The following is a 71,190-nucleotide window of genomic DNA, read 5'->3' as shown; positions in this document are numbered from 1 at the left end:
GCCTTCCTGCTGCCACTGCTGGCTGCCTCTTCAGTTATGCCAGTGCAATCCTTCTTGAAATTGTGGTTTAATATAAAAATTGACCAGGTTTTGGATAAGAAATAGTATATTTTTTAATGTATTGTCTCATTTGCTGTGTAATACAGGCCTGCAAATATTTGCACTGGCGCAGCTGAAGGAGTAGTGAACAGCAGCATGCAGATAAGATGAACAAAAGAGACCAGGAGTGTCTTGTACCAACTTTGTTACTGAAAAATGTTCATGTAATGAAACTTTAATACATTGCACATTTATTCTGGTAGTCTGGGTTGGTTGTTTTTTTTTTTTTTTTCTTTGATATCCAAGTGTTTCAGGCTTTCAAGTGATATGTGTAAATGTGTCCAAATGGTTCTGCAAACCAGTTTTGGTTTTGTTTCTTAATGTAGCATAGCTTGTTTTATTTCTGACTGATGTGTTTAAAGGCTATTAAGCCGAAAGTCAAGCACTTGAATTTGGAAATACCAGGATTAAAGCTGCCTTTGCAGGATTAATTTGGCCCCTTGCCATTTGTCTATGTTGCAGCCTTGGTTACTGTTAAAGTGACAGTGTTACATTGCACCAAAGAGCTCTGTGCCTCCTTCCCTGCACAGAACAACAAGCTGTGCTCTGAGAAAAGACAAGGAGGAGTGTGATAGGGTGCTCATCTCTGCCTTAATGTCGTAAACTGAAGGCATTCTATGAATGAAAGAAAGGAGAAGGTGGAAAGAAGGATGGGTGACTATGGGATTGTGTACATTCTAGCCTGTCTCTACTAACAATCCTACTGTGTGAGAATGGACAAAGGAATGCATAGTAGTTGCATGGTGTTTGTTCTGCAAGTGTCTTACACAAGACACCAGGCTTGGGTAAAGCAGATTAAGATGAAATATTTGAAAATATTTCAAAACATTTGACTAATATATTCCTTTCCCACTGTGTCCTTTAAGAATGGGCTCTTCAGCGACTTCTGTTGTGTGTCTCTACAATACTGTTGTCATTCAAGTTTCCTTCACAAGCACAGTGTTGATCTGTCACCTCCATACACCATACTGCAGCTTGCATCCCAGATGAATCACTTGAGTTTGCAAACTCCCTTTCTTTCAGATGAAGCTAAAGGAAAAGGTGTATTCCTGCAACACGTCCTCTAAATAATGCTCCAAATGCTGTTAATGGGTGCTCAGACCACAAGACTGGGTTATAGCCAGTCAGACCACTCTAAATTGCATTGGCATTCACAAAGGAGACAGGTAGTGCACCCTTCTGGCTGTACTTAAAAGCAAATCGTAGAAAGCAAACCAGAACAGATTGGTTCCTCAGATTTGTAGGAGCTTGACTGCTCTGCTCTTTTTAGACGGACGAGTGGGGGGATTATGCATTATAACTGTCTGAGTTGAATTAAGGATAAGTTGCTTATGAAATGACACCGTCAGGCATTGAAACACTCAGTAAAGAGACAGATCTGGTGAGGAATTGGAATTCTGCTTTTGCTATTGCCATGACACTGTTAATTTCAGATGTAGGGGTTGTAGCTCAATTTTGTGATGTGATGTTCCAACGCCCTGAGATGCTGTATGTGGCACCCTTTAAGTCATTTCTCAATGATTCCAATTTAGCCCTTGATCACTCATTCACTCATTTTTATCCATTAGTTTTTAGATTTGCCGCCCTCATTTCTTAATGATGGGGTTACAGCTTCTTAGTATCGTTTTGCTTTTTGATGAAGTTTTCGGTTCTGATTGTTGGCTGATGAAAAGTTGTCCTGGTTTTCAGCTGGGATAGTGTTAATTTTCACAAGAAGCTGGGAGAGGACACAGCCAGGACAGCTGACCGAAACCAGCCAAAGGGGTATTTGATACCATGTGACAAGCTCAGTATATGGGGGAGGGTGGGGGGGCTGGATCGCTGCAGGGTACAGGCAGGCTGGACATTGGATTCTGGGTGGTGAGCAAATTGCATTGTATATCACATGCTTTGTATATTCTTTTATTGGTATTGTTGTTGGTTTTGTCTCCCTTTACTGTCCCAGTAAACTGTCCTTATCCCAACCCACGAGTTTTATCTTTTTCTTCAGATTCCTCTCCCTGTCCTACTGCAGGGAGGAATGGGCGAGTGAGCTGCCACGTGGTGCTCAGCTGCCGGCTGGGGCTGAACCACGACAGTCCTTTTCTGGCACCAAGCATGGGGCTCAAAGGGTTGAGATAACAGATATGACCTGAGCGTGTTAAAACAGTTGCTACATGCATTTATTAGTTAAATAGCCACAGTTGTTATATTAGGTAAACAGTTACTGGTCACGATGGTGTTTTGTTTGTTCACGTGGCTGTGATGTGTAAACCCGTAGTTGCTGTATGTATTTCCTGTGGTGCTGTTTATCACCCCTGGTCAGGATTGTCGTTGCTGTACTGTGATGTAATACCAACATAGGATAACACCACTGGTCATGAGGCTGAGCTGGTGTTCGCATGCAGCATTGCTGTCGTGCCTGTGCTTTGGACAACATCTCTTGGAATTGATTAATAATCTCTCCCAGTGTATGGGGAAGGCACGGAGGGATACTTTCTCCTGCTCTTTCACCTCCCCTTTTTCCTTCAGGCTGGGTACAGCAGCTTTTGAGAATTTTGAAATCCCTTGGGATGTTCAAGGCAGCATGCTCCTATTGTTGAGTCTCCTGAGAGTGTTCAAGTCCTGTTCAGGGTTACAGAGAATTGGTTTAAGAATGGCACCCAGAGATCGCTCCCGATCCCACCGATTGGTCCTACTCCCCATCTGTATGGACCCATATCTCATCTATTAGGTGTAAGTGTTCCTCTGCTCAAGAGAGCGGATATAGAGGATACACATCTTGTAGTTTTACCTGCATGACTATAGAGAGGGCATGAGGAAATAGGATGGAAAATCTACCTTGGCCCTAGAGGCACAGGTATATGAGTTGCAAGGAAAAACAATCACAAAAGGGGATTCTTCAAGTAAAAATGCCACTCCAGTTTCCGGGGGGCAGTTCCCCAGGCTGACTGGAAGGCTTGATTGTACTTATGAAAGGACTTCTAAGACATTTTTACAAGAAGTGAGTAGCAGATACAATGACCAGGACTAGAGGTGCCCTGTCTCCAGACAGGTGGAGGAAAGGGGAAGCTGGATTTATTGGACTGTGTGGATCTGGTGTCCTGGCATATCTGAACCACAGGAGTATAAGGCTCCAGTGGACACTGGTGCAGAGTGTACCCTAATGCCATCAAGCCATGAAAGATCACAATGCATCTGTGTTTCTGGAGTGACAGGGGTTCCCGACAGCTAACTGTACTGGAGGCTGAAGTGAGTCTAACTGGGAACAGGTGGCACCCCATTATGACTGGCCCAGAGGTTCTGTGCATCCTTTGCATAGACGGCCTCAGGAGAGGGTATTTCAAGGCAGGCTTTTGGCATAGCTGCCTTGCAGACAGAGGAAACTGAACAGCTGCCTACCATGCCCAGCCTCTCAGAGAACCATGCTGTTGTGGGGCTGTTGAGGATTGAAGAACAACAGATGCCACTTGCTATCACAAAGGTGCACTGGTGGCAATATCGCACCAACTCCTGATTCCCACCCATAAGCTGATCCGTTGTCTGGATCAGCCAAGGAGTGATCAGCAGAATCCGCTCACCCTTTATCAGTCCCGTGTGGCCAGTGTCAAAATCTACTGGAGAGTGGAGACTGACAGTAGACTATTGTGGCTTGAATGAAGTCACACCACTGCTGAGTGTTGCCATGCCGGATATGCCAGAACTTCAATCAGTAAAATTGGAGTCAAGGGCAGCCAAGTGTTACACCACAACTGACACCATGAATGCATTTTTCTTGATCCCTTTGGTGGCAGAATGCAGACCACAGCTTGCTTGCACTCAGAGGGGCATCCATTACACCTGGAATTGACCCTGTGTGGAAACAGCCCCACCAGGATCATCCAGACTGCAGTGGAACATGGTGAAGCTCTAGAACACATACAGTACACTGATGACATCATTGTACGTGGCAACACAGCAGAAGATCGTTCTGAGAAAGAGAAGAACATAGGCCAAATCCTCCTGAAAGCCATTTTGCCATTAAACAAAGTAAAGTCAAGGGACCTGCACAGGCAATCCAGTTTTTAGGAATAAAGTGGTAAGATGGTAGTTGTCAGATCCCAATGGATGTGATCAGTAAAATAGCAGCCATGTTTCTACCAACCAATAAAAATGAAACATAAGCTTTCTTAGATGTTGTGGGGCTTTGGAGGTTGCATATTCCAAATTGCAGTCTGACTGTAAGCCCTCTCTATCAGGTGTCCCAGAAGAATGATTTCAAGTGGGCCCCATAGCAAATTAAGAAATAGTCCACACAGTAGCCCTTGGGCCAGTCCGGATAGGGACAAATGTAAACAACGTGCTCTCCACCGCAGCTGGGGAGAATGGCCCTACCTGGAGGCTCTGGCAGAAAACACCAGGGAGGCTCAAGGTCAACCTCTGGGGTTTTGGAGCTGGGGCTCCAGAGGATGCAAGGCCCATATACTCTGACTGCAAAAGACATGCTGGCAATATATGAAGGGGCTTGAGCTGCTTCAGAGGTGGTTGGTACTGAAGCTCAGCTCCTCCTGGCACCCTGACTGCCAGTGCTGGACTGGATGTTCAATGGGAGGGTCCCCTCAACACGTCATGCAACTAATGCTACATGGAGTAATTGGGTCACACTGACCACACAGTGGGACTGCATAGGAAACGAGTGCTGAAGAGGCCCCACTGTGCAATAAACTGAAAATCAGAAGCGATACACCCTGTTCACTGGTGGGTCCTGTTGCATTGTGGGAAGACTGAAGGCTGCTGTATGAAGTCCTACATGACAAGTTGTAGAAGCTGCTAGAGGAGGTGAATCAAGTTGGTTTGCAGAGGTAAAATCCATCCAGCTGGCTTTAGGCATTGCAGAACAAGAAAAGTGACTGATGATCTAGCTCTATACTGACTCATGGCTGGTGGCAAATGGGGTTGATTACAGCAATGGAAGCAGGGCAGTGCAGAGGCAAACCCATCTGGGCTGCTCCACTGTGGCAAGATATTGCTGCCTGGCTGGAGAAGCTGGTTGTATAAGTATGTCATGCAGATGCCCTCGTACCCAGCAGTCAGGCCACTGAGGAACATCAGAACAACCAGCAGGTGGATCTGGCTGCTAAGATTGAATTTGCTTAGGTGGACTTGGATGGGCAACGTAAGGGTAAATTATTTATAGCTTGGTGGCTCCATGATGCCTCAAGCCATCAAGGAAGAGATGCAACATATAGGTGGGCTTGTGATTGAGAGGTGGACTTGGCCACGGGTGCTATTTCAGAGGTTATCCATGAATGTGAAACATATTGTGCAATCAAGCAAGCCAAGCTGTTAAAGCTTCTCTGGTATGGAGGACAATGGCTGAAATACAAATATGGGGATGCCTGGCAGACTCCTACAAACACGCCAGGACAAGTGCCACGTGCTTAGAGTGGCAGAAGCAACCACCAGATGTCTGGAAAAGATATTCTATGGCCCACGACACTGCCTGGAACACTATCCTGGGCCTTGAAAAACAAGCCTTGTGGTAATACGGTACCCCAGAAAGAATTGAATTGGACAATGGGACTCATTTCTGAAACGTCACAGACACATAGGCCAAAGAGCACAGCATCAAGTAGGTGTATCACATTGCCCATCATGCACCAGGCTGTGGGGAAATCAAACTGTGCAATGGGCTGCTAAAGACTACACTGAGAACAATGGGTGGTAGGACCCTCAAACACTGGGATGCACATTTCATAAAGGCCACCTGGTTAGTCAACACTAGGGGATCTATCAATTAACCAGGCACTGCCCAATCAACACTTCCACATACTGTAGAAGAGGATAAACTCCCCACAGTGCACATGAAGAATATGTTAAGGAAGTCAGTCTGGGTTAGCCCTGCTTCAGTTCAAGGCAAATCCATCCGTGGCATTACTTTTACTCAAGGACCTAGGTGCTCTTGGCATATGATGTGGAAGAATGGAACAATGTGATGTGTACCTTAAGGGGATTTGATTAAAATTGTATGATGTTAATTGCTAAATAACCCCACAATAATCCTGATAACCCAGTCATCACTACTGCAGCTGCTGTATGCTCTATCAGTGATATTACAGTGAGAATCACCCAAATTCATGAAGGATGACCTTTGATGACACCTAGCAAAGTGCAGTCATGATGGTACTAGAACTGTCTTCAGCAACTTCCTCAAAATCAACATCTTCACCCTGCAGACTGTGGGTATGGGCTGCACCAGGTACTCCAGCTGTGAGCTCTGGACGCAGCGTGGAACAATCCAGCAGCCCACACCATCGCCCCTGTCCTGAGGGACTGCTATCACAGATGGAGCTCAAAGCCATGGACTGAATGAACTCAGTGGACATTTTAGAGGGGTGGCCCACAGACTGATGGAATGACTTGTGTGTGAATAAAAATAAAAGACAGGAAAAGTGGTGGTGATTAACTGGAAAATGTAGAATCTGGGCCTGACATAGATGTTACAGAGTAAGGGGTTCATAATGCCCTGGTTTGGGGCTGGGATAGAGTTAATTTTCATAGGAAGCTGGGAGAGGACACAGCCAGGATAGGTGACCCAAACTAGCCAAAAGGGCATTCAATACCATGCAACATGCTCAATATATAAGGGTGGGGGAAGGGAGTGGGGCTGGCTATAGAGGAGGGATCACTGTTTGTGGAGGGGCTGGTCATTGGATTCTGGGTGGTGAGCAAATTGCATTATGTGTCACCTGCTGGGTATATTCTTTTATTAGTATTGTTGGTGGTGGTTTCCTCTCTCTTTGCTGTCCTAGTAAAGTGTCCTTATCCCAACCCATGAGTTTTATCTTTTTCTTTGGATTCTCCTCCCCATCCCACGGAGGGGGCCAGGGGGAGGGGAAGTGAGCAAGTGGTCATGTGGTTCTCAGTTGCCAGCTGGGGCTACACCATGACAATGGTGAAACTTTTTTGTTTTCCTAGCATACATCATGTATAAATATCTAAAGAGTAGTCTCTCAAATCAGCTATAAAAAGAGGATTGCTTTTCAGACACATCATTGACTTGTTTTACTACCACCATAAAGGAAGGTGGTGTAATTCTTACAGGTTAACTTGAACGGAATTGTAGGAGAGTCCATGACTACAAAGAAAACTGGATAATGCCGATTTCTCTGTGGGAGTGCATGTGCACATGTGTATGAATTTCAGTTCATGCCACAGAGGTTGTTTGTTAAGATGACCTAAAACCTGGTTCTCTTCCTTTGTTAAGGTCTAATCAGGAGCAGTCTACTGAGTTATTAAGATATCCTGCAGTATGAAGTGGGCTTGAAGTGTGTTGAAGCATATGGACCATGGGGGTTTTTGCACTGCAGTTTAATTTGTGCTTACTGTACTCTTGGACATATCTGAGGGTCACTGTTCCTCAAGTAGATGGCCTGTATCCATAAAGTGCTCTTATGCTGATGAATAAGATGGGTAATTGAGTTCTCTTGCTGCTTTTAAGATAGAACAAAGCAATGCAAGGATATTACAGTTATAATTGTGAAATTTCCAAGAAACCAGGTCCCGTCAGCACAGTTATTAGCAACACATATTTGATAGCTAGAAGTGTATATTAACATGTATTAAACTGAATCAAGCATGATGAATTAATTTAGATTACAGACAATAATCCTGATTCCTTCTTATTTCCCAGTGTTAAGGCCCATTCCATCATACTATTACAAATGACAACAAAATTCCATTAATTTATTTAATCAGCAGGAGACTGTCAGGGTTGCTCAGCCTCAAAAAGGTGACCTTGGCATAAGTAAGCTTTAGATACCTGATTCAAGAGTTTATCAGTGCAGTTGTCAAGATAGTTCTTCATAAAGCTAAAGCTGGGAGAAAGATGATCAAAAGTGAAATGACTGAATTTTTCCTTCATGTGGACAGGTGTATTGTGGGAAGAGAATGCAGCCTCCTCACCCCCAATTAGTTAGGTGTAATAGTCTTGGTATGAAATAAGCTATTAATAGCATGTTTGAAAGTGAGTGTATAAATTGGTTCTTCTCGTGCCTGTGCATCTATTGGAGCTAACAGCATTGGTTTAAACCCCATACCTTTCCTTCAAACAAGGTGTTTTCTCCAGCATTGTGGATGGTGGTTTAGCCAGTTGGCGAAGTACAGAGGGATTAGGTATGTTTATCTTTAACAGCAGTTCACATAAGGCAACCTACAACTTTCTGTTTGTTTGTTTGTTCTTTTTCAGAAACATCAGAATCATGGAGGGGCTGTTGCATTACATAAATCCAGCACATGCCATTTCACTCCTGAGCACGCTGAACGAGGAGCGTCTAAAGGGACAGCTGTGTGATGTTCTTCTTATCGTAGGAGATCAAAAATTTCGAGCCCATAAGAATGTTCTGGCTGCCAGCAGTGAATACTTCCAGTCTCTGTTCACAAATAAGGAGAACGAGTCTCAGTCAGTCTTTCAACTTGACTTTTGTGAACCAGATGCTTTTGATAATGTGCTAAACTACATTTATTCTTCATCCTTGTTCATTGAGAAAGGCAGCCTTGCAGCGGTGCAAGAACTGGGCTACAGTCTTGGAATATCCTTTCTTACAAACATTGTTTCTAAGAGTCCTCAAGCTCCTTTTCCAGCTTGCCCTATTAAGAAAATACTGTATCAAGATGAAGACGAAAGTAGCTCTCAGAAGAGAAGTGTCATTGTCTGTCAGAACAGAATTGAAGCACAAGCGAAAAGCACGAATCAAACACAACATGATTTAAGCCATGCATCTAAACCTTCATCTTCCATTGCTGTCAAAACTAGCAGTAGGCCACAAGTAATGAAACCAACTGACACCCTTCACAATTTATCAGTGACTGAAAGGAGATGGCTTAAAGAAAGCCCTGTGAGCTATACCAAGCTTCACGAAACTTCTGGACCTGCGGAGGATCAGAGCAGAGGTGGTTTAGTGAAAAGGAACACAGTACTGCCTCAAATGTCTTTGGCAGAGAAAGACATTTCGAGCGATGAGCCGGGAAGCAGTGGTCAGCTTTTGAGAGGAAAGGCCGCAGAGATGTCACTGAAGAGACCCCGTCCACCAGTCTTGGCTCTGCGTGGCGCATCGGAATCTACGTTTCTGTTGCGAGAGTCAGGAAAAGGAAATGGCCAAGGTGAAGACAGAAATTTGCTCTACTATTCAAAGTTAGGGCTAGTAATCCCATCTACTGGGTCTGGTCCGGAAAACCAAAGTATCGACAGAAGCGGGCCACTTGTAAAAAGTCTCCTTCGAAGGTCACTGTCCATGGACAGCCAGGTTCCTATTTACTCACCTTCCGTTGACCTAAAACCTGCACAGGTATCATCCTCCTCCTCACCGGGAACTAATGATTCTCAGAAGACATTTAGTGTTGTATCTCAAAAGTCATCCTTGAAAGAGTCATCCGATAAGTTGGTCTTAGACGAAAAACCGCAGGTAATACACCCGCATCGCCTTAGGTCTTTCAGTGCCTCTCAGTCAACTGATAGGGAGGTCGCTTCCCCCCTTACGGAGGTGCGAATCAAAACTGAACCTAGCAGCCCGCTCTCAGATCCTGCCGAAATAATAAGAGTTACAGTGGGTGATGCTTCAGCATCGACAAATAAAGACTTCCCTTTCAAAACTGAGGAGGATCATAAGGAAACGAGTAGGCTTCCAGCAAAAAGGAGATTTCAGGCTGACAGAAGGCTGCCGTTTAAGAAACTGAAGGTGGATGAGCAGGGTTCTCCTGAGTCAGAAGACAACTTTGAGGAAGGCTCAAGCCCTACGCACCTTGATGCTGATTCTCCTGATTCTGATGTCAGTAAAGATGAATACAGCGAGATGGAAGAAGCAAGACCAAATAAAAAATTTAAATGCAAGCACTGCCTTAAAATTTTCAGGTCAACAGCAGGTCTTCATCGTCATGTTAACATGTATCATAATCCAGAGAAACCCTACGCTTGTGACATATGCCACAAGAGATTCCACACAAATTTCAAAGTGTGGACGCACTGCCAGACACAACATGGAATTGTGAAGAATCCCTCACCAGCTTCCAGTTCACACGCTGTTTTGGATGAAAAATTCCAAAGGAAACTGATCGATATAGTAAGAGAGAGAGAAATTAAAAAAGCTCTAATTGTTAAACTGAGACGTGGCAAGCAAGGTTTTCAGGGACAGTCTGCGTCCCAAGCACAGCAAGTCATCAAGAGGAATTTAAGATCGAGAACCAAAGGAGCCTATATTTGTACCTACTGTGGGAAAGCTTATCGTTTCCTCTCACAATTTAAGCAGCACATAAAAATGCACCCAGGGGAGAAACCAATTGGAGGAAATAAGGCTCCTAAGCAAAAAGATCATATTCATATTGAAAGTCCAGCAGAAAACAAGGAGATCTACCAGTGCCGTCTCTGCAATGCTAAACTCTCTTCACTTATTGAGCAGGGGAATCACGAGCAGCTCTGTAGAAACGCTACTCTCTGTCCTTACTGCAGCCTTAGGTTTTCTTCTCCAGAGCTGAAGCAAGAGCATGAAACCAAGTGTGAGTACAAGAAGCTTACTTGTCCTGAGTGCATGCGTACCTTTAAATCATCCTTTAGTATCTGGCGTCATCAGGTTGAAGTTCACAATCAGAACACGATGGCTCCAGCAGAGAACTTTTCTTTACCGATCCTGGATCACAACGGAGAAATAACTAGTTCATCAAGATTGCCGCCTCAGTCAGAATCCAATAAAATGAACAATTTTGTTCCTGCAAAGGAAGATGGTGTATTCAGTGATTCATCAGAACAAATCAATTTTGATTCTGAAGATTCCTTATGCCTACCCGAAGACTTAAGTGTTTCCAAGCAGTTTAAAATTCAGATCAAAGAAGAGCCCGCAGACGAGGTAGAGGATGAGGTGACTGAAGCAAGCAGAGAACCTAAGGAAGTAGTCTCCAACAAAGATGCCGGTTTGTGGCCCTGTGAGAAGTGTGGGAAGATTTTCACTGTACGCAAGCAGCTGGAACGCCACCAAGAGCTCTTGTGCTCCGTGAAGCCGTTTATTTGCCATGTCTGTAACAAGGCCTTCCGAACCAACTTCCGGCTGTGGAGTCACTTCCAGTCTCATATGTCACAGGCTGCGGAGGAGTCCTCAAATAAGGAGCCTGAGATATGTCCACCAGCTAATTCCCCATCACCCCCACCCTTACCACCACCCCCACCCCTCCCCAAAATCCAGCCTTTAGAGCCCGATAGTCCAACGGGCTTGTCTGAAAGCTCCACTACTACTGAAAAATTATTTGTACCGCAGGAGTCGGATACGCTCTTCTATCACGCTCCACCTCTCTCAGCAATCACATTCAAAAGACAATACATGTGTAAACTCTGTCACAGGACTTTCAAGACAGCTTTTAGTCTTTGGAGTCATGAACAGACACACAATTAGCTTTAGAGATACCTTAAAAAGCTGGTTCAGTGGAGGCTGTGCTCAGGATCTCAGATGTATGCCATATAAACTAGAAATCTAAGAGGATCGAGACAATGACAACGAAAAATTTGGAATTCATGATGCTGCTTGGGTTGAAGATTAAGGTAAACTAACTTGGGTAGCAGGTAGAAAGCAGAGCAATTTAAAATACCGTGGTCTGGGATCTAACAGTAACAGATAATTTTTATTTCATTTAACACTGAAATACGATCGCATCTGGATTGTATGCATGGATCTTCATCCTGTGATGTTGGTGTGTGCGTGTGTACTATATATAAAGTTCTATATTAAACAGAAGAGCAACAATTTGGATTCTAACTGTGAGTTTATAATAGTGAAATACTGTAACCAACTTTTTTTTTTCCTTTTTTAATTTTATTTTGAAGAAACCACCACACAAGCTCCGTGTAACTAGTTGCCATGCACTCACAGTTAGGGAGGAGGTGGATGGAGTGTCTTGCTGTATTGACTTAGGTCTTAGAAACCTTTAGCAATAACAAATAAACCTCAAGTTTGAGAAATCCTGATGTTATTGGATACAAATGTTTGATATTTTAAGGGAACATAGAATTTTTTGTTGTTATATGGAACTTGTGCAAATTAAAATAGAATCTAAAGTCAGCAATATTATTACTAAGATTTTATATAAAAAATAGCAGCAAGCCTGCTTTCAGCCATTTAATTATAAGTTTCTAAGGAAAATTGGGGGAGGGGGCACCTTGCTTTATATAATGTCCCAAAGACTAATTTACTACAGATACTTTGGTAGCTGAAGTCATTGTATTTACAGCCATTATAACGTGAATGGTACCGTTTATAATACTGAACTAAGATTGAATGGATGTCAGACAAGTTTCATAATTCTGTTTCCACTATTTGCAGAACTGTTTGTAATTCTAACTACAAAGGAATGTATAACTGTTAAATAAATAAATATTAATTTAAAAAGAAAAAAAAAGCTCATTAAGGGACAGAAGATGAATTGTGTTCCTAACACACAGTAATAAGCTTGGCCATGAGTACAAAGATATGTTTTAAGAAAACCTGAAAATGTAAATATTTATATAGGCACCTGTATAAAGGAAGAAGTATGTATTTGAAATTTGTATTAAGCATACATATCCAGCTCAAAGCAGAGGAGACAACATCACACTACAATCACTGCATTTTATTAATACAATACATAGAATATTTCTTTCTGCCGCTGTCATATGTGATACTGTGTTGCAATTTCCTAAATTGTTGAAAATCATGGTAATAATGGGCCGCAGAGACTCTGTGTGGTTCCATTATTTTACCTGAAATCACAACTGGATCATTTAGTGTAAGTAGGATCATATATATTTCTACCAGAAGCTGTAGTAAAGGTCCGAAATTACTCTGTATGTAAAAGAAATACTTAACCCAGAAGCAGGTGGTAAACTAACAGCAAAAAAATTCTTCTGCTAGAAATTAAGCTTAGTGGAGTGGCGGTGGATGAAAGCGAACCTAAATGATGCAAACAGTATTTCCCATCCTGACCAACTTTACCCAGTGTGGGTTGGGAGAGGGGCGCTGCGTTCCCCAATACGCAATGAGGGCCCAGCCGGTGTTTGCTGCAAGCAGCAGGAGTTTGGTCACCAGCTTCAGGGGGAGCAGGAGCGAGGCTTTAATTCCGTACGTCACCGTGAATTTGTCTTCAGCATCCCAAACTCAAAAGTAAGAAGAATTGCAACCTGACACCAAGATTTAGCAAAATTAAGCACAAGTGTAACTCCTAAGAATCTGAAGATGGGCAACTATAGGCACATGCAGGGGTAGTTTTCTCAGTGAAAGCGCAAGTGTGCCACCATTTTTTCCAATAGAGTTTTTTTTTGTTGTTGTTTAATTTTCCTGTAAGGTGGGTTTAAATAATCAGCTCAGGTCGACCCCCGACTTTCTTTCAGGTACCAAAAAAATTTGCAAGGTTAATTTCAAGCCTCTGCTCTTTCATTTTTTTTTTTTTGTTAAAATCTCAAATTGTTACTAAACACTTCTGGTAGTAACACGGTGTTCTTTTTGGTCCTCTTTCATGCCAAATATAGCTGAAGCTGATTACACTAATTTGGTAGAATATCAGTTAAACTCTTCCGGTGACATTGCAGTTAAAACAAGGTACTTGTTTAATAGCGACATTTCCAGCTATTGACTTTTTAAATTCCACCTACTAAGGTGAAATACAACATTTCTTGCTTATGGGAAACAATTGTAAAATAAACTGGTTGTTCTACCTAACCTGGTGGATATGAAATCCCAACATGTTTTTGTGAAATGGTTCCTAAGTTGTCACAAACTATTCCTCTACACAACAGCCTGAAAGTTTAAATGTAGCCTTTGAAAAATCAGTGTCCTTTTAAAGGAAGGTGGCAACTAGTTCAGGTGTGTCATAGTCATCTAACTTTTAACTGGGATTCCGCTATGTGATATGATGATAAGTTCCACCCATTTTAAATTGGAAGCTTGTGCAACACCTTTGAAGAAACCTTGACCTTTTTTTCTGGTATGCTGTGTATTAGTTTAAAAAAAAAAAATCCATAAAATATTTCTGGTTTAAATAGCCTCCTTCTAAGTTTTGCTTTAGTTGTTTTGGTTTTGGGTTATTTAGGTTTTGGTTTTAACTTTGAGCATGTTCTGTGGTTTTTTAAAAATGCTGTTCCTGTTGTTTAGTAAAGGAATTCAGGATCTCTGAAGTTTAAATAAGAGATGTTTATATAGCGGTTCTGATTTTCTATTAGCTTTCATACAGTATCTTAAAAAGCCCTTGATAGAATGTGTTTATTTTGGTGGATACGGAATAAATATGCTTCCACATATATAACTTTAATATATGTTTAAAAAGTTCAACTATGGAAAAAATGTTAGTTGCTTGTTTATAAATAAAGGTCTTTTGAAGAGTGTCTAGTTTGGCCACAGCCAAAATAAAAGGCAAATTTATTGATGCAAAAGCCTGTCTTCATAATTTTTTTTTTAATTTTGTAGCTGTGTACTAAAGTGACACAAAGTTAAAGGTCTTGTTAAATATAAAGAGTGTTTTGCTTTTTTCCTTAAAAATTCGTGACAGGAATGTGCAGATGTTTTAATATATAGACTAGAATCTTTAATTCTTTCTCTTTTTTTGCTATTTTTATAATGTCAGGTAAATCTCAGAGAACTACCCTGCTTCAGTGAAAACTTATATTGCATTTAAGAGGAGCAGGGTCGAGCCATGATATGTATTTTTGTTTGGGACTTTTGTTTTCCTTTCAGGCACTGTGTTGGCAAAGCATCTACGCCTATGATGAATTTCCAGTAAGATCTGTCTTTTTTTCTCTCTTTTTTTTTTTTTGTTTTAAACGTGTGCTTTAGTTCTTTGCTGAGAACGAAATGATTGGGACCACGATGAACCTTGAAAGTGAGCACTGGCAGAAAAATACATTCAGGGTTTTTCTTTTTTAAGTCCAAGAACCAAAAGAAAAAAAGATTTTTTCCTCTACATAAAAACTGTGTATACAGCTAGAGGGTGGTTCTGGGGTTTAACAAAGAACACAAACCACCCGAGACATCAACCAGTAATGATACTGTCTCTACTTTGGGGTTTTTTTGGTAAGGGGTAACGAAACACCCTGTGCCAGGTAACTGAGCAGGTAACCTGCTTGGAGCAGTGGGTGACACTAGAGTTCACCGTGTGTATTTCAGAATGGAATTGCAGCCTTACCCATGAACCAAAACGCAGCTGTAAGAGACTCCTTCCTGCATTTCCTATTTAGGCAGGCCGCCTGCTGACATCCAGTCCAGACTTTTTTGTTGTTGTTGCTGTCTGATGTTGTTTGTTTCCCCCCCCAAGTAGGACATGCGGGTTTGGTCTGAAGCTACACTTACTCTGTTTTTGTTCCAAGCTTCCAGTGATAAAACTAGAAGTTCCTCACATGGGATAAGGACAGACGATGCCTGACTTTTTGGCACTAACAGTGAGGGTGCAGATATCTGGCATGAGCCTGTAATCTGGCATGTGCCTATACTGTTCAGTAAAATTGTTTACATTTTCCTACCAGAAGATTTAGATAAAAATCAAAGTAAGCTTAGGGTTTGGGGTTTTTTTAAATGTTGCTGTTAGTGAATCAGTGTTAAAAATATTTTTCTTTTTTTTTTTTTTGGTTGAACACAGCCTGATAGTATTTTTTGATGTCATTGATTCTTGTTTATTTAAAATGACTTGTGAAAAACTGTACTATAACTGTTGTACATAAAGGGACACTATCAAGATAAAGGTTGTATACATTAAATGTACTTATCTGTATTAAGAATACTTGATACTAATAAAATCAAAGCATTTAAAAAACATGAATTGAGTCATAACACTTGAGCAGCTTGGGCATGAAAATGCCTGTTAAGGGCATCCTCAATTGTTGCAGGAATGTCTGAAAAACTTATCAGAATTCCGTGGGCTGAGCTATTATTTCACATGGCTTTTTCTCTCCCTGTTCCATAAGGAAGGACTCGATCCATTTTGCCTTTTCCGGTCCCTCAGCGGTGCGCGTTACCTCGCAAAGACACAAGCTTCCCACTGCTGCAGCAGCGTCTTTAATACAAAATACCTACGTAAAACCAGAACAAACTGATCTTTTGTAACGTGACGTGGAAAATACATACAAAGTACACATTTTTAAGGCTTATTCTTGACAGTGTCCCTTTTTAAAAAAGCAGGAAATTGGGATCACTCTTAGTGCTTGGGTACAGGGGATTAGTTTCCTACAGTTTCTAGAAATTGGAATTACCCAATATGTTTGCTATAGAATTTTCCAATCAGTTACACAAAATCACTTGTCATTTTAAAGGATTATAGAGGCGAGACAAAAAAAGCTGGTTTTATAATCCTGTATACCTTATAGTCATCGTAGAGCAGTTCAATACACCAGTGTTGGATTTTAATTAAAGATGGGTTTTTACTTTTTTTAGGACTGAGACTTAATAGCTTAGGGTAACTTTTTCTTTAATGTAATGTAAATCCATTGCTGCTTTGTACAACTTTTTCTACTGTGTGTTTTCTTTACTTAGATCTTGACTAAGAAATGTTGGCGTCCAATAAACTTACACTTTGTTTCTTTTGAATTACTGTGTCTTATACTGGAATCTCTTGGCAAAGTGTCCTATTATTGTACATACCATTGTGTCTGTGGGATGGGGATTTTGTTTATAAAAGAGCATCGTTTGATCGAGTTGCTGGATGTAAAGGATAGTTTTTACATTACTAAAGTTATGGCTTTTTGCTTGTTTTACAAAGTGCCTCGCTGAGCCTTTCACTGGAAAATACAAGGAAGCCAACTGCTCAGGGCAATCTCCTACAGACCCGAGCACAGCCCAAATTCTGCTTTCTATGCAATCAGTGATTGAAATGGGACTTTGTTGGAAGCAAGGTTACATCAACTGAGTACCTCTTTCATCTGAAACTGGATTGAACCAGATGTTTGAAAACACAGAGTCAGGAATGTTTGTGGTATTTGGCAGTGCTCTCATCGAAAGCAGCTCTGCCGTGTGTATTGCCCTCTTCAAAAACCCTTGCGTGGGAATGTCGCGAGTGCATTCCTGCGATGCATAAAATGATCTCTGTATCCTTTGGGAGCAGGGCTTACTAGGCTCCTCTCTCCAAAGTAGATGAGTCCTATCTTTGAAAACTCTCAGGCCAGTTGTTTTCAACTTTTTGGAACTCCACATTTCCTGTCCTTTGCCATTTTTAATGTGCGCACTTTGGTTGAACCCACTGACCGACAGCGCTCACGTTTCACACAGGAGATAGTTGCTCAAGTTTTGTAAAAGTCCCTGATGGGGTAGCAAGGAAGGGTCTTAGTGGGAAGGATAAAATCTGCAGTGAGAGCGCGTACTGAACAGGTATCTGTGGTTTATAGCACAGCACTGGTCACGGTGTGCACACATGCGGTCATGTGAGAGTAAGCTGGGCTTTAGGTCAGGTGAAACATACGGAAGAGCCGAAGTTCCAGGTCTGGCAAATGGTCAGAATCAACGATTGAAAGGGCACTCCAAGCTCAAGAGGATTTGGGCCTTTGATGCTCCCTAAATCCCTTTGAAAACAAGGATAAAGGGCTCCTAGCCTGTCCCTTGGTGGAGTATCCCACAATGGCAGAAGTTAGGTGAGCTGTGGAAAAGGCAGAGAGAGGATGGTGAGCTGCTCTCTGACTCATCCACCGAGTTGTAAATCACCAGAGGTCTGGCTCCCTCTTTCTGCTCCCAGCTCTTTCTACACCCAGTTAAGATCTACATGGAGTCAGTCCTCACCCTGTGACCGTTCCAGCGCAGTTTAACCTCTGCCTGAACATAGCCTCTGGAGGCCATACAGGAGTCAAGAAAGCATAGTTAAGAAGCAAACCAAAACAATAAGCAGTTATTCACAGCAGCATGAGCACTGCCCCTATTTTCATGGTTATTTTTTGCTCCAATTCCATCTGTCCACTTCCAAGACAGCCACTCCACAAACAAACCCAGTAACTTTTGCTTGCTTTTCCATTCATAGGGTGTTTCCAGTTATCACTCTTCCAGCATGCAAACACTAACAGGGTAATTTTTACTATTAGACCTATGTGGGTAATACTTCTGTTTGCAGTCCTGAAATGCTCTGGCAATAGAAATGCTCAGGGTGTTGGCTGCAGTGAAGCAACACACACAACTTCTATTTCCCCTTCTTTTTACATGTGTTGAAGGAGCACATAGAAAGCAAAGCAGTTTCTCTTAACAAAGAATTTGCTTTAAATTGCCTCCACGGTCCTGATACAACCCTTAACAATTTCTTAGTGTCTCCTCAGCCCAGGATATGGTTCTTTGATGTCTCACAGAGCCCTTGGCTGCAGTCTTTCACTTAATCTGATACTTCAGGGCACAGGCTGCCATCCAGCAAATGCATCTCTCCCACGACAAAACGCAGCAGTGGTGAAGCAGCACAACCTGCTGGGATTACGAGCATCCAGGGTTGCTTCTGCTGGAAAGCAAGAGATCATGCTGAGATCTGCAGGCTCTGCAGGCAGGTGTCTGGGGGAACAAAGGGCAACGAGCCAGAGGAGGAAACCAAAACCAAGAAAAAAAAATCAGGCTCTGCTTTAAGGTGTCATTCGCTCCTTGGTTCCTGCTTTTTCCTACCTTCCCTAATGAGCAGCCAGAAGTTCCTGGGGTTTGACCCCCTCAAACCCTTTTTGACTGACAAGAAACTGCATCCATTCCTCAATGCTATAAAGTGTACAAAAGAGTTTAAGGGGAGAAACACTTTCCAAAGACTGTTTAATAGTATTTCCCCTCCAGTACTGTGTTGGGGGGAGTAAGTTTGGGTCCTCTTGGAACAGGCTTTGAAAACTACATGTCCTGAGGACTTCCCCAGGTGTGACAATTATACCTGTGGAGATGCATTCACAGTTTCTCAGCCTTGCCACCTGCAGCAGTGGTTCCTAAAAAGAGGGGGACCTAAAACAAGATACAGCTTGATTGACCACCATCCTTACTCCTTCCTCAGAGGGCTACTCCACTGGCCTCACGCACATCCCTTGCTCTTCAGAGCACACTGCACAGAGCTCAGTTAATGTCAGAGCAGCTGTTCCAGCCCATGGGGGAAAGGTAAGGACTTCCCCTCTGCATGGCAGCCTGGAGCTGTGCCTAACCAGGCAGCTGCTGTTTGCTGTTGCCTCTTCTTCAATCAGCTGTGTGGCCAAATACCACAAGAAGGAAACTGAGCTTTGTTAGCTTGTGTTCAGATTGGTTCAGGAGAAATTTGACTGAAGCGTGGAAATGCATGTAAATGTTTGGGGAGTTTTTTAAAGCATGAGGAACAAAACCTGTAAAAATACCAAACTGTAGCTCTGAGTAAGTCTGGAGGAGAATCACTGATATTAGAAATGAGATTTGAAATTGGGTGTGTTTTTAGCAAGTATTGATGCAAGGCTCAGGTGGGGGAAGAACCACACAGAGCCTTGGTTTAACGGAGATGAGCCTCTAATCTATTACCTGCCTCTAAGGCTGTGTACAGGCATTAGAAGGAGCCCAGAACAAAAGACTGTCACGTCACACCCACATGAAGAGCTGCACTCGAAAGCATCACGCAGAGGGTGAACCCCTCTATATATATTCGTATGCACGTATGTATGTATATTAACATGTGTGAGGGTGTTTATGGCTCATGGCCAATACTGAGTTTGGAGAAAATCCCCTGTTAGGTCACAGGCACGTAGCAGTACACTTCTGTCTGAAAGCTGTCTTCTCCTCTGGTATTCCCTTCACTAAGCAGCGTGGCTTCTGCCTGACTGACAGCTGGGAGTGCAGAGATGAGGCGCATCTCCAGACTCCTCAGCCCTCAGCTCCCTGTGGGACTGCCACCGAGCATACCCAGTTTCTGCAGCACAGACAGTTGTCTAAGAAAAGGCAAAAGGATTAGCTGTAGCTTAACCCCTTTTAAGATAACATGCAGTCAACACACTTGCATGTAGCGGGAACTCAGGACTGAGTAGCTTTTTACCCCTTGCCGGTGCTGTAACACATCGTGTTGTCCTTCAGGTAACTGGCAGGATCTGCATAACCATCGTGTGAGTGAGCCTGTGCCCCCAGGCTCACGACTCAGAGTGATTTAGCCTGAGTTCAATACCTATGGGGTGCATTCTGGGATGGCACGCGACACAAAACCGGTAGGAGCCCTTGGATGTTCTCAGCCGCCTAGCAGAGAGGCAGCATTCTCACTGTTTGTCTAGAGGAACGTGTGGGCTCCGAGATGTTTCCGAAGCCTTGTTCATAGTCTTGTTTTTAATTTCCTGTGACATCCCTTGAAATGCCCTTGCTCTCAGTCTGTAACTGGAAGATCTCTTCTACTGCTTTCCAAGTCCTTTCTTCTTTGTGACGGCCAGCATTCCCAAAGCCAGCTGGCCTTAGTGTCCTCAAGCATGGGTCTGAGGGGCGTTTGAGTGGTCTGAGGGGCGTTTGAGTGTCCTGCATGGGAGAAGCACACATCCCTGGGAAGCGCCGACAGATCCTGGGCTGGACCCCAAGATTCGGAAGGAGAGGCAGGAATCTCTCCAGTGCTTCCTTGTCAGGAGATTCTTCAGGACCATCTTGGCCTTAACTATTAGTGTTAAATTAGTTAACTTAGCTGTGAGCCTAAATCAACCCATATACAAGAAACTTCCTGTAGCTGGAATCACACATCACGGTCTCGTGGGCTCTCCTTGAGGAAAGCAGCTGGTGATACTGCTGACCCGCCCAGCGATCTCCATCCATCCATCCATCCATCCATCCATCCATCCATCCATCCATCCATCCATCCATCCATCCATCCATCTAAGCCTCCCTCCCTCCTTCCCTCCCTCCCTCTCTCTCCATCCCAGCACCGGCACCTCTGGCGACGCTTGCGCTCTCTGGTGGAGAGAATTCAACCGGTGACGAAGAAGAAAATAAAAGCAGCAGGTCCATGTTTTAATTGCTCAAACAGGATGGAAACGGGGCTTTGCAGTTTTCCCTACATCTGACTGCATCGTTTGAAATGGCGGTTGGTCAAAATAAAACACTGTGGCCCATTCATTTTGAAACTTTTGCCAATTTCTCTTTATATTTGTGGGGCATGGTGTGTTTTCAGGATTTTTTTTCTTTAGGACTAGGCCTGTATATTAATAAAAAAGAAAATAATAAAGCTGTGGGAGCTATTTTCTGGTCCGGTGAAAAACTCAGCTCCTGGCAGTATGCCTTCTTAAGGACTTAAGAGATGTAGGCATGTGGGCAAAGAAGAACTAAGTGACCTAAAGTAATTGAAGTTTTTCTACTATGAGGTCACAGTGGACATACTACTCTTTTTTCTTTTTTTTTCCCAATAGAGATTTGTGCTTGGGGATAGACCAGATATCTCCTGATTTTGCAAAAGAACCAAAAATCAGAGCAATTAGTTAAAGTGAAGGCCTAATGATGTCAGAGCCTTTTTTTGCAGAGCAAGAATCCATTAAGAAGACGATGTTCTCTGGAAGACATGAGGTGGGGGAAGTTATTCCAGATCAAGAGCCAGCTTCCTTGCCACCACACCAGCTTCCAGTTGGGAAAGCTTGATTAGTGGCTTCTTTGGTGCCAGACTGCTGACTGTCTTCCAACAAGGCTTCTCTGGGCATCCCACCGGGCTCTTGCTCCAGTTCTTTGCAGACCCATTAATTTCCTTCCCAGACAGCTGTTGTAAAGCAGGGGACAGTGTTTCTAATATGCTGAGTCACATGTGCTGAAACTCACCTAGAAAGGGGCTACAGAAGGCAGACTGGAGAGTACATGTAAGGGCAGGGCCAAATGGAGCAGCTCATCTTCTGGCTTTAGCAGTGTGCCTCTCCTTGCCTCACAGCACCTGAGCAAACTTGCCAGGGTCAGCAGGTAGAAGGAGATGTCTGTAACCTGCCTCTGGGCACAGCTGGTATGAGAGTGGGAAAGAGGCTGGAATGCTACGTGTGAAAGGGGAATTGGTCCCCTCTTCCATGGGAAGAAACACACCGAGGGGTCACATTTCAGGTGTGAAGATTAACAGGCCTACTTCTGCCAGCAGAGCTGACCATGAAGAGTGGGGGGCATATCGCCTCTGGGTGACCGTTGCGCTAGCACAATCTCATAACGAAGAAAGACACGGTTATAGCCACCTCACAGGTAAAGATGGCATCCCACAGAGTCCTGGGACACTGGAGAAAGCTCTGCTGGCCAAAGAGCAGTTTAGCCAAACAGCATCTCTTACACTGTTGCACTGTGCTGGTAAAGCAGTTGTTTCTGGCGTCACGTTAGACTGCAAGTACAACCTCCTACAAACCTTCTCTTTCTTCCCTGTGTGTAAAAAATACTCTGGAGCTCAGAGGCAGAGAATTAGTGTGAAAGGTTTGGATCGATTTTATCCCTCTGCATTGTAATTGTATAAGTGATCATTTAATTGCAGTGATTGAACCTTCTGCTTTGATTTTTTTTTTTTAGGTCATCATTCTGCTTACAGCTTTTAAAATGAAATTGATTAAATAGCTGTGATCTCATCCTGCTCACTTTGCTTGTATCTCTACCACAGGGCTTGGGGATAGTCTCAGGTCGAACACTTTCTGGGTGCTAAATCTGCGTGCTGTGTCCCACCCTGGGGCAGGACAGAGCCCTGGCATACACTGGTACCACGCTGGCCTGTGCCAGCTCCAAGTCACCGCTCCGCCCAACCGCGGCAAATACGGAAACTTCCAACGAAGGTCCTAAACCTTCAAACTCAAATTTCAAACTCAAGGGCCTGAAGTTCTGACCACGTTCTGTCTGCGGGGTGCAAAGCAGCCTCTCCCAGCAGATGTGCCATGAACCTGGCAGCACCAGCTACCGGGTGTGACACGTCTTTGCTGTCTGTGCGCCTGGGGTAGCTCTGTGGGCCAAACGCTCTAGCCCAGGCTGGGCTGGAGTCAGCTATGGGTCTGTGGCTTTCTCCTTGCTTTTCTGTGATGGTTCAGCCCCAGACTGTGGCTGAGCATCACATGCCGTTTGCTCACTCCTGCAGGAGAAACAGTCAGAGCCTCCATGGGCTGGGATAAAGACAGTTGGCTGACAAAAAGCACCGTGAACGTAGAACAGTAACGGCCGATTACACTCACACCTGGTGATAACACAGAGTACCTTATCAACCTGCCAGAGTGCTGCCTGATGCAATAACTGACTGACACAACACCCTGGCTGCACTCAGAGTGTTCCGGAGGTACCAAACCCCTGCCCTTCCCCAACTAGCCCTTTTTATGGGGAAGTGATGCCAGGTGGTGTGGGAACAGCCTGGGCTAATTCAGCTCACCTGGGCTGGCTGCTTGGGGAGGTTTACTCTGGCCTGACCAGAACCAGGACACTTTCCTACATGGAGAGCCAAACAGTCAATGTAATTCATTCATTTGGAGGACCAAAACAGGATGTGAGAGGTAACTGCCATGAATGATGCATTTGTAACTCTCTTGTTCCAGAACCAGTTGTAAAATCAGCTCCGTTATCAATCCCACTCACCTCGCAGTTTTTAAACTTGCTGTGCACCCATCCCTGACAGAGATACAAACCTGTTAATTAAAAGAAAAGCCAGGATGTGGGAAATAAAGAAGTTACTTAATAGAAATGCTGCACGTAGCAGAGCCTAGGAGCCAGTCAGAATCACAGTTCCCAGCTTCAAAGTACACGGAATTATGAAGAACTAATTACTTAATTAATCATATCCCCAGAGCTGTGCTTTGATGGGTAAGATCCTTGATGTTCAGAGGGGGCTACTCCAAATTCACAGGTGCACAAGAAAGGAAAATAACTGAATATTGGCTGCCACGTATCTTTGCTACACTTCAGAAAGGAGGATGTCAAATAGGTCTGGTTACAAGACAGCTGATAAAGTTCTCCAAAGGCAAACTGGTCTTAGTATCTGAACGCAGCCTTTTGGGCTGGTCATTTCACGCTCGCTAATGAGGCTCATAAAATCCCTGCCACTTAGAGGACACTGTCCACACGGCATCACGTGGAGAAGAGGAACACAGGAGAAGTGAAGGGCAGGTTTGTCTGCCACAGTGCAGAGCTGTGTATTAGAAATCCCTAAGCTACCTGCACAGCACCATGCCACGCTGCAAGGAGATACTGGTTTGGATCTTAAAATTAACATGCCTGGCTAACAAATCAGGTCTCTCAGTGGAGTCAATGAACCAATGTACAGTGCTGTGCTACCAGAGCAACACAGCTCTGGTTGTTGGTCTCCTTGGTACCGCGTGGGTGGTACTCTACATCACCTGCTTGGAGTCAGAAGGCAGCTGGTCAGTGAATGGAGCATGGAATTTCCCTGTGTCCCAGGCAAATTCTTTGACCTCTGAGTAGCCCGTTCTCCGTATGCCCAGACAGTGAACTAACTGCAGCAGATAAAACCGTGTTCTGGCAGCTTATAGGTGAAGATGTAGACAATGTACTTAGGACACAAAATGACCAAATCACTTCTTGGGCAACAACCTGTTCTTCCACCCAGAGGCCTAGCCCCCATATGTGCAAACACTGTATTAAATGTCAACGCAACAGCTCTTCAGGAGTCGCAGGCCCCAGAGGTGAAGGTGAAACTCCAGAGCAAAGGAGACATGCCCTTTGCAGAAGGAGATCAGGTCAGGGAATACTTAAGCAATATGAACGTATGGAAGTCCATGGGCTTCCATGGGATGCACCCTCAAGTGCTGAGAAAGCTGACAGATGTCATTGATCACCTTTGAATGATCATGGTGGCTGGGAGAAGTGTCTGAGGACTGGAGGGAAGCAAACTCCTAACTTCAAGAAAGGCAGGACAGAGATCCATGGGACCTACAGTGAAGTCAGCCTCACCTCAAACCCTGGTAAAGTGATGGAGCAGCTAATCCTGGACATCATTTCCAGGCACATAAAGAAGTCACCAGGAGTAGTCAGCATGGATTCACCAAGGGGAAAGCATGCTTGACCAGCTTGAGAAACTCCTAGGATGAATCTACTGGCTCGGTAGACGAGAGAAGAGCAGTGCACATTTTCTACCTAGAATTTTGATACTGTATCCCATCAAGATCCTCACAGGGAATCTGATGTAGTATGAGCAGACAGCGAGGTAGATCGAAAACTGGCTGAATAACTGGACCCAGACTGATTGTCGGTAGAACAAAGTCTGATTGGAGGCCAGTAACTAGTGTACCCCGGGGCTCAATACTGGGTTCAATCCTGTTCAGGACCTTCATTAAGAGTCTGGAGGGTGGGACAGAATGTACCTTCTGCAAGTCTGCAAAACTGGGAGGAGTGGATGACAGAGGGTTGTGCTGCCATCCAGAGGGACCTTGACAAGCTGGAGAAATGGCCTGATGGGAACCTCACGCAGTTCAAAAAGGGGAAGCGCAAATTCCTGAACCCAGGGAGGATCAGGTCCAGGCAGTGAGTACACGCTGGGGCTGCCCAGCTGGAAAGCAACTGTGCAGGAAAGACCTGGGGGTCCTGGTGGACAGCAAATTGAACATAAGCCAGCAACGTGCCCTTAGAGCACAGAAAGCTAACGGCATCCTGTTCTGCTTCGGGAGTGTTGCCAGCAGGCTGAGGGAAGTGATCCTTCCTCTCTGCTCAGCCATGGTGAGGCAGCACCTAGAGTGCCGGGTCTCCACTGGAGAGAACCCAGTGAAAGGCTTCTGACATGGACTGGCTGCAGTCCTTGGAGGCTCTCAAAAGCCATCTCTCTGGACACGGTCCTGGGCAACCTTCTCTGGGTAGTCCTGCTTTAGCACGGGGGCTTGGACTAGGTGGCCTCTCTTCCAACATCAACCATTCGGAGACTCTAATGTGCTCCCCTCCCTTGTTACCTCTGCTTCTTGCCATGAATGTGCCTGAAAAAGTCCAGCAAGCAAGCATTTCTCACCTGGTCTGTTAGCCCACACGGCTTCTGCGCCTCAACATCTGCCACCTGCACGATTCATCTGGACGAACCCCAGAGCCAGGCACTGCGGGACTCCCCATGATTCCCCTTTGTCATCCATGGCATGCACTCTGATGGTCTGGAGCTCTAGTTTCCAGTAGGGAAAAGATGTTTCCTTCCTTTAAGGCTACAGCGGCAATAGCCTAAACCTGAGTGGAACAAGAACTCAGAATGACATTTCACTATCAACCTCAGTGACTTGATCTCTGGTTGTTTTAGTGTGTGGATTGGGCAAAAAGTACAAATGAGGTTCATGGGCTAGGATGTGCCACGGGTAAAGAAAATCATGACAAAAGCAACAGAAAGAGGCAAAGAAAAGCAGAAGAAAAATGAGGACAGAAATAGTGATGAGCCGATAAGGTAGCACTCTGAAAACCAAACAGGAACTTACTAAAAATTAATGTGACAGAAATGAATAATTACAAAACTTCTATTTGCTACCAAAAGGTGATTTCCTCCCTTTTATCACAAACCTCCTACCGGTAACAAGAGTCATTCAGCACTGTTTGCAGCAAGCACTTCGTTCTGAATTTAGGCTCCGGGCTGCAGATCACGACAAAGTACAAGGTTGGGGTTGGGTTTTTTCCCCCCTCCTTCTGGTGTTTGACACCCTCAGCAGAGGAGATGCTGGGGCACCTTGAGGGAAAGGGAAGCTTAGGTTCGCCCTTTGACAGGGAGCAGAGGGAAAAAATGCAACGCCTGTCCATCCCCGTGGTTGAGGTGAGCAGGAAGGCCAAGCCCAGACCCTCAAGAGTCACCCCGCTACATGAATGGGTGCCTCCCCACACCACCCATTTGCTACCATGGGGCAATGCTATCACAGAATCACAGAATCGTAGGGGTTGGAAGGGACCTCAAGAGATCATCGGGTCCAACCCCCCTGCCAAAGCAGGCTCCCTATCTCATATTACATAGATAGGCATCCAGACGAGACTTGAATATCTCCAATGAAGGAGACTCAACCACCTCCCTGGGCAGCCTGTCCCAGGGCTCTGTCACCCTCACTGTGAAAAAGTTCTTCCGCATGTTGGTGCGGAACTTCCTGTGCTCCAACTTGCAGCCACAGCCCCTTGTCCTGTCCCCACAGACCACTGAAAAGGGGCTGGCCAATTCTCCCTGCATCCCATGTCTAAGATATTTATAAACACTAATTAGGTCCCCCCGAAGTCTTCTTTTCTCGAAACTGAACAGTCCCAGTTCACTCAGCCTGTCCTCATAGGGGAGATGCTCCAGTCCCTTAATCATCTTCGTAGCCCTTCTCTGGACTCTCTCCAGGAGGTCCCTGTCTTTTTTATACCAGGGAGCCCAGAACTGGACACAATACTCCAGGTGGGCCCTGACCAGGGCAGAGTAGAGGGGGAGGATCACCTCCTTAGACCTGCTGGCCACACTCTTCCTGATGCATCCCAGGATCCCATTGGCTCTCTTAGCCACCAGGGCACACTGCTGGCTCATGGCCAACCTGTCACCAACCAGGACCCCCAGGTCCTTCTCCACAGAGCTCTTCTCCAGCAGGTCATCCCCCAGCCTGTACTGATACAGATGGTTATTCCTCCCCAGGTGCAAGACTTTACACTTTACACTATCTGCTGGGCTCTGCCATCCCGACACAGCCTAGGTGCGTGAGCACGCCTCGGCCTCCTGAGCGCACAGGGACGGGGCTTTTCCTTCTTCTTCTTGGGGAAAAAGGCCTGGTTTGGGCGCAAAGGTGAGAGAGTCGCTTGTTTGCTCCATATTCCATTTGCAGCCGCTTGCTTATTAGCGGCGCAGACGACACCCCTAAAACACCACCGATGCCCGGGGAAAGGTTTTGCGGGTCTAGCTTGACACCTGTGCACCCCAGGCACCGCACCCCGAGCGCCGCTCCTTCCTCAGCGCCCGCCCCCCCTCCTCAGCCGCCGGGAGAGACGCGGGGCGGCCCAGCCCTGCCCCGCCGGCAGCATGCCAGCCCTGACGCCGCTCTCGTGGGCAGGCCCGCCACCGCCCATGCTGGGCAGGGGCCGGGGCCGCGGTCGGGCTTCCCCTCCCCTCGCCGCCCCGCCGGCAGGGGCGGGCCGGGCGGTGACTGCGCCGTGGGCGGGCGGTGCGGCGCGGCGCGTCCCGGGCAGCCGGCCGGACGCTGTGCCGCCGCCGCCGCTCCCGGCTCGGGCCCTGCGCGGGCTGCGGCTGCCCGGCCCCGCCGCCGTGCGCGCCTTGGTGGGGGCCGGTAGCGCGGCTCCCATTATGGTCAGCCATGGCGTGGCTGGCGGGCGGGCTGGCCGAGCTGCGCTGGTGCGCGCTGGTCGCCCTCTTCGTGGCGGCGCTGGCAACTCTGGCCGTCTACCTGGTGCAGTATGCGCTGCTGGCCCTGCGGCGGGGCCGGCCGCCGCCTCCGCCGCTGCCGCCGCCGCGGCGGGACGAGCTGCTGGAGGAAGGCAGCTCGGTGCTGGCCTGGGCGCTGTCGCTGGGCAGCTGGCGGCGGCAGTGGAGGCGAGCCTGGGTGGCGGCGCTCAACGCCGAGGCGGTGGCGCGGGCGGTGAGTGCCGGGGACGCAGGTGAGGGGCGGCGGGCGGGCCGGGAGGCGGGGGCCGCCCCACCGCAAGGGCCCGGCCGGGGAACTCCGGGCGGCGCCGTCGGCGGCTCCTGCGCGCCCGTCGGGCCGGGGGCCGCCGGGCCGTGGGGCGACTGGGCGGGGCGGGCGAGGGCAGCGTGCGGTGGTGCTGTGCCGGCGGGGACTCTGCCCGCCCGGAGCCGGGAGCGGCCGTAGGTACACCGAGACTTGGTCCGAAGAGGCGCGGGGGTGCCATCAGCACGCTGCTGACAGTGCCCGCCGGCGCGTTACTGCCCCTCCATGCGCACATGCGTGTGCGGGGATGTATTTACGCGTGTGTGCGCTTGATGGCTGCCTGGCAAGGATTTTGGGGAAGGAGCCGGGCGGAGTGGTGAAGCCCGGGGTGTGAGGGGCGCGGGCGGAAAGCCGTGACCCCCGCGTCCCCTGGCAGGGGCTCGAACCGCCGATAACATTGTTCGGGTGCGGGGAGGAGGAGGAGGAAACAATGGAAACTTCCTGCCCTGATCTGCGGCACGGGGCCTGCGGCCGGCCCTCCGGCAAGTAACTCCGGCCGTGCTGAGCCCCTGTGCCCTTCAGTGTGACGCTTGAGGGGTCGCGGCCTCCGCATAGCCGCGGGAGGCTGGGTCTCCCCGGGCGGTTCGCTTTGTAACCCGGGGCAGGTAAAGAAATGCACAAAACGTGGTCCCCCCCAGCCCAGCCCATCGTACCCTTCTTGCAGAGGGTGCTGCCTGGGATCCTGCTGGGTGATTCCTAGCGGTATGCCGGGGCCTGAGAGGCGAAGAGGCGAGATGAGGCCGTGGCAACCTAATTCCCTGGCCCCGAGGACCGAGCACCTCGTCACGTCGGTGCAGAACGCTGAAGCTAAACTGGCTGGGAAGCGGCGCCTGCCCAGCTCTCCGAATTTGTGTGCAGCCTTCTCCCTAGGTCTCGGTGGTTCGGATCCCAGCCTGCTCTCTTCTTGCCTGTCGGGGGACCAGGCTGGGGGAGAAGGAAGAGCAGGGCAATGGTGTGTGTGTGTGTGAAAGATAAGGAAAGCAGCTTAACACTGAGCAGGCGTCACCCTAAGTTAGGGCAGTCAAAAGAAAACGCCGCGCCTGCCCTTTCACGTGTCACAGCGTGGCGCAGCAAAGCCTGGTGCGTGCTGAGAAACGAAGGTTTGCCTTGTGCTCGTGGAAGGGGAGAGCCTTGACAGCCTGGCCACAGGTAGTGGGAACTGAAACTAGCTAGAAACAAGCAGCAGTTTCCTCGCTGCAGTCAGAGACCAAAGCTGCTCTGACAGGGACATGGACACCCTCCTCCCCTCCCCAGGAGAGCAGCGGAGCCCTCTCTTGTCATGACTTCCCTGTCTGGCACTGCAGCGTGGCGTGGCTCCCGCTGTCATATTCCCAAAATGATGTCAGCAGCGCGCTGTTAATGGAATTCCTGTGCGCAAAACAACTGGGGGTGAGGATGGGAGCAGCGCTGACCGCTCGGTGCGGGCAGCAGGTGGAGAATGCGGGTGCCAATGTCTCTGATGGTATGACCTCACTGCCAAAACAGGTATACACTGTCTTTTCTTGGCTGTCAGTATGAAGACTGAAAAGCTGTTGTTGCTGCTAGCCATCACACACATGAGGAACGATTGGGGAGGGGAAGGCTTCATTCCTTCCCTCTGCAAGATCATATTTGGGTTTTCTTAGTTTTGGCACAGCCTAGTGCATCTGTATTATTAGGCCAAACTGAAAACGCCTTTTAAAACTACAGCACCCATGACTCCTGACTGAGGTAGAGCGGTTTCACTGAACTGTGCCCCTGCTCACGGGCTCCACGCTGTGCTGAGTACCTCGATACTCTGCCACAGAGTAAGAGGAGTTATGATTAGGCCCATAGTTATGTCCTAAGAACAGGTTTCCAGGCTCTACCCTGTATTATGTAGCGAGGTGTCGTGCAATTAATACATACAATTTTGACATACATTTGCAATTCTGTCTCTGGCTCTTCCAGGAACTTCCCTGGCAGTGTGTTTTTATCACTCGTTTTAAAGCGATGGCTTCGTCACCTAACGATGCTTCTTTTATTTCTTCTTTCTTAGGATTCACAGTTGCTTACATTTGAGGAAGATGACCCACCAGAACCACTTGAGCTAGCAGTTAAAGAAGTTGTGAGTGTTGTAAAGTCAGCTCAAGAGAAGGTAAACTTCAGTTTTGTTGTGTTTCGGGGCACTTCTTGCAGGGAATGTGAACTTCTTCTTATAAGTTTTATTTGTCAGTACTTCCGTATGCTTGATCTGAGTTTGTCAGGGCTGGTGAGAGGCTGCCTCTCTAATGAACCTGCGCAGACTCTTTGAATTGATTCACTTCTTTGGCACGTTGTGGGCAGAACGTGCTCCGGGGCTTCTCCCGAATGAACAATAATCAGAGTTATGCCAAGTTTATGTGAACGTACAGCAGCCCTCTCCCCGCCACCCCCACCATCAGTAGAGTGGTTCCCCATCCTGTTGCTGAAGTGTGGGGTGGGGAATTCATGAAGAAGGAAAGGGACACTTCTCCTCTGGGACAGGAAAACATCTTTGTCTGCCTCTTGCTCTTTGTGTGGCTGATGACAGGTTTGCTTCCTAAGTCGTGGCTGGGTAAGGATTAGTGGAACAGCTGCAAAGTCCTGAGGGTGAAGTCTTGACTCCACTGAATCCTGTATTCAGTGAGGAGCAAATGGTCTCTTTCTTCCCCTCCCACCCCCTCCCCACGTACTGGGAAGTGGCTTTCCGTGTGCTTAGTGCATGTAAAATTAAGGCAGAATGTGACTCTTAGAACAGGGTAAAAATGTATGGATGCTTGTTAGCAATGATAGCTTCTGCACGTTCATCCCAGTGACTGTAACTACTAGTCACATCTGAACTGGTGCTCAGCTTTAGGCTAAGCTGATGCAAATCCTTAGTGTTTTTCTTGTTTTGCTTTGTTATTTTGGTTTGCTTGTCTGATTTAGATGTTAAGCAGCTCTACCATGATTCCTTTGAAAAGTATGCATGCTTATCTGCCTGGTACACGCAACTTATAGGCACACCCTGATTGATGGCAGCTCGGGATGGCCAACATCTGAAGTTGTTGGTGCACTTGTTCTCTTTCATTTTCTTTTTTTCATTTTCTTTTTTTTTTCCTTTTTTTTCCCTTTTTTTTTTCCTTTTATTTTTTTTTCCTTTTTTATCTCCCTCTACCAGTGATCCCTGCCCCAGCAGTGGGGCTGGAGACCCTGGATTTGGTAGGGCTGTGGAGTTGTCACTACTGTCGCTCCGTGCCACTGGAAGACACTGTGATGGGAACTTGTTGAGAGAGGGAACTGCTGGGTCTAGCAGTGGTGTGCCATGTAACGTGTGGAGCCACCAACTGAGATCCGCTACAGGTAAAAGCTAGCGACTACCAGCATACAAACCAGGTGTCTTGCAGTGCAGTGTCTAAAACACTGCTGGAGGGTGGGCAGGGCTGCAGATGTGTCTGCACAGGAGATGGCCAGGAGGTTTGAGCCAGCTGGTTGCCCTTGGCCGGTGTCAAAGTTCAGCAGGGGTGCGTGGGGCCGGCTCGGTGCTCAGAGAACCGTGCCTGTGGCTGGACCACAAGGAGAGCAGTGTCTCAGGGCTAGAACTCGTTTGGCATTGCCTATGTGCCAGAGCCAAGGCACGGTGCTGCAGCCCTGTATTTCCCTGAAGTCACGCTGTAGCACTGGGAAGGTCTCTGCTGCAGTTATCTGTTTAGATGTAGGTTTGTAGCAGTGAGGTAAGTTAGAGCCCGCGGTGCCCCGTGGGCACCTCAACCTGCTGTGGTTAACTGCAGCAGCAGAAGGCAGCGAGTGCTGTCTCCACAGCAGCCAAAGCCCAGGGAACTGCTGGCTGCTGTAGGGCCGTTCTTTTGCCTCTGCTACCTGTTGCTTTGCAATCCAGCACCCTCCCTCGTGCAGTCTCTGGTCCTTGTCTGACCTTGGGTTGAGCCATTTCAGGATGTTAATCGAGCTGTTATGCTGCACCCAGCAATCTAATGTGGTTTTGCAGCAGCTTAAACCAATATAAGCATATTTTAAAATGTATTGGATTAAAACAGGTTTGCTTACATAAACTGGGTCCTTCTGAACTGTCCCAAAACCCATTTCCATAATCTTGTGCACAGCTGCTGGAAAAATTTATCTGAATTACTATTTCTCCTTCAGTTAAGGTACAGCCAGAGTATTTATTTGGATTTCAGTGAATAATAAGCTTAAGAGTGGCACTCTGGTAGCCACGTTCTCCCCTTCCTTAAATGCATACCTTCCTCTAAACACCTCAGGAGTTCTCTTGTACAGTAATTGTCTCACATATTCCTCAGGTACTACCAAGGGTCCAAAGAGGGTGTTTTCTTCCTTCCCCCACACTGCTCTTCAAACTCTTAATCTTTACAGATGAAATTGAAATCTGCCTCTGCAGCCAGTCCAAACTCAGACTTCTGTTAGGTGCTTGTAACTCACCACTGGTGTGGCTGGCTCTGAACAGAGTTTGTGACCGTATGCTGCTTGTTTGTCGGTGTTGTAGCATCCCACGGAGCTCTGTGCTCGCCTGAGGCGTCAGCTGGCACAAGACTCTTTTACTGCAACCGGTTCAACACGCTGCTTTACTCCTGATCTGCATACAAAGAGCCTGTAGGCACCTTGGTTCAGCAGCCAGGGCTGCTTCACTTACCGCGTGTCGTTCCAAATACGTGTTTGACCTTGCATCAGGGAGCTTGCGGTCACCAAAGGAGGTGGAGGATTGAGGATGAGAGATCAAAATAGCAGTAAGCATGGGATGTGTAATGCTTGAATGCAGCTGTATGCTGTGGGAGCCCTCTGGTATGTCTTTTGTGGTGGGAGAAGTCCTCTTGGAGCACGCTCCGGTGATGGGCCTACCTGGTGCTGGGAAGGCCCACGTACAGTCTTGTACAATACGGGATTGCCAGCCAGGCTGTAATTATTATATTACTGCTGACAGCCCGATTTATGACCAGGCCACCCACTGGCACACGCGGTCCTTGGGTGTATACATGCTGTCCTTCCCTTGAAGGAGCTGAGAGGTGTAACGCTGGCGTCCGCGCCGCACTGCAGTGCCGCGGACGCGGCTGGGGAAGCTGCTGGTTGTGAGCTTGGCCAAAGCCGTTGTGACAGGGACAGAGCTGCTCTGTGGCTGAAGGTTACACCACGCTGCCTCTTGACAAAGCCTCTATTTATACGTCGCCTTCACTCCCATTTTGGGCCACAGCCTAAACATATAGAACGCAGCGGCCTGTTTTCATTGTGTGATGTTGGTTGTTTTGTTTTAATAAAGTAAACACTGGGAATAGTCTTACCTAATTCTGCCAACCTTCCCATTACTGCAGTCTATTTCCAGAGGCTTTGAACTTCACCACAACAAATAAGGCCAAAAAAAAAAAAAAAAAGATTCTCTCACTGGGAACTTGGCCCAGAGGGTTCATAATGAAGAGGCTACAACAGAAATCTCCCTTTCTTTTTTCCTGCTTCATGCTTAAATAGGAAGGAGTAAAATGCCCTCAGCATGCTATTCCCTTAATGAGTGATAATAAGTTGCTATACAAGGAGTGACTGTCCTGGATCACAACAGGCAGCAGCAAATACTAAAGCTTTGTGTTAATTTTTGTGTGATGAATCTTGCTGGGGGAAATGTTGGGGAGAAAGGAGGGCTGTTCTGCAGGCTTGTGAGGTCCCATTTTCTGTCGAGCAGTGCAGCATGCCCGCAGAGGCCTTTTTCACACACATGGCTGTCATAGCTTCATCTTGGTGTCACATCATTTGCAGCCACCCTGCCCTGACCATCATGTGTGGCTCTTACTGTCTTTCGAACTCCCTGTTCTGATTGAAAAGCTGTCCTGGAGCTTTGCTGCTTTAATTACTTGTTTTTGGTTTTGGTTTTTTTTTTTTTTTACAAGCCTAAAGAGACTCATGGCCCATGCAGCCTTTTTTCTTTTTTTTTTTTCTTTTTCCTCTTGTTTTAGTTTCAGTACTAGTGTAATTCTTTATCATCGATGTGTTTACTTTTCTTCCATGGTGTGCTGTCAGTAAATATATCGTGAAGGAACTATACTTCCTTCCAGTCTTTGTTTACCTTGGCTGAGTGAGTTATTACTTCAGATCTTGTCCTGTTCACTCCTGTGCACCCATTCCCTGCGGCAGCTCCAGTTAAATCCATTTTCTTAAACTTGATGGCTGAAGTGACACAGGGCAGGACAAGTGAGGTCTCACCATGCAATGAGAGTACTGCTTTGTGTCTAAGAGTGCTTTCTCAATGCATTTTAGGCTTCTGATCTGCCTCTCCTGTGGGTGCTTTGCACTGTGACTGACTTGATGCACCCAGGTCTCTCTTTGGTGTCCTTCCAGTGATAAGCTGCCCTCTGTACGAGAAGTACTCGTTGGTTCTCGTACACACACTCTGATGTTTTGCTGTGTGATATCCTAGTGCTTCCCTGCTTGCTTTCCTCAGCATCACACTTCCTTTCAGGTTTCTCCAGAGATCTTTTGGATGCTAACTGTGCTAGAAGGTTGATGATGCCTGACAGGCTTCTTTGTAACTTGCTTCCAGCTGTCACCTCACCATTGTGTCCTCTCCCTTTCAAACACATCCCCCTTCATCTGAATGATGTAGTACAAGCTGAATTATCACTAGGGTCTCCTTTGTTCCAGTAGTTGATAATCTGAAATAGAATTTAAATATATTTTTTCAGATATTTGTGCTGATAATTGTAGATACATCTACATGAAGTGTTGGAAGTGTTACGGCATCTGGAGCTCCGCAGAGCTGATCACCAGTCATTCCATCACTTGCCTTGCCTTCATCCTGATGTTTACCACTGTTTTAGAAAAATGTTGGGGTTCATCTCTTTACCATGTTGGCCAGAACCCCTTTTGATGCCAGGTCCTGATAATCGCCCCTGTCTGTGGCTGTGTTAGATGTTGCCTTTGTCTTCTCTCCTTCTGTTTGTCTGTCCCCCTTGGTAAACTGTCTGGGCAAAGAGGGAGGGAATGGTGAAGAAGCTATAGGGACCCTCTCCAGAAGCTAATGCATAGGCTCTGGTAGCCAAGGATGATGGTGTAACGATTCTTCTGAACAGCTGAGTGTTGACAGTGGAAAAGGAGAAGTTTCTGACTGGAAAATGTTCCTAGGGTGAGGTTTTAAGCTGAGCACACCAGCTGCCTGTGTGGCCATTGACAAGGTGAGTTTTCCATGCCAAAAGAAGAAAAAAAGCCTTCTCCTCAGAGTAGTACTCCAAAATAAACATAGGAAATGGTGTGGGTCCTAAATTTAATAGCATACTGGCCCCCACAGCTGAGATCAAGGCAGCTTTCACTGCAGAGCTGCCTCACAGTGTATGGTCATTTTCTTGTGGAAATGTTAAAGATTTGTATTACTTACAGACTACTGAGTAACCTTGAGTAACCTGCTCTTTCTGGGAATAAATACCAAATGCAGTAAAACCTATTTCTTTCCAGTAAAAAAAGCAATCAAGGCCTGTAATGTAAGGGTTTTACAAGCACATGTGATGCAGGGCATGCCTGGGGAAGGTGAAGAAGTCAGAGCTCTCCTCTCTCTGGGAGAGCTGTCAGAAATTTCCCCTGCAGTCATGGCCCTTGACTCTCCTTTGGCCAAGGAAGAGAGGACTAACTGTGTGTAGTTAGTAGTAGCTGTGTGTACTGCACAGATTGGTGGGGGTGCCAGTGCCTAAGCCCGAAACCTCAAGGCAAGAGGACACGGTGTGAGGAGCAAAGGCAGGCTGGTGCTCCTTGAGATGAAGAGACTTCTGCTGATACTTCAGGAAAGAAACTGAAATTTTGCAGCTCTGTCCAAATGAACCACAAAGGACAAAAGTAAAGACAGAGAGGGTGAAAGGCTTTAATAACCGTGGGTACACAAGTTTGGATACCTGAGTTGCTTAGAAAAATACTTACCTTACTCCAGCTTTAGTGCTTCCTCAGTCTCCTTTGTTCCAGTAGTCGATAATCTGAAACAGAATTTGAGGGTTTTTTAGAAGATATTTGTGCTAATAATTTTAGATACATATAAATGAGGTGTGTGGAAGTGTTACGGCATCTGGAGCTCGGCAGAGCAGAGCGCCAGTGTTGGGCTGACTGGGAACAGTGCCCAGCCAGGTCTGGGAGTTTTGCCATGTCCCCCGTAGCTGATGTTGGATGGTGGGCTGATGTGGTCGTGGACGACGTCAGAAGAGCAGAGGTGGTGGGGGAGGAAGCTGGAAGGTGTAGGGGAGACAGCAATAACAACCCTGGCATGGGCATCGAGTGCCAGGAGCCAGCTGAGTATGGGGAGTGATGGCAGAGGAGGTTCCTTCCCCTCAGTCCAAGCTTTGTTGTTTACTTGTGAACATCTATCATTCTTCTTTCTCCCCTGTGTTGACCAGAAAGGGGTGCTTTGCCTGGCCCTCCCTTCTCCTGCTTTTCATCTGTGTAGAGAAAATGAATTTGAGGAAGCAGGTTGGGTGAGGGCATGGAGGAAGAGCAGCCTAGCACAGGAAGCTTCAGTATTTTTCTTCATGTGGCTGTTGTGGGAAAATTGACCTACGTATTTCATCTGTGGTCTGTCAGAACCATTCATTACACTTGTAAGGGAATATCACTTGAAAAGGGAAGCAGCAGTTGCAGTCTCTTTCATTGACTTCTCACCACCTATGGCAGCATCTTAGATAAAAACAGAGTTGCTTTCTCTTCAAATCCCAGCCCAAAATTCTACTTCTCTGAGTAATCCATTATCCATCCTACTCCCAGAACAAAGGGATTCCCCTGATATAAAGATACATTATTTTCCATTAACGAACATGGACTCACTCCTTTTCCTGGTTGGATTCAAAGTTAGCAGACCTCTGTACCTGAAGACCACAGTTACTTTACTAAAAGTGAGATGAGAAGGGTCATAGGACTTGGTAGATATCTCTGGCAGAAAATTAATTAATTGGGGTGACTGTAAGCCCAAACCAGCAGGGTTTGGCTTCAAAACTAAAGGTACAAGTGTATATATAGTAAAAAAAAAAAAAAAAAAAAAGCAAACGGATTTAGCACCTCTCGACAAGGTGCAGAGAGAAGAGTGAAAGTTCCACCACCTGCAGTGTCTGTTTCCATCCCTAGAAGTAAACATGATTAAGAAAAAGTTGGCACATGAGCTCATCTACCCACTCTTCCTGCCACACTCCTATTTTTTCTTAATAATCAGCCATGGCAACCCTGGCTCTGAGACATCCAGAAATTCCAGACGAATGGCTCTGCATCACGTGTGCAGCAAGTCCAACTCGTTCTGAAGGCACCGAGCATCCTGGGCATGGGGGGATGAAGTGTGTGTGGAGGATAAACCACTGCATTTAGGGGATGCAACTGTCGGCACCTTTTGCATCAGACCTGTCCTTTCCCTTCCTCTGCCCTCTCAAGGGGGAAGAACCTATTTCATTTTGAAGTCTTTAAAGTGCCACCGTGCCAATCCGTTCTCTTGAATGGAAGGGGGTGATTCTGTGTTTGAACTCAACTGCAAGTGAAACAAGCAGCTAAGCTCTTTGCTCTTGTTATCTGTTAAAAATGTGTAAAAATCCTTTGTGTTACATCATAACCATGGGTGTTCGTGTTGATTATAGGGGATTAAGGGTCAGAAATCATTTCTGAAGTAATTTAGGCTTTGGGGCAAGGGGAGAGGTGAGGGAAGCTGAGTTGTCCACTTCTGAGCTATAATTTGCAGGCAACAAACCTGAGGAAGCAAATCTTGTTGGTTGTGAGTACAGTTGGGATTTTTATTTGTCATGTCCACCCCTCCCTTGCCTCTTTGTAATTAAGTCTCTACCTTAATGGATAAGCTCTTTACCCTTGATAATGCTCTGATGCTTCTTGAAATATATGCTGTAGAGCCCAGGGAGATGAAATATATGTAAGGAGAGACTGATAAGGATCTTCCAGAAGGTACATGATTCATTGTAAAGCCTTTAGCTTCCATTCCAGTGCCCATAAATGAAGCAGTAACCGTGCAAACATGATCTAATAGCATACGTGTAGCGTTTGCATCAGACAAATCTTGCAGCTAATTATTTGTCTATGCATTGCATTAACCTGGTTAACTTGGCCTGAATCACAGAATCACAGAGAGGTTTGGGTCAGAAGGCACCTCAAAGCCCATCTAGTTCCAACCCCCTGCCATGGGCAGGGACACCCTCCACCAGACCAGGCTGCCCAAGGCCCCATCTAACCTGGCCTTGAACACTGCCAGGGAGGGGTCAGCCACAGCTCCTCTGGGCAGCCTGTGCCAGGGCCTCACTGCCCTCACAGGGAAGGATTTCTTCCTAACATCTACCCTCTCTTGGAATGGCTCTGCAGTCCTTTCAGTAAATCAGAGGGGGACAAGTGACAAGCAGACCTGTTTGCTGAGTGAGCTTCTCTTCCTGTTGTACCGCGGGATTTCTGACTTACGTACCTGTGGTTTTCCGGTGCCGTCGGGTGCTTTCTGCACACTCCAGGAATTTTGCATGTCAGCTCCAGCACCTCAGCAGAGAGGGAGGAAAGGCCATTCGGTGCTTGTAAACTCATTGTGATGACAAGTTAAATTACTGCTTTTAAAAGTGGGGGAGTACATTCAGTGAAGTCTAGGGGCATACAAGCTTCCCAGACGTTTAGCTTCACCAAATTTCACAGCATTTCTTGGTTTGGGCAATGACTTGAATAAATTTTTAAAGGCTCCTGCTGCTTCCCACCACACTGGGAGCTGGAATTACTCACACAAAATTCTCTTCTGCAGCAGCAGGATTATGCCAGAGTTTCAAGTCTATAGGATGCCTCCAAATCAAACATTGTTTGGTAAAATTAGCTGCCCTACGGCAGGCTACTTCAGTTTGGAGCAGAAGAACAACAAACAATGTTGTCTCCCTTATGCAAAATAGTGATGTTTGAGCTTTTAATATATGTATATGTGAAACACACAGGAGTCTTTGTCAGGTGAGAAGTTAACTTTTGTATTTGATAGCAGTGCAAGAGAGATTTTGGAAAATACCAGAATTTCCAGGTATTAAACTCTGTGTCCGGAAGCGAACACTGGAACTAAGGTTTTAGAAGTGAATGCATGGAAGGCAGTGGGGATGTTAATGAAGTTGCTTAGAAATCTCCCACCTATGGAATTGAGAAGAATTCTGGTAGCTTAAAGTCCTTTTATAAGTTCCTTTCTTGCCTTCACTGAACCTTCCTCTGAAGACTAACTTGGTTTTCCCTTCCTCTCCCCTCCCCACCCCCCTTCATTTCTTTAGGTGGTTTCTTGTAACGTTGTGGGAGATTCTGTTAAATTTGTTGTCACTGTCTCACACACTTCGCCCGCGGCTGCAGAAGGTCAGTCGTACAGTGTGAAACTGTCTCCACTTCACTTGCAGGTAAAGTGTTAAGTGTTACTCTCTCTCCTCTTCCTCTTGTTAGGTCTCATGCCACAGCTGAGCTGAACCTCCCCTGCTTGCAAAATGCATACAAATAGTCATTGGGTCTGGTAAATCACCTTACGACAGCACAAGTGGTAAAGTAATAAATTAAGCCACCTCTTTAGGAGACTGTGGATAAATACCACATTGGGTTGACTACTGGGATGTAGAGAACAACAATACCCTTTTCTGACCAGCATGCACTTTCAAAGCTTAAGTAACTTCTGCCTTAGACAGTCACTTAGAATTTACTTACTCAGAAACTGGTGTCATTCTTCCTTTGTTGAGCCTTAGTTTGGAACTTGACCAGAGCACTCTCCAATAACTGCTTTCCTATCCACAGCTTCAGCTCTATGTGAAAGACAAAGGAGAAGACGTCAAAGTTGAGTGGTTCCTCATTAACGCCAACGAAACCAACTTTGAAATCCAGCCAACAGTACAGGAGGTCAGTGAGTTTTGTTTGTTGTAATGGTAGAGAAGATGTGTCTCTGTCCCTTTAGTGCAAAACCCAATGTTATGCTTTAGGTTAGCAGTAGAAGTGAGTAGAGGAAAGGTATCAGGTGAGCTGGAAGAGCTGAAGCATAAATGCCCTTTTCTTCCTGCTTGGTACCTGTCAACAGTGCCATCTTGGACTGCTTCAGAGCTATCTGCCATGGCTCATCCCTAAAACCCCACATCTCTGACGTCTAGGAGCATTTCTCAGGATTACTGAAGCATTAAAAATAAATCACGTCTGCATTTGACAGACAAGTTACCTGGCAAACATTCATCATCCAGATTTAAAGATGTGAAAAATGCCTGTTCCTAAATAACTTCTCTTGGAGCACTTTTAAAATAATAAGAAATCCCAACTGTAATGGTATTCCCATCAAAGTAATTACAAAGTTGCTCTCTCCTTAATTCGAATCAGCTTTGAAATCTGGCAACAATAGTTCAGAAGCAGCTCTGAAAAAAATCTAATTACTTAAGGAAATGATGAATAATCTAAAAATATCTTGATACTTTTGTAATTGCACCTTCCATAAACACTGATTCATCAGGGGTTTTTTACTGGGACATCCCCTGAAAGAATTTCTTTGTGATTGAGACTTTCTTCTGCCTTTGACACTTCACAGTTCTATTTTGATTTTGGCACAAACGTGGTGACTTGGCCTTTCTTACAACAGTGGGTGAACGTTTGCTTGTGTTCTGTGGAGCTGGTTTTCCGATTGAAGGCCTTGTTAGAAAATAGGATTATTATTTTCTAAAGGCCTGTACTGAGTGACCCAGAGTAATAATTTATTTCTGTACACCAAACCATGAAACTCATAACTGAAGGCAGATGAGTCCTTTGAAGTGTGTTTTACTGTAGATTTTACTGTGCACACGTAACACTGTCAATGACCTTCACGTGTCGTGGTGGCAGGCTGATCATCCTCACACTGCGCAGTCATTTAGTGCTTAGTGACAACCGCAGGTGACTCTGATACAGTCACTGGGTTTCCCAACCTGCTTTTTGAGAGATGCCCCTGTCCAGGGTTGCAGAGGAGTTGCAACTTGTTGCACGTTGCCCGCATTTTTAAAGTGAGCCTGTTAAGCTCTTGATAGTTAAAGGCTTAATTTTCACTGTGAAGTTTTTATTAGCACTTTGGCTACTGCCTCCCCTCTTCCCTAAGAGCTAAAACCTGTGAGCAAACTAGGTCTCAGAAAGTGCTTCAGCTCCTAAACTTAAACACCAGCTTTTGTAGCTCGCTTTTTTCCTCTTTCCGAAGCAGTATTGTGAGTACAAATAAACACCTTTAATTGCTTGTGATTATTTACACAGCGATTTTGTCATCAGCCAAACAAGGTGGATGTAATAACCTATTTTCTGTTGATAATAGCTGGGTGAACCTGAGTTGTGTTTGGCAGGGCTCGGGTTTGCAGGCGGTGACTTCATGTGCTTGGTGTGCCCCGAGCTGGCCGCGGTAGCTGGCTGCAGACCCCTAGCCCATCAAGGGACATGTTTTGTCATCGTAAGCGGTTTTGGTTGGCAGTTAAGCTACTGTGGCTTGCCTTGGAGAGGGTGTTGTGATGGAGCATTACTTTTCAACTAAGGATGGCTCAAAATGAGGTTCAGCTGACAGGAGGCTGCTTTCCAAATAACTATGGAAACAGCAGAAAATACTTAGGAGCAGAAGTCCAGTGGCTGTTATTGCTGTTGTTCCCGTTGAATAACAAATGTCAGATGAGGTTTGTGGCAAAGAGAGAGTTGGCTGCTGTTTCACAAGTTGACACTGTGCTTCGTTAACCAGTATTTAGGTAATAAGGGCAGGGAAGGGAAATTATCTCCAGAATAACATAATGAAATTACTGAAACTGAGGTTTTAGGCAGCCTAATTTCCTTCACTATTTTTAAAAGTCTAGGAGTAGCGTCTGCACCTTGCAGAGATGTGCTGCTGCCTTGTTCCTTGGTGGTTGGTTGAGGGAGCAGGGTGTGAGCCAAGCAGAGTTCCTGTGGGACTGGTCGATGCTGTTGTACGTTTTGAACAGTAGTGACCTGTCACCAAAAGGCGGTTAGGTAAGAAGGCAGTGAAGTGGGGTTTCTGTACACAGCATTCCTGGGATTTTAATGAAACACCCTAAATGTCTGTGTAATGCTTGGGTAATTGGGAGAGGGCTGTTAACTCCAAATCTGTTTGACCTGTTGTGCAAGCTGCAAGCATACCTTCGGGAGCGCAGAAGTCACTGCACTGTCCTTGTCCTGCGCCTGAGAAAGGGCTGAGGCTTTTGAAATGACTGATCCCTTCTCATGCAGAGATCTCTCTGGTGGAGGAGCGTGGTGGTGCAGGGTGTCCAGGCTGGCAGAGCAAAGGCTGCGCTCTGCTGCGTCCGGAGAGTGTGGTTGTTTGGGCCTTGAGCTGGAACTGAAGATAACCTTCACTCAGGTTTCTCCTGAGCTCCCTTCAGAGCAGTTGGGTGTCTGACTTCCCTTTCTGTGATGGCCTAATTTAAAAATCCGCTCCCTACAGGTAGCTGGGAAGCATGACATGGGAAGCAGGCTTCTCCAGGAGCACAGGGGCAGTTCATCACCTTCACACCCCCTTAGAGTTAATCATTGTGGAGCTACATGTGTTAGCAAAACCTGTGGTCTGTTCTGATCCTTCAGAGACAGCGATGTTAAGAGTAGATTGCCATGAGATTTTTGAATGGACAAACGTGAGTCAGCCTCTCCGAGTGGCATGACAGACTACCTCTCCTTCCCCTGTACTTTTCAGCAGGTTTGAAGGACCTCCAAGAGATTCTACAATAATTTGTTTTGTGGGTTTTGTTGGTTTGGGTTTTTTTTTTTTTTAACACAACACAGGATTAGGTTGTTCTCAGCTATTGCAAGCTGGCAGAACTCCCAATAAATCAGTGGAACAGTGCCGATCTGCTTATCTGATGACCTGATCTGCTTTCTCAGTGGGGTGCAAAGCAGTACAAAAACTTTAAAACACCATCATAACATAGAAACTGTTAATGAAACTTCTGGTTTGTGGCTTCCTAAACTCTCAGAATAGCACGTGACATTTTTAGTGGGTTTTTCTAGTTTTCTTTTAATGCTTAATATGGAAATGTAAGTAATTATTTGTGTGATCCCTTGGTACATTTTGTTGTTGGCAACAGGAACCATGTTTGTCTTGGACAAAAGTTAATTTTCAATAGCTTTGATAGTTCAGATATATCAAAATAATTTTTGCCTTCTTTCTTCTGAGTTTTGACAAGCATGATTGTTTCTTTCCTCTTAGGGACAGACAGCGGGGACATGTGCAATATCTGAAACACTCAGAGATGTTTTGAAGAACCTCTTTAGCTCAGTTTCTCCTTCTGTAGTGTTGAGTACCAGGCCTACAGATATAAAAGAGCTTCAGGTAAATCTTTTTCCTACCTAAATCTTTTCAGAAATCTCTTCCTGCTTAAATGTTTTTTTTTATTATTTCCTTATGACCTACAAATGAGTAAGCTTAACACCATCCAGTGATCAGAAACAACTGTAGTATTTTAATTCTTTAAAATTTAATTCTTTAAAGCAACACAGCCTTTGGCAGCGAAGGCTTCGTGATTGTAACTCCCGTGTGGTTGTTTATGTTCTACCACATCGCGTGTCCTTCTTGCTTCCCTCTATCGATGTGACAGACATGAAAAGCAGTTGGCATTTGCATATGGACAGTCCCTCTTGTTCTGCTTGCTTTTCACAGAATGTACAGAACACAGGCCTTCTCCCTCAGGGCACTAGTCCGCCTAAACCTCCAAGGGCTCATGAACTCAAACTGCTGGTAAAGAACGTTGCGGTAAACCTAGCTGATGACAGTGCTGCAGGTAATGTGGCCCATGCAATGCTGCTGGATTTCAAGCAGATTCAGTTTTGTTGGGCTGGGTTTTGGGGTTTTTTTGTCTTTCCTTTTCCCTGAAATCATTGTGAGGTTCTGCGTTACAACCTCCTCTCAGAAGAAGGTGTAATAATTTCTGTACTCTGAGAAACAGGCTTAGTCATCCTTGTACAAAGCTGTGTATGTTTTGGTTTCTTTGAGTATTTAAGCATCTTCTTGTAAACTCATCCCTCGGTGTTGAAAACAAACTGAAATGGGCATATTTGGAAAGTTGATTAATGATTTTCTGGATTTTAGTTTGAACTTCTGAAAGTTACCTCTTTGGGCGTACCTGAGATGAGGGGCTCAAATCCCGCTCTCCATGAGCTGGCAGCAGTGACATTGCTTTGGTTCAGCATTACCTTGTTTTCACAGCTGCTTTCCTTTACTTCTGGGCACTTTGCTGGTTTAGCTCCAGCTCTCCTCAAAGGTGGTGTTTTGTTGTCAGGGTTATTTTCTTTTTCCCTCCATAACAAAGTACTTCTGTGGGTAGGTAAGGGAGGGTACCTTTTGCAAGCAGAGAAAGAAGCCAAAAAGCAACATCACTGCCTAGTGCAGCTGCAGTGTTGGTTTTGGAGAGAAGCACTAGGCCTGTCTAGCAAGTATTCAGACTCCTTCAAGCACAAGCACGCCTCCGCTGCTGATCAAAAGGCCCCAGCAAGCACATTTCAGGTTTTATCAGCGGAAATACAGATTTGAGGCTCTGTTATTTATGGTCACTGGCAGTTCTGTAACAGTCTTTTTAATGGAAGCTCGTGGCTGCTAAATTGGGCAAGGCGCTAGTTTTGGATAAATATATCCTACTCGCCGTACTCCTTTTGTCAGTTAGATGTATATAGGTTTCTGCCCTAGACTCTTGCATAAGGCTGCTTTGCTCATCCCAGTTGGAAGCAATTCCCCTAAAACTTTCTGCAGACCGGTTTGTTTTTGTTTTTTTAAACAAATTCTTTTTAAAGCAGCCCTGGAACTCTTTGCAGAGAAATGTCCTACGTAAATAAAACTGCTGAAAACTGTAGATTGCAGGAAAACTCATTCACTCTACAGATTTTGTGGTGCAAAGTAAACTTTTCAAAAGAGCAGATAATTTTGGTTGTCTTCGAAATTTATGAGGTGGGATAATGCTGTGTGCTGTACAGTGCATACAACAGAAGATTCATCTTATGGGAAGCCTCTTTGATCCCTCCCCAAAAAGGAGAGGAAGAGCAAACAGTTAATGTGCTCTATTTTGGGACTCCTGATATTGAGAGGCAAAAATCACTATTTGTTATTCTGAAACGAGATGGAGGGAATTTTCCTGGTTCCCTAGCAACTCTGGGAGTGTAAAAGCTTTGGCACTGAGTATGAGAAGTGAAGCTTTGTAGTGGGGTTTAGCTGCTACACTTGAAATCCAGTGGAAATACTGCACCTCTGAGAAGATGCTAGCTTCTGGACATAGCTTGCTGCCTTGTAATTATTGTTCCCTTCCCTCTTTCTGACCTTGGCTTGCAGTAATAATTAATTATCCTCCTGGAACTCTGAGACTCGATCAGAGTGTGCAATTATTGCAGGCTAACCTGCACAGATACACAGAGGGGAGGGGCGGTTTGCCTCGGTCATTATCATCCTATAAACCGTGGATGCTACCATGGCTTCTAGGAGCTTGTGGCTTTCCTATAGGCATGTTAGCTCAACTGGTGAGTAACCAGTAGCAGAACTGGTATCTGCTTATGGGCTGTGCCCATTTTTATCTCCTTACTTTGTGTATGTAAACAAAGATGATCCTAGATTTAGTACCGTGTGGTCCACAGCGTATCATCGAGCGCAGAAGTGACTTCTGCTGTTTAAGAGAGTCCCTAATTGTGTACGCCGGGGTGCGTGGGGCAGAAAACGCCCCGTTCCGTATCAGTAGGTCAGTGTTCCCCTGTAATTTCAGGCGTTGCTGCCCCAGGCTGCTGAGCTCTGCTGGCAGCAAGAGCTGGCTGCGGGGACATATGGCTGGGTTAACAGAAAACCGCCTCGGCTTCATTAACTCGGGCTCAGCTCGCCGTGAAAGCAGCTAAACTACTTACTCGGGGGTTAGTGCAGATCCCAAATAAGCTGCCTGTACACAGGGCTTTGTCCCCTCTAATAACCTTGCCAGGCCCGAGCTGCTTCCGTGCCTCTGGTAGGGCTCATCCACAGCCCCGATCCCCCACCAGAGGACAACGGGGAGCTGATGGTAGGAAATACAAACCGAGATTCTTCTGGAGAACTGGAGGCAGCGTATCTTTTGTTTGCTTTGTACCCAGTCAGTACTGAGCTTTTTGCCACTTTCCATGATATTTTGGAACGCTGGGACTGAAATGATTCCTGATGCTGTCAAAGCCATACAAAAGGAATTGTTTTAAGAGGAACGTGTTGTGCAGACTGTTTCCCCCTGGAGCAGCAGTACAACTACTCTAATATGCCAGTTTGCCAAGCTATCAAATTCCAAGATCAAGGTAGAAAGAATTCTGCAGCAGTGCTCTAAAATGTCGCAAACTTGTTAAAAACCACAGTCCAAAAAAGCCATTGTTGGCCAACACTACTGTCACCATTCACTTGCTAGCAGAAGCAGATTGCTTTGATGTCCAAAGAAACCACCCTGACAGTGGCCAGTAGGAACTTTGAAAAATTGTGGGTTTTTTAAAGCGGCTGAAAGCAACTTTACTCTCCCTCCCCACCTCAGACCCACACTGCCACCCACCTGGATGCTCATTCTGCATCCCTATCCTTTTTCATCTTTTTTTATGCCTGCATTTTTCTGCTTCATGCCAGAATTCTAAGTCGGGTCGTCCTGTTTCACGCTACGTAGAGCAGCGCGTAAGAGTGGTGATGCCATCTTAACTGTCACCATTAATGTAGATGGCATGCAAACTGAGGGAAAAAAAATCTATTCTGTGGGAGAGTGAGGAAGTGTTTGCAACAGTCTATTCAAAAGTGCAGTAGGGGGGCTCTTTGCTTTCTTTTGAGTAAGTGTGCTTCTTGGTGATGGAATATTAATGACTGGATATTGATTTTTTTTTTTTATTTCCCTTACAGGCAGCACAAACCTTGTGTGTATAGTTCAGTTGAATGACCCTATGCAGAAGTTTTCCAGCTCTGTAGCCAAAAATGCTGCAAACCCCTTTTGGAAGGAAGAGTTTATCTTGTAAGTAACTTAGCTACTGAGAATACTTTTGTAGTAAAGAATCTTTTTCTTTTTTTTTCCCTTAAACTATGTGAGGTTTTTCATGGAAGAATGTCATTATGAAATATGTCCATTTGGGTGAGAAGTCTGGAGCTGGTAGGGACTTCAGGATATCTAATTACCCTGTGCACGGATGTGAGATCAGATAGGCCTGTAGATCTTCCCTGGTAGATACCTGATTCTAGTAACTGACAGCAGTGACAGGCATAATAAATCACCTTCTGTTTTCATACAGTGCCAAAAAAAAAAAGTGTTAGCAAGGTTTCAAAGTCACTTTACCTTGAAAAACTGCATTTGAAGAAATCTGATGTATCTCCATTCTCTCCCCTGAGTGGGAAATGTAAAAGACCATCTAAAAGATTGATGGCAAAGGGAGTGTAAAACTACCAAGATTGGGCTTTTTCTGTAGAACAAAAATGAGACCTTTGGGCAGCCTGCATGGTAGCTTGTGATTCACATGGCTTCTGTAAATAAAGTCCAAAGTGAGCAGTTCTAAATCTATTTTGATTTCCACGTTCTAGCAGCAGAGCAGAAATACCTGGTAGCTTGTGTATCGCCTGAGTTGAGGAAGTGGAGGAAGGGGAGTCAGTGATGGCAGGAGAAGTCAGAGGAGTGTTTCTCTAGTAGCTTTAGACGTGCAGAGGCAGGAGGAAGCAGCTTCCCAGGGGAATGGGGTAGAGATGCTGCCATGCAACATAACTGCAGATACTGCTGGCTTTTTTGTTCTACCAGATGATTAGTGTGAGAGGCACTTTGTGTGTGGTGGAGTCTCTCTGGTTCTTTAGGTAGCTTTCTGTCGCGCTCTCTCTCTCTGAAAATAACATCTTTCAGAGGGTGATGCTGCTTGTTTTCATGTGACACTTTTCTTCACTGCCTAGTCACAGCCTGGCATCCATGGTATCCATTCCTTCTCTCACAGTTGAGGCTTAGCTTACAAGGAACTGAGCGTGTATTCAGACATATGCCTGTCCATGCCGAGCGCTCTCTTCCTCAAGGAGTGGTGTGTGCTTCTGCATGCTCCTCCTCAGCTCAGAGTTGGGGTGAGTGGGAGGTTGCACAGATCCTTTTCTACCTCCTCGTTGCAGCCTACTGGACCGTGCCTGTGAATGTTAGGGACCGTGCGCTGCAGAAACAGGGGAGCTGAGGGGAAAGAGACAAATGGGCTGCTTGATTTGAAGGAAAGCACCAGGATTGGTCATCACAAGTTGTACAGGCCTTGAAGAACACCAGACCCCTCTGCACATGTGCTGGGGGGGGGAGATGATTAGAAGTTGCTGTAGTCAGCAAAGCAAAATTAATGTTGGAGAACAAAACTGAAAGGACCCACCTTTTTATGTGGTCTGATGGAGGTGTGTGCAACTGCTGCTCATCCTGATTGATGTCAAGTGGAAAGCCAGGTGGGAAGCTCTCTTCCTTGAGACATGCACAGTCCATCAACTTTTAAACTGATTTTGGTTATGAGGACCTCCACAGATCAGGCAACATTCTCCTGTGACACTGTGCTGCATCGCCAGGATTTACATGGTTACTGCATTCAGGATTTACATGATGTGATTTCTTCTCCACAGTGAGAGGGGGAAAAATCACACGTCTGTAGCAGCTTTCTATTCTAGAGTATCTCAGAGTGCTTCAGCCACTGGCTCTGTGGATCACTTCAGCCATCTGTTGGTAGAACAGCATCCATGCTGGGTGTTGCAGAGCAGAAACGTTCCCAGCGATTTCGGACGGGAAATTTTTCAGAATAATACCCTTTGCAACTGAAAGTGCAGAGAGAGGGCAGGCAGGATGTGATTAAGTTGACTGGAATTTGGCCTTGGTGCTAGGGATAATGCTGGGTTTTCCATGCCATTGGCTGCTTTTCAGAAGAGCATGAGGTAAGCTTGGGGACTTTTACAGATGAGGGATCACGATTTGGCTGCATACCCACTTTCAAGTTCTCATCCTCTTTCCTTTTTCTGCATTTTCTTCAAAAAATACCCACCTACCTGAAGACTAGTGTACCGAGCACCACATCAGGCTCTGCTTCAGCTTGATGGGAAGAACAGCAATAGTACCATCAAGGTGCTTCCTCTGAAGTTTTGGAGGTGCAGGAGGGGACGGGAGTGGCAGGGAAGAGCTTAAAACCTGCTGCATGGATGATATCCCACAGCATGTAATGGAGGCGGGATGCCTGCAACCAAGATCACACCATCCTGAAACACAGACATACAAAAATGAAATACATATATGGCTGCTCTTAATGGTTTTGGCAGAACACCTGCCAAGAATGTTATTCTGTTTTATTCAAGTTTTGGAATTATTTTTTTTGTTTTGTTTTGTTTTTTTCCCTGTTGTTCTTACTATTTTTCTGTTCTTACTCAAGTTTTACTGGAAGGTTCCTCAGTAGGTACCCAGTTTGCTTGTCTGTCTTAGAGGAAAGGTTTTGTATCTGTTATCCATCTTACAAAATGCCACACATGCCAGTAATTCTGCTAATAGCTCACATCAGTTCTGTCACACAGAAACTAGTTCTTGTTATCTTGCAACATCCTCAAGTCTTGTTTTGGAAAAAGAATACCAGCTCTTCTTAGATAGGCCTGCAGCTACTTTTGTTTACTTGCATCTGTCCTGCTTTTGCAGGACAGTTTCCTGCTTTGACAGGATATCCCACGGCTTTGAATGGGCTGTTGATTGGACCTGTTCCAGCATCTTGGCTTACAAATTTGATCCTGCCAGGAAAAAAAAAATAGCTTCTTAGTGCTGTGGTACAGCACTCAGACTAGGGACCAACATCAGCTTGAAAGGCAGCGCTTGTCAGCTACGCAGGGGAAAACCAGGCCATGTTTTTCTGACTCTGATCCCTTTAGTCAGTGTTGCCTGAGGTCACAGAGATGCTGCGAGTGCAGCGTACCCGCCAGCGGTGCCGTGTAGTGCTGCCTGCTGCAGTTCGCCACTTGTAAGGCCAAGAAGAGTTGGGGTGTTGGCAACCATAACAGGAATGGGGAAGACCAAAGTGGTGGGGGAAACCTGCTTGCCTGCAAAGACCTAACACAGTTTCATTTACTTCACAGTGAACTAAGTGCCAAATCAAAATCGTTGCAACTCCAAATAGTAGAAGATGGGAAGTTGGATAGTAAGTATTAAAACTGAATTGTTTTGCATGATCAACTCGTGAGCCTTGCTAGAGGTTGACACAAATCCTCTCTTAGTTCTTCCTGGCTGTATCACCAGTGAAGAAACTGTCAAATTTCTGAACCTGCATTAAAGCTTAGATGTCTTCTGCTGACTTGTCCTGGTAGTGAAAGCCAGTGTGCCTCCAGCATGGCTCTGGATGGCCCTGGGGGAAAGAACGGCAGCTGAAAATAGCCAGCCAACCTTGCACGAAACGGGCAGCTCAGGGAAAATTTATGACTTCAGTAAGTTTTTAAACTCTTCCTCAAATATTGATCCCAGAATTGAAATCCATGGGAAACTGTGGACTTCTTGGGCACTTGTTGGACCTGGGTTAAGTGCTGTCCATGTACACCTTGACTTCCATCAGTAACCATAGACTGAAGAGAGAATACACCATTCACGTGTCTCTGTCCTCCTCTGAATTAAGGTTACGGAGAAACCTTGAGTTGCCTTCTGGACTGTCAACATACCAAGTCTTCCATGTGCAATTTTTCAGCCATCTAAATTTTTAACAGATCTGCTGTGAGCAATTTTGGTTTCAAGTTAAGCTTTCCAGGTCTTTCTGTGGCTAAAGGGGAATCATGGGTGTTAATCCTAAATCCCTCTTCTTCAAGTCCCGAAGGCTGCCTAGCAATTACCTGGTATATAAAACACCCTCATTCTGATTATATTGGATTAAATATAAACCACGGGGCCTGAAACATTTTTACTACTTGCTGCTGCTGTTGCAGTTTGCAGTTAGCCTTCAGTGGCAAGAAACCCCTTCCGCTGAACTGCTGCAACTTTGGGTTATTTGGAGAAGCATCACCCTTCCTAATGGGGGCAAGGTGGGTGCTGAGACCAGGAAGTATCTCAAGGTGTTTATTCAAGAAACTGACAGTAATGTTTCCAGATGTTTTCTTTTCCCCTAAACACTCTGCTTATACAGGGGAAAACAACAGCCAGAAATAGTGGCAAATAAGTCATGTTTCGTGTCTTCTTTCTTTCCTGTTGCACAGTGTTAGGCCAGGCTGAGTAATTGTAAAATGGGAACAAGTGCTGAAAACCGATATGTTTCTGCCCCGTGGTGTAGAACCAGTTCTTGCAATGAGCCACCTGTGTTCTTCCTCCTCCTTTCCCCTCTCCTCACCCTTAAACGTACTGACAGCTCAGGTGGGCGCTGATTTTTTGTTCATTTTATTTCTTCTAGGTCCTTTATCTGCGAAGGTGACTGTACCTCTAGACTTGTTCAGGAAGCAACCTTCTGGGCAACAAAGCTTTGCACTGAACAGCTGGGCCAGTGAGAGCAGCTTGGAGCCAGGGCCCGGGCTGGGATCCATTAGTGCAGAGGTACTGCTGTGTTCAGATGCTTTTACAGTGGACCTTTTACTTTGGGAAGTGCTCATCAGTGCTAATCTTGTGCTTGCAACTGCCACTTGCAGTGCAGCTCCTTTTGTGGCCGAGTTAGAGTAGTGCATTCAGTCTGCATGTTGGGAACACTTCACAGGGTCTTCAGCTCTGGAACGCTAGTAAAAATGTTAAAGAAGTACTAGCTGGAAAATGTTAGTGTCCTTCTTACTTGACTGTGCTTCTAAGGTGATTTTCTTTTTGGTCTTCCTAGTTCTTCTTTATAGAACCCACTGAATTAAAGACATGGCAAGTCTCTTCTCCAGTGCCAGCCACGAAGATAGAAAAGGATCGCACTGTGATGCCCTGTGGGACTGTGGTCACTACTGTAACCGCTGTGAAAACCAAACCTCGTCTAGAAGGGAGGTCGTCACCCCTGAGCACAGGTGAGGAAATCCACTTCTTCCTGTGTCCACTCTCACTGTTATCTGTGGGGACCAGGAGAAGTTGAGGGAGTGGGATGTAAGGAAAGGTGCTGCTGCCCAGGCTTCTCAGATGTGTTGGTGGGGAGGGAATTGTTATTAATCTTCAGAATCAGGCTTTTGATTTTTGTGAAACCTTGCTCTTACAAGAGGTGTCATTAGTGCTCCTTTTAATACATGCTGTAAAACTTGATGGTAGAGTGATAGTGCAGAAGAGCTTGGTTTTGGTGGGTGGGTTTCCACATGACAGGAGTATCAGACTCATACAGTGCCTGCTGACGACAAACTTCCTGTGCCTTCTATCCTTGGTCTGTGTTATAGTCTCTAATGAGGATTGGTGTCCTCTTGTGATGAACAGATCTTTTCAGCATGTCTTTCAGGAGTAGATTCCCCAGTTTTTCTTGGGATAAATGTGGAAGTAAAACCTTTTAAACAGCCTTTTTGTGAAGCCTTGCAAAGAGCTGCATTATTTAAACCTGTTAAAGCAGATCTTTTACTTAAGTGGGTGTTGTCTAGCATATTACAGTAAAATGTTTAAAACCAACAAAGCCCTGCACTTCACGTGTCTTTTGGGGTCAGGGTACCATAGAGCATGCATTGACAACTTGTATTAAACTGCTCTCTCAAACATGATTTTGAGCAGGGTTTAACACTGGTATATTAAATTCTCATTATTTTCATAATAAATGTCTTGAACAGCTTAAATAACAAAAATACTTGTTTCTCAGATTCTCCTGTGAAAACCCCAGTGAAAGTCAAGGTGATTGAAAAGGATTTCTCTATTCAAGCTATCCATGGTGCTCCAGTCAGCAAAACTTTATCATCTTCAGATACAGGTAATAGAAATGTCCAAAGCTTCTAATGAGAACACATCTCTCTGTGCTGCACATGGCATTAACGTGGTCCTGTTCAAATAGCAGCAAACCCGTATGGCTGCTGGGGTTAGGGATGTAGCAGTCTTGCAGTAGAAGTTTGGTTTTAACTGGTGATGTAACTTACTAATTTTCAGTAAATACCAGTGAGGTGTGGTTTGAAGAGAGGAGGTGACTGCAGAAAAGCCATGCTGTCTTCTCTCTTAGCTGCGAGTGGAAGGTTCCTCTTTCATAAAGGCAGTGCACAGAATGAAAGCCCCGTGGAAGTTACCTCTCAGGCCACTGTGATGCCCCCACTCTGAGTCTGAACGGAAGGGACGGATCTGGGCTGGTGTGAGGAAGACTGGAATTCTCTTTGTAGCTGTGCCACCGGGCCTTTTTGTGCTAGTGCAGGTGCACAGTATTGCTGTGCCTGTTCGTCCACCTTGCTACATCACCTGGTGTACAGCTGAAGTGTCTTCAGAGTGGCACTGAGACAACTTTGTGAATTCACTTTGACGGTGTTGAAACTAATGTTGACTCTGGGGCATTTCACCCTTTGGAGTTGCAACCCTGACTTTTCAGCCCATTTTTCAGTCCCTTGTGTGCTTCCCCTTCAATCTTTCAGTAGCTCTGCAGGCGACAGTAAATACAGATGTAGCACATGATGTGGATTCAGGTTTTCCTTGTACAGATTTGAGTGGACGTGGGGCAATCTAGAGATGATCTAGACTGCTCCTGGAACACTCTGAAGGCTTGCTGAGAGATAGAGATGTATTGGCCAAAAGACTTAAATCTGGGGAAGAGCATGAACCTGTAACCATGACTGGCTCTATAAGCACTTGAATCTTTCCCTACCTCTAGACCAAGAAGTACTCAGATACCATGTGAAGCTAATTTTGGAAATGTTAAGGTAGTGTTAGACTTCTGAGCTGATTCTTATAACTGTTTATGATATTAAAGATACAAAGCACTTACAGGAAAACTCATCTGCAGGCAACTTAGAGGACATTGATGTGGCCAGTGTTTTTATGGGAGTGCAGGGGAATTTCTGTGAAATGTTTATACAATACAGCAGGAAGAATTACTCATTAGAGTGAAAGCTTAAGCCAAATGAAAGAAACACAAAGGAACATTTGGTATGGCAGTAACTTAGGTGGTAGTTACAGCAAGCAACATGCCAAAATAGCAACAAGCGCTACAGGAAAGATGCCATCGTTCTAAGCAATGACACCAGGAATTAGTGAGTGCCACTGATCCTGTCCTGGATGCTCTCAGCTGTTCCTGGGGGCTTTGAAGTGGCTAGGGAGATGGAAAAGCAGAGGTCTATGATGTGTAGAGACGTGCTGGGGTGTGAATACCCCGTGGGCACACATACTCTTGAAGTACCAAAAGTATTCAAGACGCTCAGTGCTGCATAATTATTCAGGCCTTGTCTTTGACTGCATTAATGTCACAGTAACAAAAGACAGTGCTCAGTTTAATTAATGCTGGGGCTATTCCTGCCTCTGTGCTTTTGTTGTTAAAACTCTTTAACAGAAGAGTCTACCTCGGGCAATTAAATACGGGGATTTTTGTCTTGTTAACTTTCTTAGCCTCGTTTGTTCCTGAGCTTGACGAATGTGATTAGCGCGTATGTGCCGTGCCCACAGTACTCACACGCTCAGTGCCAGAAGGGGCCATGCTTAAGTGGCCATGCTTAAGAATGAACTTGAGTAAAGAGCAGTTTCTAAGGCAGGTTTCATACTCCTGTGCACATTTGGAGGGGAAGAGAAGGTGTGCTTTACCGGCTTTGGAAGCAGCTCCAGTGTGCTCACTGCGAGGGTTTGTAACTGCGACTTAGGCACCTTTTCCCAAAAGAATGGGTAACAGAAGGGAAAGACAGACCAAATAGCTGGGTGGTGAATGGGAACATGTTTTGGTGTGCCTGGTGTTTATACCATTTCTGCTACTTTCTTTGATTTTGAACTCAAGAACAAATTCTGCCTCTCTTTGCTCTGTTTTTTTTCCTGTTTTTCTTCTTTCCCCTCTGAAATAATGCTTTCTTTTCAGAACTGCTGGTACTGAATGGCACCGACCCTGTTGCAGAAGCAGCTATTCGGCAGTTAAGTGAGTCTGCAAAACAGAAGCTTAAGTCTCCCAGAAAGAAAAGCACCATTATCATATCAGGGGTGTCCAAGGTAAAGCAGAAAACACCACTTACATTTAATGCTTAGTACTGTAAAGTCTTTGCTCTGCTGAGTGCGACATTAACCTAACGTGCTCTTGCTCATTCATCGGTCTCTGTAGGATCTAGGTCTCTGTGCTAGTTTGCTTCAGTAACTCTTTGGATTAAGCCAAATCAGGATGGGTTTGCTGGGGATGGTGTTGGGTTTTGATTGTTAGATTTGACATACTGACTAAAAATGCATGGTAGTCTGGGGTGGGATGATTCGGGATTTCACAGAATCACAGAATCATAGGGGTTGGAAGGGACCTCAAGAGATCATTGGGTCCAACGCCCCTGCCAAAGCAGCTCCCTAGCACATATTGCACAGATAGGCGTCCAGAAGAGTCTTGAGTATCTCCAGAGAAGGAGACTCCACCACCCCCCTGGGCAGCCTGTCCCAGGGCTCTGTCACCCTCACTGTGAAAAAGTTTTTCCACATGTTGGTGCGGAACTTCCTGTGCTCCAACTTGCAGCCATTGCCCCTTGTCCTGTCCCCACAGATCACTGAAAAGGGGCTGGCTGATTCCCCCTGCATCCCCTGCTTCAGATAATTATAAACTTTAATTAGATCCCCCCTTAGTCTTCTCTTCTCAAGACTGAACAGCCCCAGCTTATTCAGCCTCTCCTCATAGGGGAGATGCTCCAGTCCCTTAATCATCTTCGTAGCCCTTCTTTGGACTCTCTCAAGGAGATCCCTGTCCTTTTTATACCAGGGAGCCCAGAACTGGACACAGTACTCCAGGTGGGGCCTGACCAGGGCAGAGTAGAGGGGGAGGATTTGGGAAAACCAGTTTAGGTGAGAATAGAGGATTATTAGACCCCCTGTGTGTTTTGCTCATGGAGAGAAGATGAACAGAAAAAGTATGAAAAGTTTTTCTGTTTTTTTTTTTCAAAGTTGTTAAAACCCTCTGAAAAAGGCCCAGTTCTCTGGGCTCTGTTCCAGAGGGAGGGCAAACAGAAAACTCTTCCTCACATGGTGAATAACATTCCTCCAGACTCTTCATCCACAGCCCTAGTACCCTGCCTGTTGCTCAGTGCCTGTCTGCAGTCCTTTCCCTGCAGGCTGCTGTACGGGCACGTGCTGTCAAGTCTTCCTGTTATGTGCAGGACCCCTAAAGAGCTCTGGGTGAAAGCTGAGTCAGTGGGCGTGGGTACACATGTAATCACTGCTATGCCTGGGACGGGAATGAGGGTCAGCTGCCACGGTGGTGGATGTATCTGCTTGGGATGTGGGGGTACTGGGACTGCCTGGATCTGGATTTAGAAGATACAGGTGCCAACAAGTCCTTCTACAAGATCAAATGCTTAATGTTTCTTAAAACAACCAGAAGACTATTGTCTATGTGTGCTGATCCTTCATTACAGCAGCACCTGTAGGAAAGAGTCCTGTTACTAGCAGTGGGGCAGGGGATAAGTGGGAGGGCTACACCTAATATTTTTTTCCCAGACTTTTGGCTTTAACAACATTATTAAAACTTGGCTCTATGCCCCTCTCCTGTGGTGGTGCTAAGGAAGCCTCACAGCGCCTTTCTGGTAGCCCTGAGCAATACTAGTAAAAGTGTAAAGAAGAGAAAAGAACTTCTGTAGGCAGGCTTGTTTTTTTCCTCCAGCAGAGTGGCTTGTGTCAGTGTCATCTCTTGTTTTTATGTGGCAGACCTCTTTATCTCAGGACAGTGAAGCTGCACTGATGATGGACTATGCTGCAGCCATGGACAGCTCCTGCAAAGAAGTAGATCCACCCACTGCAGAAGAAGCTGCTGCAAAAGTCACCTCTGCTGAAAAGACGTCATATGGTGCTTCAGAAATAGTACCTGATACTGACCCACAGCAAAGTGCCCATAAGGCTTGGGGTTTGGAGAATGGCAACCAACAGTGGGACACCAACACACTCTTAGACCAGACCTGTGAAGAAATATCTGGGAGCTCATTAAGTGTTTCAGAAACTGGGAGCATGAAAAAATCTAAAGGTATGTGATCCTTACCTCTGCTTCAGCAGATGACCGCTTTCTCTACGTAATTGGCAGTGGTATGCAACACTGTAGCAGCCCGTCCTTTCTTACTGAGTCTTGTCCTTAAACTCCTTGTCATTGTGGTGTGGGTTGAAGCCATCTTACTAGCAGCCATAAAGAGTGCAGACCTGTGGCGATCAAGCTGGGTCAGGCTCTCTTGCACTCACCCTCCATCAGGGGAACAGAAGGGCTCACCCTTAGGAGTTGGAAAGGCAGCTCACTAGGCCACACTTGGTGATCTGGGAGAGAAATAACTAGCCACATTATCAACAACCCAATGAAAACTCTGTACTTGTAAAAAAGGACTTGTGCATTATTAGCTGCCCCATTGCTGAGGTGAAAATGGCAAGGATCCACAGTTGTACATTCCTTCTCCTTCACGTCTCTGAGCAGAAGACCCCCCTGCACTCACTAAAGCATGTGCTCAGGAAGCACCACAGCTAAACCAGAAACACCTTCTATTTTAACTACCTCATGAACAGTTTCTTCCTCTTCACTGATTTCATGAGTATGTAGTTCACTAAAGGAAATAGAATAAAAAGTAATTTAATAAGTAAACAAGGGGTCAAATCATTTTGCTTATGTAGTTACACAGCTGGATAGCTGCAGTTTGAGAATGCCTTGGGATTTTTTTTGTTTCCTTTATAAATCCATTATCCTCTGTGGCTGTAGCCCTGGCTTGTGGGTAAGAAGTAAACACAGGGGCTGTTAGGAGGTCTGACACCAGAGCCAGAGCAGCAGAGTGTGCTCTGAACAGGCAGCACACCGGTCTCATGGGCTGCACGTTGAAGTGGCAAAAATGGTTGTGCTTCTCAGCCATATCCATCCTTCTTTTGCTTCTTTAGTTTCTGTCCTTTCCTTAGGCAGAGATACTGTAAAACAGCTTACTACAAAACCTCAGCATATTGCTGGATTATTGCATTCTCCCCGACCAAGGCATACACCTGACCTCTTTGCCAAGGCTCTCATAGAATCATAGAATGGTCTGGGTTGGAAGGGACCCCAAGGATCATAGAGCTCCAACCCCCCTGCCACAGGCAGGGACACCAGCCTCCAGGCCTGGATCTACACAAGGCTGCCCAGGGCCCCATCCAACCTGGCCTTGAACACCTCCAGGAACGGGGAATCTACTACTTCTCTGGGCAGCCTGTTCCAGCACCTCACCACTCTTTCTGTAAAAAACTTCCCCCTAATATCTAATCTAAACCTTCCCTCCCGTAGAGCATTGAGGTTTTCGGGCCTACTCACAGTTGCATTGCTCCACCCGATAGATCAGGGTGGTCTGGCAATGATCACTTCAACATGCAACAGTCAGGCATTGGAAAGGCTTCTGGTGTGTTTGAGGTGTGGGCAGGGGGTTAGTGGTGATGGGATTTGTCTCATTTGGAGCCTGGAAAAGTTGAGGAAGCTGAATGAGATTTTGTAAAACCTCTGGACTCTTCTTTAACACTTTATTCTAAAACAAGCAAGAGGAAGTTTGTGTGTGAGCTCTTAAGTCTTTTGTTGTAAGCTCTTAAGTTTTGTTTTTCCCTTTGCAGTATGTTGCACACAGATGAGGCTTCTAAAGGCCCTGTTTACACAGTGTAGTGTAGGACTGTGAAAACACACAAAGTCTTGCTAATATTTGAGAGAGTTGTCTCCTCTTCAAAAAATACTTTAAAAAACTGTCACAAATACCCTCCCAGATCTCTTCCTGGGATTCTTGGATCTCTGCTTTGTCACAGCTGAGTAGCTTTTATGAAGTGAGATAATGAAAACATCTGAATTCCCCTGCGTTGGGGTTAGCTTTGACTAGTTCAGGGCTTCTGTCTTGTTACATGCTGTCCCTTTAAAAAAAACAACAAACACACAACAAAAAGCCCAAACAAAGCAAACAAATGCCCTTCTGCTTTAAAAAGCCTGGTATATGTGTTAATGTTTTAAAGTTAGAACTGCATTTATTTTTTTTTTACTCTTGCATATTTTTGGTTTTACCTCTCTGACTTCCTCTTTCTTAACCATTCCCTTTTATAAACTTAAGAGGACTACTATGCCAACCAGAATTAATTACCTTCGCAGTAAGTTATGTTTGTCTTCTATTTTTAAGAAAATGTAGCTGCACAACGGTATGATCATTGTAAAAACTGAAGTGAAACGTAGTTTGGCACCTGTTCTCTTCCCCCATCCATTTCCTTTCCTCCCTCCAAAATTAGCTTCCCGTGCTCAGGTGTCTTGGCAGACTAGCCAGGTGTAACAAATCATTCTGGTGGTTGTGCTGTCCAGGTGGGTCATGCAGAATGGACAGCAAGGAAGGCTTGGAGAGGCACTCTACATTCCTGATCCCTCTCTGTCATGCCTGTTACTCTGGCACCTGGTTATCAATCAAAATCTGCTCATCCAAACCATGTGTGTGACCCCGTAACTCAATATGCACATGCAGAAAGCTTATTTTAAAACCTGCTGCTTACAGTTTTCTAGCTTTCTTTTCTAGCCTAACTTGTAGAGCTACCAGGACCTCAGCAGGTATTCAGAAAACCACCTGACTGTTTTGGAAGTTGGGAAGGAATGGAAAGAAGCGATCTCTATTCATATCCTTGTAGATGTGGGAGGAAATCTTCCTTCATTTAGAAAAATGATATTCAGAAGTGATCCTGGACCCACAAACGTTTTCAGAACGCCCTAAACTAGTGCAGGGGAGCCTGCAAAGGCCAGTCAGTCTGTACAGCACTCTTGACATGCTCTCCCCTTATCTCCTGGCATTAGGGGCAGAGTTGGCATATGGATCCCGTTGAACTGGAGAAGTAAGCATGCAAATAGCACGAGCATTGCCAAGCTTGTGGTTTGCCCTTCCCTGCCTTCTCAGCAGGGATGCATGTCTCCACAACAGCTGGAGCCACTGTCAGGCAGCACGTACCAACCTGGCTAGAGACTGATGGGTGGCAGTGGGCATGTGGCAAGCTTCCAGGTAGCACTGACCTCAGTACCTCCAAAAGCACAGGGAGCTTTCATGGCAGGGAGCGGGGCCTGCTGCTTGTGCTGAGCCTGTGCTGCTCTCAGGGAAACACTGCCTGCTGTTTTTCAGCTGATGTGAGTTATCTCCAGCCACCAGCACCATTTTTGCAGCATTCTTGGTGCGGTTCTGTTTCCTAGGATGAGAAATTGGGCTGAATGGATAGGACTAAATAGCTGCTTATGGGTAAACCCTTCTGTCCTACTCCTTCTGCTGGCACAGCTTCAGCTGCAGTTGCCAGGACTGCTGGACAGAACAGCTGACTGCTAAAACAAAAGCTGCACAGCAGCAAGGCCTCATCATCCCCCCCCCCCGCCCCAGCCTTTGCATATTAACAACTGTCAGTACCGTGGTGTTGAACACTGTCTCTTTCATGCTGTTGACAACAGCTTGAAGTGGTACTGCCTTGCCAAAAAGATCCATCAGAGGGTGATGGAAGAGCGGTCAAGTTTCAAATCAACGTGTTCCAGTTGCTTTCAGCTGACTTCTGCTTCCCGTCCTGTCATGTGAACGGTCCCAGCAGCAGCAGGACAAACCAATGCTAGAATATCCTCCCAAGGTGCCGAGTGCTTAGTCCTTAAAATACAAAGTCATAAATCCGAGCGTCTGTCTGTCACTGCTCTGCTCTGAACAAAGAAGCATCTGGCTGCGTGGCACGGCGCTGCGGTGAAATACCTGCTCTGCAGCTGCCGCTGTGCAACACGACACGCCACTTGTGTCAGGTCCTTGGGGGACGAGTATGTAATTCTAGCTACTGCACAGCGTCACATGAAGCAATTGGTCTCTGTGTTGCTTTTTGTATCCATTTGCAACGGGAGGAGAAGCAGAATCAGGGCCGTGGGGTGACAGGAATCAATAGCTGCGCTGTGAAAGAATCGGGAAGCCTGACAGTGGCGGGGGAATGAGGTGTGGAAGCTTTGCCGGGGAGATGACCGCCCTCACGTACTAGTCTGACTGCCAGAAGGCTCCTGTGTTGGCTTGCTACCTGGGTCCTCCTGCGTTCAAACCGGCTCGTGCCGCTTGCACAGCGACACTTACCCAATTCTGGGCAGAACTGTTGTGGTTTTACCTTGGGGCTGATGTACGGATGCCAGGCCGAGTGGTGCCGGTAGTGCGGAGCGGTGTCCCTGCCAGCCTTACGCATCAGGCACACGTGTGCGCATGGGAAGGGAAGGTGGGATTTGGCAGAATGGTGGCTGGAAAAGCAGCCTGAGCTTGCAAAGAGAGAAGAGGACCGGTGGCTGGTGTTGGAAACGTGAGCCCCAAGTCCCTGGTGAGATGACAGTTGCGATTGTCTTGGCCACGTGATAGGTTTGACACGGGATCAGGGAAGGGATGCGACAAAATGAAGCCACTTAATTGCCCGCAGAAGGGATTGGAACAAATTCCTGAACCCGTTGATGTAATACTTCTCCTCAGTCTGCTTGGAGTGAATTGCTATTCCTAACAGGATTTTAAAATAGCAAATGCTTCGTGATTGTTACTGTAGGTGATGCTACCCAATCCGTACAGAATTCCCGCTGCCTGGTGTGTATGGTATGGGCCTGCTGCATGCAGGCTGACTGCCAGGTACTGCTCTCCCACACCAACAGCGTCCTTCACCTCAAATTTAAATGCCACCTTTGTATTGTGCATCACGGGCTAATCTTTCCAGCTCCTTTCATATCTCAAACAGCAGAGAATAACATTGCTTCCTCTGTTTCGTTCCTTTTTATAAAATACTCTGTCCTTTCATTGCCTTGGGAAGATTGTCAATCCTTTCATTGGGATGTGCCTGTTTGACACGTGAGAACCCAGTGTACAACCCACACCAAACGCTGTTGTGCATGTGTATGTTGGAACACTACCATAGCTTTCAGAAGAACATTTGGAACTAACAAAGGATAAGGAAGGAGACTTCCGTAAGATGTGCATATTGGCCTTAGAAACTGAAATTGGAGGATCAATACTCGATTGCTCATAGGCATGTTCCACTGTAGCTTTCCTTCCTTCTAACAGTATCATTTCTGAAAGAACTGAAGGAAAATTCCCTTTTTCCTTAGTGCTCCTCTAGCAATGTGTGTGAGCTCCTCTCTCCTGAACATTACTGCTACCTCTTAAGAGCGTGTGGATACGCACGGATCTCAAACTACCGCAGGCTGTCATGAACCCGAGCCATTCGGTTTGCATGATACTTGCATGGAATGAGGAGAAGCGGAGAAATACTTCCACGCAGTCTGAATTTCTCAGTGGTGTTCAGCTGGGAGAAAGCTGGATCGACAGCGGGGCAGGGAGGGGTTCAGCAGCATGTAGTGTACGTGTCTGTGCCTCTGGCTGAAAGCACGACGACTGCTCGCATTTCCCGGCGTCTGAAACCACTCGTTCCAAGGTGGAACTCGTGCTGTTACAGCCCCTAGGTTACAGACCGTCAGCGTTCTTGCTTTAGATTCACCACGCTCTTGGCTTTCTAAACAGTGTTTGAATAGTTACCGGGGGTGATGATGCTTAAGCTGGAAATGTGGAGAGCAAAGCGTCTCTCGGTCGTACTGCTGTTAGCTACAGCCCAGCCCCAGCCTGTTCTGTCTAAAGTGCCCCGTGCCTCTGCTGTGTGCCTTCCACAGGTGGGATTCTGAAAAAAAGCGCGAAGCTCTTCTTCCGCCGGCGCCACCACCAGAAGGACCCGGGCATGAGCCAGTCGCACAACGACCTTGTCTACCTGCAGCAGCCGCTGTCGGAGGACACGCGCAAGAAGGGGGGCACGCTGTCGCGGATCCTCAACAGAAAGCTCCTCTCCAGAAACAAAAGCAAGAACAAACTGAACGGCGCGGCGGCGGAACCATTCGTATGAGACTGGAAGGCTCGCGGAGGGGACGCTCGCACGTCGGTTGACCAGTTGTTTACAGAGCAGTACTAGGGAATAAAACCACAGCTGCTGACTTGCATAAAATGATGCTCACTAATACAGGGGTCCAGGAATAAACAGAAAGCTTGGGGTGGGGTTTGGGGTTTTTTTTTTTTTCATTTATTTTTCCAGGACACTTTTTCTCTCAGAGTATAAAGTTGCTCTTGCTCCTCCGGATACAACCAAGGGTAATTGTACCATGACAGCTTTTGGAGGACTGTGTGGTTTATTGTATATGATGAGGGAGGGTGGGGAACGGTGTAAGTGGGGAGGACCTGCGTGGGAGCACCTAGTTTACATTAACGGGGAGCAAAGAACCTGAAATGTCATACCTGCTATAGATGACAGTGCCACCATGGAGAGAGAAGATACCACTGTGCTTCCTTCCCACAGCCTGGAATAGTAGCAACACGTCTCAACTTGTTTTTCTAGTCAGGCTGAAAGGGAAAAGAGAGACCCGGATCCAGTTTGTATTGTAATTTGGAAACGGGTAAGTGTTCCGGAGCAGAACTGAAATACTGATTAAGATAGCCTGCTGTAATAACTGCAGCCTGCTGTAAGAACTGCTTGGTCCATGTAGGTGGAGAGATAGATGCCTTTGACATTAGCCATAAATCAATAAATTATGCAAACACTTCCACTAGCATATTGTTCAATGTTCTGTGCATAAGGTGTGCTTAAAACCCCCGAACATTTTAAAAAGTCTACTTGAGTCCCCTGCAAACAAAACATTTACAAATGTTCTATGTAGCTTTTCTTCCCTGCGTGAGGAGCTGCATTTCTAATGCAAAAACCTGTCTTAGGGGCTGGAAATCCTTCTCCCCAGTCCCTGTCAGACAAGTGTATTAACCATCACATCAGATGCAAAGCTAGGAGCAGCAAGTGACAAATAGCACATGTTTCACTTTATAATGCTTTTCCTTAGACAGCTTGTTTTACTTGCCAAACACTTACTGAGGTCTTAGGAAACACGGTTGTGGAGAAAGCTTTTTAAAAAATAACAATTCCCTCCGCCATCTGACAGTTTCTAGATCTACCAGTGTTATCAAGGTGGTGAGTGGCAGGCTGGATGGGTGAGGTTTTTTACTTTTTCCCCCCTCATTAAATATTGCAGCTGGCTCCTTTCAATTAGAAGGAAAAAATGTCGAAGGTAAAAGCATAGTTCTTGTTCTGGGTATTCAGAAGAATAACTTATCAGTCGGTATTTCCCAAGTACCATCTTTTGTGCATACCTGTACTTTTCCATCGTGTACATTCCTCCTGAGTTCAAAGGACCAAGCCTGTTCCCTTTAGCCAAGAAAAACATCCATTCCTTCTAAGTTACCGACAGGAATGGGCAATCAGTTTGCTCTTGCTTTGCCAACTGATTTCTTCAAAAATGGAAAGTCACTGAAGAACAGAAACATATTTCAAAACTTCTCATGGGCTTTAGCTTCCTCAGTAAATACTTCTACAAAGAATATAAACGATAGAGGGGTTTCGGTTTCTCTTTTACTAAGAAAATCTTGGATGAACTGTACTGTCCAAATCTTTTAGCTGAGCCTACTGTTTAAAAATGCTGTTTATGTGTAGTCTTCTAAAATCCCTGTGGTAGTACAGCAGTCCAGACTATCAAATAGCTGTACGTGTAAGCATGCTGCTTACTGTGAAAACACTTGAAAGCATTTTAATATTCTGGATTTTGAAAATCGGTTACAAATGACTCTTGTAGAGCTGTAATTGGCTCAGAAATCCCAGTTCAGTAATAGAGGCTTGTCCAGCTTCAACGTGCTTTAACACTCTCAGTTTATTGTTAATTAAATACAAAGTAGAAGTTAGGTTTCTTTGTGTGTTCTACAGTGGTTCACGATATGAGCGTTAAAAAACCCCCAACGTTCCATTCTTTCACCATAAGCTTTTTCCCTTGAGCTCTCTCTGTAAGGGGGCTGGGTGAGGAGGACAAATCCCTGCCACGGTTTGAACGCTCGGCCTTGTTTGCTGAAGGGAAAAACCGTGACCTGTCAGGAAGTCAAAGAGAGACTGAGCTCCGTGGGAAGAACCCCTTACGCTAGAAGTGAAGAGCTCTGGAATTGGGAATGTAAAGAGCACACACAACACTACTTGAAGTCTCCTTAAATCACTGAACCGGCTTTTTAATTTACAGAAGCTTTATCATGTTTTGTAGAATGGAGCAGAAACAACACTGAATGCAGGAGCAGGGTTTGCTTGTAGCTTTACCCCAACGGGCAGGTACACACCGACATGGATTTTTGGTTCCTTGTTATTCAGTAGTGATTCCCTAAACGTGTGTCCTGGTGGTGGGAATAGCACGCTGTGAAGGTTTGGGGTCATGTATATTGAGAGAGAAGATGAGGAGAGCAGGGCATTTGGGGTTAAAAGGGAATCTTGCTTTTTAATTGCCTTCACTCCTCAGGGAAATGTTTACATCGTTTTGTTTGATGTTTGATCTCCGCGTCTGGCTGGTGTGTTCCTCACCTCTTCATACTCCTCTGCAAATAATTTATGTCCTGTTGTAAAAACAAGCTAAAGCAGTAACCACAGAGGGAGAGTTGAGTTGCTTAGTTGGGACAGCCCTGAAGGCCCATAATACTGAATCCTGTTGCCGCCCCCCCCCCCCCCCCATTCTGAGGTGATTAGGTTTTAAGATCAGGAGACCTGGTAGGAGCATTTTTTGTGCGTACTAGTGGTTAGGTCAGTGTGAGTTGGATCCTGGCAGTCAGTGAGAGCTATGCTACGAGTTTGGGTGGGGAGGACTGGATTTGTAAACTGGCATAACTCAAGCTGCAGCCTGTTTCCTGCACAGTTGTCTGAAGGATGCTGGGGGGAATCATTTTGCTCTTCTACGTTCAGCAATCTCCATAATTTTAACAGCCGTGCAGTTGAATGGTAGAACAAATGTCTGTGTGATACTACATTGAAAACATCTTGTTTTCTGTCTTCCAATTTAAGGACTTCTTGGAAACAACCTGGGAAGCCTTCCTTCCTTTTTGCCCCTTTTTCTTATACTTAATGTGTCTCTGGATGTTCCGTATGGCAAAGACGACGTGGTATTGATTTTATGAGTATTAAGAGATGAAGACATGCTTTTTCATAGAATCGTAGAATGGTCTGGGTTGGAAGGGACCCCAAGGATCATAGAGTTCCAAACCCCCTGCCACAGGCAGGGCCACTAACGTCCAGGCCTGGATCTACACAAGGTTGCCCAGGGCCCCATCCAACCCAGCTTTGAACACCTCCAGGGACAGGGCATCCATCACCTCTCTGGGCAGCCTGTTCCAGCACCTCACCACTCTCTCTGTAAAGAACTTCCCCATAATATCTTACCTAACCTTCCCTCCTATAGCTTTAGTCCATTCCCCCTTGTCCTGCCATTGTCTGTCCTTTTAAAAAGTTGATTCCCCCTCCTGTTTGTATGTTCCCTTCAGGTACTGGAAGGCTGCAATGAGGTCCCTCTGCAGCCTTCTCTTCTCCAGGCTGAATAAGCCCAGCTTCCTCAGCCTTTCTTCATAGGGGAGGTAACCTTTCTTAAGACTTTTTTCCACCCATGATCGAACCTTCTTAATTGGTGTTAGCAGCTTGTTTTGCTTTATGGCAGTTTAAGTTTTTATTTGCCTTGATGGACACAACCTGCATCCTTACCTCACCAAGATTTGCCTTGGCTTCAACGTGAATTTTGAGTGAGTAAGCAGTACAAGAATTGAATTTCTCCTTGTAGATTAAAGCAATAAAGCTACCTGTTATCTCAAGGGTGAATACAAGATAGGCCACTTTCTTAAAGTGACTGAGATCGCTCTAAAAATCACTTTAAAGAAGGAGGGGGTCCTTTATCTCTAGGTCAATAGTGTTTCATATCCAGTTCACCCCAGGAAGAAATGACAGTCATTTCACACCTGACTATATATAGAGAGAGAAACTTGTGAATCTTGGGCAGCAGGAAGGAGAAGGAATGCTGTTGTGTAGAAAAGTTCATATTCATCTAAAAAGCAAATGCCTTTGGCAAACTTTACTTTAATGGACAGGTCATAAACCGTGCAGGCAGTTTATATAACCAGGCTTTATTCTTCCTGTTAGGTTTTCCTTTTTCCCTGCCCTTTCTTTGGGACAGAGGTTGGGTCTCCAGGTCATACAGACCTGTAGTTACTGTCTTGGCTTCCAGTGCTGTTTTTTTCAAGGTTTTCTATTGCCTGGTGATGACAGCAGTTTTGAGGATCAGTGAAATTGTACAGCGTTTCCTGGTATTGCATCTCCTCGCTGGTTCTAGGTGGTTTTCAAGTGAAAGCTTTCTGCTGTGTACTTCTTGTAAGGTTTTGATGTTCTTGATATGCAGAGTATCATATGAAAATGCTACGTCAACTACAGAAAATGCTGCCAAAATGCGCGTAGGGAAGGGAAATAAAGAGTCTTGCCCCTGTTTTTAGCAACTTTTCCAGCTCTGGTAGCTCTAGGTGTTAAAAGGAGCAAGGGCTCTGCACGAGCTGGGAACCATGTGGCTTTTCCATTTTAGCTTGTTGCAGTTGCTGAGTTTTAGAGCTGAAGTTGGAGGTAAGTGCTTGTCCTGGTACGGAACTAAGTATACCCCAGGTCCGGGCTAAGACATTCCCACTGTGCATGGGAGCAGCTGACCTCATGCTTTGACCTCCACAGGACCTAGTTGGATTGATTCACCCGTTCCAAGCCAGCAGATGCTTCTGTACGTTGCCAAGCCAGAGCTTTGGCAGCAAACAGCTCCAGATTAACTGTGTAACAAAGGCGTTTAAATGATGGGTGAGTAACATCATTTCGCTCAGGATACCCAAACTGCGACTATGCAAGGTGCTGGCATGGTGTGAAAATAACTGGGAAGGATGGGGCTGAGGTCTTTCCAGTGCTGTAACTCTATTTCCCACTAATGTAGTATTATGCTCTGGTATTCCAGGTGGGTTAAAACATTACTATTTTATTTTGTAGCATTCAACTGCGATAGTCACTTCTTCTGTGCTGAGGGGGTTTTCTTCTTTTTTTTCCCACCTGTACACAAAATTAAGTTGGTGCAATTAAGAAGTCTACGATGTACAGATTTATTATATCCCTAAGAAGCCTGAGGATTTTTTAAAGAAGTAACTACTGCTTGTACATACAATAAAAGCCAATTGTCTCTGTGTAGTGTGCTGTCCTACATACTTAGTCAGCCAAGTGTAACAGATGGTGGTTCTCTGCTCTCCTTCACTAATTTGACCTGTTGCTTAACACAGTCTGTTTACCTGTTTATTCAGTACCAGAGTTCTCCCCCTCCGCTGCGCTGACACTCAGGGTTGCTTCTGATAACCCTGGCCATATCGGGCCCCTTCTTGTTCCTGAAACATGGACCAGGTGGGAATCTAACCAAAGAAGGAGTCATTATTTGTGGGGGTTTTTTTCTCTCAGTTACGTTGTATCACCATGAAACCATTTGTAATTTTGGGGGAGAGAGGGGAGTGTTGGGGCCCAGATCCTATAGAGGAGACACAAGTACTAAGGTTCGTTTTCCATCATTTTACTAACAGAGTACGTTCTGAATGAATGCTGCCACAAAGCCCTGCCAGACTGAGAAAAACACCAAAACAAACCCACCAAAACCAGGCAGTCACACAAAAGGACCTGTAACTGGTTTTATTTCCTTCTCAAAGTAGGTGCCATCCCTTCTTTTGCAATAAAAGGGTACGGTACCTTACTGGAAGCTACTGTGCATATTTCTGTGTTTTATTTAGTATTCCTGAAGTGCTTGGCTGAGATTTCCTAACAGTCTCCCAGCAAACCCCCTTACTTTCCTTTCCTGCTTCACTCTTGGGCGAGATTTTTTTAATTTCTGTGATGCCATAACTATGTGTACACCGGCCAAAGCAACAAGACCTATCAGCAGCTGCAGGAGCAGATGTAGCTCCAAGTCTGGCACCATAGTGTTTCCTCCAGTTCATCATTCTTAAGTAATGGAAGGGATCTTCAGGGTTTTTTTCCTCTCTGTACCCCAGTGAACCCCACGTTCACTCAGCAGAATGGTAGGAATACTGCCAACAAGAATTCTGGAGGCGCAGGATCCAGACTGCTTCAGCTAGGAAACTCTTGTAAATTAGTTAGTGCTTGTTCTGACAAAGTGAACGCACTTGCAAGTTGGAAAGTAGAATAATCACTGGGTGCTGGAGAAGCCTAGGAGGAGGCCCAAAGCCAGCTTTGTGAATAGGAATATGCACCGAGAAGTCAAAACAGACTGTACAAAACTAAAGGCCAGTCGGCCTAGTGCTCTGAAAAAGCAAATGACCTGTACATAGTTAGGCCCTTGAAAAACTCCCCTTAGTACTCCTGCACTCATCCAAAACTTCTGGTGAGTCATGTTTAAAGAATAAACTGAACCCCCCTCCTTAAATTAACACTGTTTTGCCAAGCAACAACATTTTCAAAGCTCACACGCTGCCTTGTTAGTGTAGCTGAGCACTTACAGAGGGTCGTGGTAGACTCTACACATTTCTCTTCAAACGGGGTACCTGTGCAGGAGGGGACATGGGACGGATAAGGTGAGAAGTGAGAAAGGGCCCAGCTGTAGCCAGGTGTTAAAGGTGTAGCTGTGTCCCCTGGAGAGGACAGGGCTGGAGCCCGCTTTCCCTCATCCCTGAGTCTCGCTGTAAACACTGGCCAGTCACACCACAGTGGCAGGCAGCACTGCATAAGGCTTTGGCAGGACTCCGTTGTGGATGACCCAGAGGAAAAAGCCTAAATGCATCAAGCGCAGGAACTCCCTGGCCCCGGCCTCTGTCTCCGGAGGGACGTTGGTGGCAGCACAGCGCACGGTCCCGCTGGGTGAGCGGCGAGCGCTGCGGGAACACAAACCGGGGGTTCAAACCCCCCTGAGCTGCGGGCACCGAGTCCATGCCCTCTGTTTGCAGCAGCCCTCAGCGGTGCCCGGTTCTGCAGGAAGGTTTTGCCCCGCTGGCCCCTCCCGAGCGGCGCCAGGCTCCGCGATGCTGGGGTGTGGAAGGGACACGCACCCTGGTGCCCGCCCGGGGTTAACTGAGGGGCCGGCCGTGGAGTCCCCGTCACCCCCGCCCTGCGCCAGCTGCCCGCGGCGCTCCTCCCGCCGGCTGGCAGTGCTCGGGAGGGGAAGGGAGAACACCAAGTTGTGCAATGCGGGTGCAAGACCCAGTTCAATGGCAGCCGCCACCCTCCTCTTCCTCCTCCAGCCCAGCCCGGGGCTGAAGCGCCGCGCCGGTAGCGCAGCGGAGCCGGTCGGGAGGTGCTGTATCCGCCCGGAAACAGGCCCGGCGGGGAGGGGGGGGATGGCCATTCGCCACGCGGTGCTGGAGGTCCGGCCGCCGCCGGACAGGGCGCTGCCCCAGAGCGTCGAGCCCGGGCGATGCGAGCGCCGGGCGAGGGGGCAGAGCCACCGCCTCCGCCTCCCGCCCCCTTCCCGGACGCTCCCCACCGGCGGGAGGACTACGCTTCCCGCCATGCTTTGCGGCCGGCCGCGCCGGCTTCCGGTGGCGCGTGGTTTCCGGAGCGGATCGGAACCCGGAGTCCGGATCCGATCCGGGTCTGGCCATTCCCCAGGCAGGTAACGCCGGTTCCCCGCGCTCCCGCCCGCCGCCCTCCGGGCCCACGCGCGGGGCCCTCCGCGCGGGACCCCCGCCCCGCCTCCCCGCGCCCGGCCCGCGGGGCCCGGCCCGCCGCGCCTCCCCTTGCCGCCCCGCCGCTCCCCGGGGCGCGCGGGGCCGAGACGGAGCTGCCGGAGAGAGCTCCCGGGGCGGCGGCGGCGGCTGCGGCGCTGCC

The 71,190-nt window shown here is 46.2% G+C and overlaps 2 protein-coding genes across 3 annotated transcripts in view; both read left to right on the top strand.

Moving 5' to 3' along the window:
* Positions 1-11,495, top strand: part of ZBTB21 (zinc finger and BTB domain containing 21) — a gene marked incomplete at its 3' end in the record, with an annotated part of 19,459 nt that extends 7,964 nt beyond the window's left edge. For both annotated transcript variants that reach the window (XM_084269574.1, XM_084269575.1), the window contains exon 2: positions 8,306-11,495. In XM_084269574.1, the coding sequence (XP_084125700.1) occupies positions 8,319-11,495 (3,177 nt within the window). In that variant the 5' untranslated portion in view covers positions 8,306-8,318. The remainder of the gene's footprint in view (positions 1-8,305) is intronic.
* Positions 11,496-28,083: 16,588 nt separating this feature from the next.
* On the top strand, positions 28,084-64,049 carry C2CD2 (C2 calcium dependent domain containing 2). The gene is given in 15 exon segments (XM_084261343.1): positions 28,084-28,501; positions 28,503-28,511; positions 30,600-30,698; positions 39,796-39,915; positions 40,301-40,402; positions 43,707-43,829; positions 44,157-44,277; positions 47,367-47,475; positions 50,565-50,626; positions 51,857-51,996; positions 52,268-52,439; positions 53,204-53,311; positions 55,379-55,506; positions 57,190-57,502; positions 63,134-64,049. Coding segments are annotated over 15 exon segments (2,124 nt in total). The 5' UTR covers positions 28,084-28,210; the 3' UTR covers positions 63,361-64,049.
* Positions 64,050-71,190: the final 7,141 nt, after the last annotated feature.

Source organism: Gallinula chloropus (genome assembly GCF_964237585.1).
Source record: "Gallinula chloropus genome assembly, chromosome: 1".
NCBI lineage: Eukaryota > Metazoa > Chordata > Aves > Gruiformes > Rallidae > Gallinula > Gallinula chloropus.
The sequence above is the reverse complement of the archived record's forward strand: the minus strand, read 5'-3'. Positions and strand labels throughout refer to the sequence as shown.